Consider the following 72,089-nt stretch of genomic DNA (forward strand, 5'->3'; position numbering starts at 1 on the left):
ACAATGATGAAGGCCACAAGAGGGTTGTGGCACGCCTAGCTAGGCGTTGCACGCCCGGACCATTAGCCACTATGGGCATGCCATTTGAAACATGGGGCGTGGCACGCCAGTTTATTAATCCTAAGGTCCAAGAACTTGGGCGTGCCACTTGATATCGAAGGCGTGGCACACCAAGCTCTCATAATCACTTGGGCGTGCCACTTGAGGTGCCAGGCATGGCATGCCAAGCTTAAAGAATGCCATCATCACTTTGGCGTGCTACTTGAGCATCACGGCATGGCACGCTAGTACAAATTTCCAGAGGCGAGATTGAAGGTTCAAACACATGGGCGTGCCACTCGAGATCGAAGGCGTGGCACGCCAAGCTCTTATCCTCACTTGAGCGTGCCACTTGAAGACCCAAGCGTGGCACACCAAGCATCAAAGAAGGCCAAATAAAGCTGGGCGTGCCACTTGATACCGAAGGCATGGCATGCCAAGCCCTCACCCTCACTTAGGCGTGCTACTTGAAGGCTAAAATGTGGCACGCCACCCCTCATTGACCATCTGGGCGTGCCACTGGATGTTGGGCGTGGCACGCCAGCTCCTAGAACGAAAAAGAACTATGGGCGTGGCACGCTAGACTATGGGTGTGGCATGCTAGTACAACTTTCCAGAGAGATGGAAGGAGGCCAAACATATGGGCGTGCCACTTGGTGTCGAAGGCATAGCACGCCAACTATCAATTCTCACTTGGGTGTGCCAATTGAGTCTCAGGCGTGGCACGCCAGCATCACCCATCAACAAGAAGAAGACATGGGCGTGCCACTTGAGTTCTGGGCGTGGCACGCCAATGAAGAAATCAACACATACAAGGGGCGTGGCACGCCAGACCCTGGACGTGCCACGCTAGTACAACTTTCCATAATGGAGAAGATGAAGACAAAAGCTTGGGCGTGCCACTTGGGATCAAAGGCGTGGCACGCCATGCTAACAAAGGCCCAACAAAAGCCTGGGCGTGCCACTTGGGATCGAATGTCCGTGGCGTGCCACTTGAGAGCTGGGTGTGGCGCGCCAAGCTTGAATTGGAGCTGGGCGTGGCACGCCACTAAAGTGTTAGTCACACGCCAGCCATTGGAGGTCACGTTTATTGAGTTTTCTTTTTTTCCCTCTATTTGTAATTTTCTTTTATTTTTGTATTTCTTATTTCTAGTAATAGGAGTAGTATAAATAACCTCTGTGATGAGATTTTGGATTCACCCCCCATAATATTTTTTGATTATGAATCCACTCTTTTGGCAAGCACACCAAAATTATTGTCAAGTAATAACCCATAGTGGAGTGGGATCGTATCCACAGAGATTGGTAAATTTGAGCAGTTTTAATTAATTGATGAATTAGTCAAGCGGGACAGATAGATGGTAATTGCAGAATTATAAATGGCAGAATTGTAAAGTGCAGAATCATAAATGACTTAATTATAAATGGGAATGGGGAATTGCAGAATGTAAAAGCAAGCTATAAAGAAAGTGGTAGATAAGAATGGGGAAATTCATTGAGATCATGAGATGTTGTCTCTTTGGATCAATTCCAACTTATATCCTCTTCAATCATGCAACTCATTGACCTCTTGGCAATCATGATTGATTGAGCCCCAATCCCTTGGTGACTCAATCTCTCAGGTCTTGATCAATAGCCAATTCCTTGGTTCAATTATTCATGAAGAGAGATGTGCTTGGTCCCTGATTATACCACACATCATCTTAGGTCCAAGTAGAGGGAGGATTATATGTCACCATATCCAAACACCAAAACCCAGATCCTACTCAAATGTGAGAAGGGATTTCAAGCATGGTTTCATGTTTCCTTTTCCAAGGTTCCCATGAAACCCATTTTTGCATTCAATCTCTTTTCCAAGATAATTGAACACAGCATGGAAAACAAAATTCCTTCAAGGTAATCAAAGAGAAGATGAAGAGAAGAAAAATTTCACTATCATCAACCCATCAAGTACAACAGAATTCCCTCTGTCAATGAGAGGGAATTTAGCTACTCATAGCTCAAAGGAAAGTACTCAAAAGTAAAGAAGATGATGAAGTGTAAAAGTGGATGTAAAACTTAGCTCTCTAACTGCTTAACCCCTTTTTTAGTACTTCTTGGGGGTATTTATACTACTCCTAGCTCTCAAAATAAAAGAATTACAAAAGTGAAAAAGGAAAATAACAATTTGGAGGGAAAAGAAACTCAATAAGCGTGACTTCCCAGGTGGCGTGTGGCTGGCGCTTCAGTGGCGTGCCATGTGCTCCACCAATTCTGGCTTGGCGTGCCACGCTCGGTCCCTCAAGTGGCACGCTCCTCTTCAATAACACCCGTGGCATGCCATGTCATCGAGCTCAAGTGGAACACCCAGGGTATTTCAATACCCATGTAGCCTGCCGTGCCATGCCTTCGAGCTTAAGTGGCATGCCCTAGCCTTTTTCCTCTTCTTCTTACTTCTGGAGACCTGAACTAGCGTGGCACGCCCAGGGTCTGGCGTGCCACGCCCTTGCTGCACGCTTGATCAAGCTCTCTAGAAAGTTGAACTAGCGTGGCACGCCTAGGGTCTGGCGTGCCACGCCCTTTGTAAGCTAATGATTCTTCTGTTTGGCGTGCCAAGCCACGAACTCAAGTGGCATGCCCCAATTGCTTTTGCTTCCTAAATGACACTAGCGTGCCACGCCTGGGGTTCAAGTGGCACGCCCAAGTGAACAATAGTGGATGGCATGCCACGCCCTCGATGCCAAGTGGCACACCCATGTGTTTGGCCTCCTTAATCCTCTTCTGGAAACTTGTACCAGCGTACCACGCCTAGAGGCGGTGTGCTATGCCCATGATCTTGTCTTGGTTCCAGTAGCTGGCGTGCCACTCCCAGCACTCAAGTGGCATGCCGTAGTGAGATTCTTGGACTAGCGTGCCATGCCTTCGATACCAAGTGGCACGCCCAGCCCTTGCTTTGGCCTCTTTGTGCATTGGCGTGCCATGCCTGGTCGCTCAAGTGGCACGCCTAAGTGAGATTGAGAGCTTGGCGTGCCACGCCTTCGACCTCAAGTGGCATGCCCAGACTTCATTGGCCCTCAACCCCCTCTCTGGGATTTCGTACCAGTGTGCCATGCCATGCTGCTCACGTGGCACGCCCATTCATTTGTGGATTCCTCAAGCTTGGCGTGCCACGCATGGTTCCTCAAGTGGCACACATAAGTGACTTTTTGACGCTGGCGTGCCACGCCTTCGATACCAAGTGGCACGCCTATAGAAGGTGATGGTTCAGGCATGCCACGCCCAACCTGGCATGCCATGCCCCCTTTAGTGTCCTCCATTGTTGCTCTCTGGAACTTTGTACTAGCGTGCCACGCCCATGTGAATGCTTGAGAATCCTCCTCTAGAATTTAGTACTAGCTACCACGCCCAGCTCCTGGCGTGGCACGCTAGTTCATTTTTGTGGCGCTTGCTTTAAGTGGCACGCCCGCTTTACACGCCTAGCTTATTTTTCTTGTTTTCTTCCCCTTTTTGATGTCTTTTTAACCTAAAATTCAGCACAACTCATCTCAAAGCAATGTACCATAATATACATCAAGTAATGCATGAATTGCAATGATCAAATGAGATTTATGCTCTTTTATGGTCTTCTTTATGCAAGAAAGAAGGGTAGATGATGCAAGTCATCACCCTGGAAGTACTGAGAAGGGGTGGTTAAAGTTGTTATTAGAGTAGCTTTTGTTGAAAGCATAGTTAGATCTACTTTCCATCTTCTTCCATCTCTTGTACTTTTCCTTTAGCTATGAGTAGATAACTTCCTTCTCATTGAGGGAGGGAGCACTATTGTACTTGATGGATTAATGATAGTGAATTTCTTCTTCTCGTCATCTTCTCTTTGATTTGCTAGAAGGAATTTTGTTTTAATGCTAGTGTTCAATCATCTTGGGAAAGAGGTTGAATGCAAAATGGGTTTCATGGGAACCTTGGAAAAGGAAACATGAACCCATGCTTGAAATCCCTTCTCACACTTGAGTAGAATCTAGGTTTTGGTGATTGGATATGGTGACATATAATCCACCCTCTACCTGGACCTATGATGATGTGTGGTATAATAAGGGACCAAGCATATCTCTTTTCATGAGCACGCAATTAGACCAATGAACTGGCTGATTATCAAGATTTGAGAGATTTAGTCACCAAGGGATTGGGGCTCAATCAATCATGATTTCCAAGAGGTCAAGGAGTTGCATGATTGAAGATGAGATGAACTAGATTTAATCCAAAGAGAACAATATCTCCCAATCTCAATGAATCCCCCTATTCTTATCTTCCACATTCTTTACAACTTTGTTTACAATTCTGTCAATCCCCCATTCCCATTTACAATTCAGTCATTTATGTTTCTGTACTTTACATTCTTGCCATTTCCTTTTATGCAACTTATTTCTTCTCTTTACCCTTGAGCCATTTACTTTCTTGTTCATTTACAATTCTACAATCATACTCTATACAGTGCTCAATTCTACCAATCCCTGTGGATACGATCCCACTCCAATGTGGGTTATTACTTGACGATGATTTTGGTGCGCTTGCCAAAAGACCGGATTCATAATTAAAAAAATTTTGTGGGGTGTAAATTCCGATAGTCAAGTTTTATGGCGCTGTTGCCGGAGATTGGTATGAATTTGACAATTACTAAATTGATTGGGGAGCTAGATTAAGCCTTTTCCTTACCTTGTTATTTTCTTTTCAGTTTCTTTTCTTGCCTTTCTTATTTTTTGCTTTCGCTTTAGTCATTTAAGTTACTCATTGTTCATATTTCCATTAGTATCCTATTAACTGTTTGATCAATTGCATCAACCAAGCTAACCACTAACCTCAACAAGAATTTTTACTTCACTTATTTTCTGCTGGATGTTTGCTGAATGTATGACAGGTAGAAGGGGAGAAACTTCATCCTCCTTCGATAGTGAACCTGAGAGGACCTTCCTTAGATTAAGGAGGGAAGCAAGAGGCAAAGGCATAGTTGGAGAGGAAGTAGTGGAGGAAGATCTGAGAACTAATATGGAGGAAGAGGCACATAACCATGTTGGAGAGGAAGCTGGCAATCATGTTGGACAAGAGAGGAGAGTCTTAGGCTCCTACATCAACCCAAATCCAGGAAACTATGGCAGCAGCATTCTAAAGCCAACAATTCATGCTAACAATATTGAGTTGAAGCCTCAACTCATCACACTTGTCCAGAATAATTGTTCATATGGAGGGGATGCTCAAGAGGACCAAAACCAACATCTCACTACATTCTTGAGGATATGCGACACTATAAAGTCCAATGGTGTACACCCTGACACCTACAAGCTACTTTTGTTTCCTTTCTCACTCAGAGATAAGGCAGCAAAGTAGCTAAAAGTATTTCCCAAGGAAAGCTTGACTACGTGGGAGAAAGTTGTGAATAAGTTCCTAGCAAGATTCTACCCACCACAGAGAGTCAATAGGTTGAGAACTGAGGTGTAAACCTTCAAGCAGCAAGATGGTGAAACACTTTATAAGGCCTGGAAGAGGTTTAAAGACTTGACGAGGAAATGTCCTCTAGACATGTTCAACGAATGGGTTCAACTACACATCTTCTATGAAGGGCTATCATATGAAGCAAAAAAGGCTGTGGACCACTCTTCAGGAGGTTCACTTAAGAAGAAGAAAACTATTGAAGAAGCCATAGATGTTATTGAGACTGTAGCTGAAAATGAGTACTTCTACGCTTCAGAAAGAGCTCAAAAGAGAGGGGGTACTAGAAGTCAACTCTATGGATGCCTTGTTAGCACAAAACAAGGTAATTGCAGCATAATTAGCAGCCTTAACAAAGAAGGTAGAGGCAAACAAAGTCTCAGCTGTCCAAGCTCAAGCACCACCGCAAGAAGAAGATGCACCAGAAGCTGAATGTGAATAGGAGCAGGCAAACTATGTGAACAATCCCTCTAGACCACCATATGACCCAAACTCTAAGACATATAACCCAGGTTGGAAGAACCACCCAAATTTTGGATGGGGAAACCAACAAGACCACAAACTATACCACTCTAACCATCACAACAACCATAACTCTAACCATCAATTAAGCAATAACAGACCTTATCACAACTCACAAAACACATCATATCACCCTACACAGCAAACATATAACAACCACCACCAAGATGCATCAACCCCCACCATGCAACCATGTGAAACCAGCAGCAGTTTCTCAAAATTGGAGGCAGTCATAGCTCAATTGTCAACACAATTGACAGGGACTTTCTCTACTATTCTAGAAAGACAGCTGCAGGTTGACAGAAAGATAAATGCTAACCATGAAGAGTTCAGGTCCAACATAAAGAATCAAAGGGCAGTAATTTTAAAATTGGAAGCACAAGTAGGGAGCTTGTCTAAGCAAATACCTATGCCCAAACATACTTTTCCTAGTGATACCATGGCTAACCCAAGTGGAGAGTGCAAGGCCATAACACTAAAGAGTGGAAAAGTTGTGGAAGAAATGCCCCCAAGTCAAAGCCACCAGGAAGAAGGAAGTGCAAAGGAACCTGAACTCAAGAAGGAAGAAAAGACCTCTACACCATCCTCACCCAAGCAAGTGCTAAAGCCTTATGTGCCACAAGCACCCTATCTACAAAGGCTAAGGAAGGATGGAAAAGACAGCCAGTTCTCTAGATTCTTTGAAATCTTCAAGAAGCTCCAGATCAACATACCATTTGCAGAGGCATTAGAGAAAATGCCACTCTATGCTAAGTTCTTAAAGGAACTCATGATAAGGAAGAGAAACTGTGGTGAGAAAGAGACAATGGTACTTACTGAAGAGTGCAGTGCTATAATACAAAAGAAGCTTCCCCAGAAATTAAAAGACCCTGGGAGTTTCCAAATCCCCTGTGTCATTGGGGATATGAACATTGAGAAGGCACTATGTGATCTTGGAGCCAGCATAAACCTCATGTCTTTGGCCATGATGAAAAGAATGAGAATAGAAGAGGCCAAGCCATCAAGAATGGCACTTCAATTGGCTGACAGAACCATCAAATTCTCCCATGGTGTGGTGGAAGATCTATTGGTAAAGGTTGGAAAGTTCATCTTCCCAGCTGATTTTGTTGTGCTTGATATGGAGGAAGAAGCCAACACATCAATCATCCTTGGAAGGCCCTTCCTAGCTACTGCTGGGGCCATAATTGATGTTCAAAAAGTGGAGTTAGTCTTGAGGTTACACGAAGAGAAGATGGTCTTCAATGTCTTCAAGGCAATGAGCTACCCCAAGGAATCCATTGGTGAATGCATGATGGTGGATAAAATTGAGACCCTAGTTCAAGGAGTCCTAGAGAAAGAACAATGTGAAGAAACCCAAGAGCAAGATTAACAAGTCTCATGTGGTGAGCCACCACCGGAGACTATGAAAGAACAAATCGTGCTCGACAAGACAAAGAAATTAGAAGTGGAGGCACCAAAGTTGGAGCTAAAAGCTCTACCACAAACTTGAAGTATGCCTACTTGGGCGATAACAACACATACCCAGTGATCATCAATTTAAGTTTGAATGAATAATAAGAAAAAGTGCTGATCCAAGTGCTAAAACAACACAAGGATGCCATAGGATGGACATTTACAGATCTAAAACGAATCATTCCTTTAGTGTGCATGCATGAAATCCTACTTGAGGATGGTGCAAAGCCCTCAAGACAACAGCAGAGAAGGCTAAATCCAACAACGAATGAAGTAGTCCAAAAGGAGGTGTTAAAACTATGGCAAGCAGGGGTGATATACCCCATCTCAGACAGCCCTTGGGTAAGCCCTGTCCAAGTAGTCCCCAAGAAGGGAGGGATCACTGTTGTGCCCAATGAGAAGAATGAGTTGAGACCAACAAGAACAGTGACTGGTTGGCACATGTGCATTGATTATAGAAAGCTCAACAAAGCCACCAGTAAGGATCATTTCCCCTTCCTTTCATGAACCAAATGCTAGAAAGACTTGTAGGAAATGAGTACTACTGCTTCTTGGACGGTTATTCTGGCTACAATTAGATTGTAGTCGATCCCAAAGACCAAGAAAAGACTTCCTTTACTTGTCCTTATAGTGTTTTTGCTTATAGGAGAATGCCCTTTGGATTGTGCAATGCACCTACAACATTCCAAAGGTGCACGCTCTATATATTTTTGGACATGATTGAAAGGTTCATAGAAGTGTTCATGGATGACTTCTCTGTGTTTGGTGATTCATATTCTAAGTGCCTACACCACCTTGCTCTAGTGCTGAGTAGATGTCAAGCAACCAACCTGGTTTTAAACTGGGAAAAGTGCCATTTCATGGTCACTGAAGGGATGGTTCATGGACATAAAGTCTCCAAAAACGGCATTGAGGTAGACTGATGAGCGGATATTTTATACGCTTTTTGGGGGTAATTTCATGTGGATTTTAGCATGTTTTAATTGGTTTTTAGCAGAATAATATTAGTTTTTAGGCAAAAATCATATTTCTGGACTTTACTATGAGTTTGTGTGTTTTTCTGTGATTTCAGGTATTTTCTGGCTGAAATTGAGGGAGCTGAGCAAAAATCTGAGTTAGGCTGAAAAAGGACTGCTGATGTTGTTAGATCCTGACCTCCCTGAACTCGAAAGAGATTTTCTGGAGCTACAGGAGACCAATTGGCGCGCTCTCAACGGCGTTGGAAAGTAGACATCCAGGGCTTTCCAGCAATATATAATAGTCCATACTTTTCGCGAAGAAAGATGACGTAACTTGGCGTTGAACGCCAAGTACATGCTGCTGTCTGGAGTTAAACGCCAGAAACACGTCATGATCCGGAGTTGAACGCCCAAAACACGTTATAACTTGGAGTTCAACTCCAAGAAAGGCCTCAACTCGTGGATAGCTTTAGTCTCAGCCCCGGCACACACCAAGTGGGCCCCAGAAGCTGATTTCTGCACCAATTATCTTAGTTTACTCATATTCTGTAAACCTAGGTTACTAGTTTACTATTTAAACAACTTTTAGAGACATATTTTGTATCTCATGACATTTTCAGATCTGAATTACATACTTTTTGACGGCATGAGTCTCTAAACTCCATTGTTGGGGGTGAGGAGCTCTGCAGCGTCTCGATGAATTAATACAATTCCTTTGTTTTCCATTCAAACACGCTTGTTCTTATCTAAGATGTTCATTCGCGCTTAATTATGGAGAAGGTGATGATCCGTGACACTCATCACCTTCCTCAATCCATGAACGTGTGCCTGACAACCACCTCCGTTCTACATCAGATTGAATGAGTATCTCTTAGATTCCTTAATCAGAATCTTCGTGGTATAAGCCGGATTGATGGCGGCATTCATGAGAATCCGGAAAGTCTAAACCTTGTCTGTGGTATTCCGAGTAGGATTCTGGGATTGAATGACTGTGACGAGCTTCAAACTCCTGAAGGCTGGGCGTTAGTGACAGACGCAAAAGAATCAATGGATTCTATTCCAACCTGATTGAGAACCGACAGATGATTAGCCGTGCTGTGACAGAGCATAGGAACATTTTCACTGAGAGGATGGGAAGTAGCCATTGACAACGGTGACACCCTACATTGAGCTTGCCATGGAAGGAACCCTGCGTGTGGGAAGAGGACTTCAAGGAAAAGTAGAAATTCAAAGGACAAAGCATCTCCAAAACTCCAACATATTTCTCATTACTGCACACCAAGTAACGATTTGATTCTCTTTTATTTTTTTAATAATTTTAAACACTTTGACTTCTTACAATTAAATCCAAATAATCTTATTGGCCTCCTGACTAAGATTAATAAAATAAATATAGCTTGCTTTAAACCAATAATCTCCGTGGGATCGACCCTTACTCACGTAAGGTATTACTTGGACGACCCAGTGCACTTGCTGGTTAGTTGTACGGATTTCAAATTCGTGCACCAAGTTTTTGGCGCTGTTGCCGGGGATTGTTCGAGTTTGAACAAACTAAAGGTTTATTTTATTTCTTAGATTAGGAATAATCTATTTTTGTTGTTATAGAGTCATTAAATTCTGATAGGATAGTTTCTTTTCAAAAAAAAAATTTCTTTTCAAAAATATTATTTTTCTTAATTAATTGTTAATTTTCGTGAGTTTAGTGTCTTGTTCTAAGTTTGGTGTTGATTGCATATTTTATATTTTTCTCTAAATTTTCGAACTTGTGTTCTTTGTTCTTCATTGATCTTCAAGTTGTTCTTGTTTATTTTTCTTGTTTGATCTTGAGTTTTTCTTACTTTGAGTCTTTTCTTGTTTTTCTTGTGCTTTTTCAAAATATCAATTTTCAAAAATTATATTTTTATCCATAAATATAATACATTTTTAAAATCAACATTGAAGTTACTGCCCAATTGGCTGGAGCTTTAGTAGTTGTTCTTCATAATTGGGTATCTTCTTTGGAATCTTTTTCAAAAATAATTTTTCTTTTATTGAATCTTGTGCCAAACTCTATGGTTGGTATTTTCTTGTTAATTTTTCTTTAATTTTCGAAAATTTGTCTTGGTTTTCTAAAAATTTTAAGTTTGGTGTTCTTTCTTTTGTTCTTGGTGTTCTTGTGAATCTTCAAGGTGTTCTTGAGTCTTTCTTGTGCTTTGATCTTAAAATTTTTAAGTTTGGTGTTCCTTGGTGTTTTCCCTCCAAAAATTTTCGAAAATAAGGGGCATTGGATCTAAAAATTTTAAGTCTTGTGTCTCTTGTGTGTTTTTCTCTTTCATCAAAAAAAGAAAATTTCAAAATTCAAAAAAAAAATATCCTTCCTAACTAATTTTAAACTTCTTTTTTTTTGAAAATTTTACATAAAAATTCAGATTTCAATTTCAAAATATTTTCAATTTCTTTTATTTATTTCGTTTCTATCTTATTTTATAAAATAAATTTTTATAAAATAAATAATATCAACATACATATCATCTCTTTTATTCCATCATGGAATTAAGTGGGAATGAACAGTCCAGGAGGACTCTGGGGTCATATGCTAACCCCACTACTACTTCATATGGGAGTAGTATCTGTATACCCTCCATTGGAGTTAGTAGCTTTGAGTTGAACCCTCAGCTCATTATCATGGTGCAGCAAAACTGCCAGTATTCCGGTCTTCCACAGGAAGAACCTACAGAGTTTCTGGCACAATTTCTACAAATTGCTGACACAGTGCATGATAAGAAAGTAGATCAGGATGTCTACAGATTATTACTGTTTCCATTTGCTGTAAAAGATCAAGCTAAGAGGTGGTTAAATAACCAGCCTAAGAACAGCATAAAAACATGGAAACAGCTGTCAGAAAAATTCCTGAATCACTATTTCCCTCCAAAACGGATGACACAGCTAAGGCTAAGCATCCAAGGTTTCAAACAAGGATATAATGAATCCTTTTATGATGCCTGGGAGAGATACAGAGAGATGCTAAGAAAATGCCCCTCTGAAATGTTTTCAGAGTGGGTGCAATTAGACATCTTCTACTATGGGCTTACAGAAAAAGCTCAAATTTCTCTAGATCACTCAGCTGGTGGATCTATACATATGAGAAAAACAATTGAAGAAGCTCAAGAGCTTATTGATACAGTTGCCAGAAATCAACATCTGTACCTAAGCAGTGAATCTTCCATGAAAGAAGAAGCTAAAACAGTAACTGATGAACTCAGTCCTGTAGATCAGGCCAATGAATTCAATCAGCAATTAGACTTTCTAACCAAGCAGCTAGCTGAATTCAAGGAAATACTACAGGAAACAAGAATGGCTAACAGGAATACGGAAGTACAATTAAAGCAAACAGAAAGGCAACTGTCAAAACAAATAGCAGAAGAATGCCAAGCAGTTCAATTAAAAAGTGGGAAAACATTAAATACCTCACTTCAAAGCAGCAGGAAGCCAAGAAATGAACAGATGTCTACTCAAAACCCCTCTGAGGACAAACAGAGCCCAGAGAGGAATAATGTTGGCACTGAACGCCCAGACCATGCTCATTCCTGGCGTTCAACACCAGAAACAAGCATGAATCCGGCGTTGAACGCCCAAAGGGAACATAGTTCTGGCGTTCAGATGCCAGTAACAAATGGGGAGATGGCGTCTAACGCCACTCCAGCTTCCACCCCTGGCATTCAAATGCCAGTGGGGGATCAGTTACATACAAGTGCTGATGAAAACCCTTCTAAAAAGGCTTCCCAACCCACTTCTGTAGGTAATAAACCTGCAACAACTAAGGTTGAGGAATACAAAGCCAAAATGCCTTATCCTCAAAAACTCCGCCAAGCGGAACAGGATAAGCAATTTGCCCGCTTTGCAGACTATCTCAGGACTCTTGAAATAAAGATTCCGTTTGCAGAAGCACTTGAGCAATTACCCTCTTATGCTAAGTTCATGAAAGAGATCTTAAGTCATAAGAAGGATTGGAGGGAAACTGAAAAAGTTTACCTCACTGAAGAATCCAGTGCAGTCATTCTGAAAAGCTTACCTGAGAAGCTTAAAGATCCTGGGAGCTTTATGATACCATGCACATTAGAGGGTACTTGTACCAAGCAAGCTTTATGTGATCTTGGGGCAAGTATCAACCTAATACCTGCATCTACTATCAGAAAGCTTGGTTTGACTGAAGAAATCAAACCAACCAGGATATGTCTTCAACTTGCTGATGGCTCCATTAAATACCCATCAGGAGTGATTGAGGACATGATTGTCAAGGTTGGGCCATTTGCCTTTCCTACTGACTTTGTGGTGCTGGAAATGGAGGAGCACAAGAGTGCAACTCTCATTCTAGGAAGACCTTTCCTAGCAACTGGCCGAACCCTCATTGACGTCCAAAAAGGGGAAGTAACCTTGAGAGTCAATGAGGAGGAGTTCAAGTTGAATGTTGCCAAAGCCATGCAATATCCAGACACCCCAGATGACTGCATGAGTATTGATATCATTGACTCTCTGGTAAGAGAGGTCAATATGGCTGAGAGTCTCGAATCAGAGCTAGAAGACATCTTTAAAGATGTTCAGCCTGATTTGGAGGAATCAGAGAGAATAATAGAACCTCTGGAAATCCCTCAGGAAGTGGAGAAACCTCCCAAACCTGAGCTCAAACCATTACCACCATCCCTGAAATATGCATTTCTAGGAGAAGGTGATACCTTTCCTGTAATCATAAGCTCTACCTTAGAGCCACAGGAAGAGGAAGCACTAATTCAAGTGCTAAGGACACACAAGACAGCTCTTGGGTGGTCCATCAGTGATCTTAAGGGCATTAGCCCAGCCAGATGCATGCACAAGATCCTATTGGAGGGTGACGCCAAGCCAGTGGTCCAACCACAAAGGCGGCTGAATCCAGCCATGAAGGAAGTTGTGCAGAAGGAGGTCACTAAATTACTAGAGGCTGGGATTATTTATCCTATTTCTGACAACCCCTGGGTAAGCCCTGTCCAAGTCGTCCCTAAGAAGGGAGGCATGACAGTGGTTCATAATGAAAAAAATGAACTGGTTCCTACAAGAACAGTTACAGGGTGGCGTATGTGTATTGATTATAGAAGGCTCAATACAGCCACCAGAAAGGATCATTTTCCTTTACCATTCATAGACCAGATGCTAGAAAGACTAGCAGGTCATGAATACTACTGCTTCCTGGATGGATATTCAGGTTATAATCAAATTGCAGTAGATCCCCAGGATCAAGAGAAAACGGCATTCACATGCCCATCTGGAGTATTTGCGTACAGAAGGATGCCATTTGGGTTGTGCAATGCACCTGCAACCTTTCAAAGGTGCATGCTCTCTATCTTCTCTGATATGGTAGAGAAGTTTCTGGAAGTCTTCATGGATGACTTTTCAGTATTTGGAGACTCATTCAGCTCCTGCCTTAACCATTTAGCACTTGTTCTGAAAAGATGCCAAGAGACCAACCTAGTTTTAAACTGGGAAAAATGTCACTTTATGGTGACTGAAGGGATTGTCCTTGGGCATAAAATTTCAAACAAGGGAATAGAGGTGGATCAAGCTAAAGTTGAAGTAATTGAAAAATTACCACCACCTGCCAATGTTAAGGCAATCAGAAGCTTTCTGGGGCATGCAGGATTCTATAGGAGGTTTATAAAGGATTTTTCAAAAATTGCAAAACCTCTGAGCAATCTGCTAGCTGCTAACACGCCATTTGTGTTTGACACAAAGTGTCTGCAGGCGTTTGAGACCCTGAAAGCTAAGCTGGTCACAGCACCAGTTATTTCTGCACCAGACTGGACATTACCCTTTGAACTAATGTGTGATGCCAGTGACCATACCATTGGTGCAGTATTAGGACAGAGGCATAACAAGCTTCTGCATGTCATTTATTATGCTAGCAGTGTTTTAAATGATGCCCAGAAAAATTACACAACCACAGAAAAAGAATTACTTGCAGTGGTTTATGCCATTGACAAGTTTAGATCCTACTTAGTAGGATCAAAAGTGATTGTGTACACTGACCATGCTGCTCTTAAATATCTACTCACAAAGCAGGATTTAAAGCCCAGGCTCATAAGATGGGTGTTGCTTCTGCAAGAGTTTGATATAGAAATAAGAGACAGAAAAGGAACAGAGAATCAAGTAGCTGATCACCTGTCCCGGATAGAACCAGTAGCAGGAGCATCCCTCCCTCCTACTGAGATCTCTGAAACCTTTCCGGATGAGCAATTGTTTGCTGTTCAGGAAGCTCTGCGGTTTGCAGACATTGCAAACTATAAGACACAAGGTTCTCCTTTTGTAACAATGGAGAGGAAGCATGAAAAGCTTCTCTCACTGCAGAGTCAACCAAAGCCCCCACAGTCCAACTCTAAGTTTGGTGTTGGGAGGCCATAACCAAACTCTCAGTTTGGCATTGAACCCCCACATTCAAACTCTAAATTTGATGTTGGGAGGTCCCTACCTTGCTCTGATTATCTGTGAGACTCCATGAGAGCTCACTGTCCAGCTAAGGACAATAAAGAAGTGCTTGCTGGGAGGCAACCCAGCTAATCACAAAATTTAATTTTATTTGTTTTTGTTGATTTTTACAGGTATATGTCAAAGTATCTTCAAGGTAAAAAGGCAATTGATTGAATTCACAGAGTTATAGGGGAATTTGGAAGCTCACTGGCATGAAAAAGCCAGTAAGAAATGTTTTGGGCGTTGAACGCCCAAAAGAAGCACCCACTGGGCGTTCAACGCCAGTAAGGGTAGCCATCTGGGCGTTAAACGCCAGAAAGGAGCATCTTCTGGGCGTTGAACGCCAGAAGGAAGCACCTTCTGGGCGTTTAACGCCAGATTGTTAGCATCCTGGGCGTTCAGAAAAACGCCCAGTGACAAAGGACTTCCTAGCGTTCAACGCCAGAAAGATGCATCAGCTGGGCGTTGAACGCCCAGGAGAAGCAGCATTTGGGCGTTAAACGCCCAAAACATGCATCGTTTGGGCGTTTAACGCCAGGATGGTGGGGAGGAGGTAAAATTCACTTTTCTTTACAATTTTTCTAAATTTTTATGTTTCAATTCACGATTTCTTGCATACACATGTTTCAAAATGTCATCCTTCAAAATCAAATTAGTTTTCTAAGAACCCTAATTTCTAAAATCCCTTTTTCAAAAATATCAAATATATCTTAATCCATACAGCCAAATTGTTTTCCAATACAATCCAACTCTTTTAAGTTTGTTTTCAAAACTCAATTATCTTTTTAAAATCTTTTTCAAATCTTTTTCGACTCATCATATCTTTTGATTTCAAAATTGCCTTTCCCTCTATTCCTCTTCTATCCTTTATTTTGCTTGAGGACAAGCAAACCTCTAAGTTTGGTGTGATTTGCCATGATCACTGAGCTAAAACTCATCAAGATCATGGCACCTAAGGGAACAGGAAGAGCAAGGATGTGAACTTAAGGGAGCTGAAGCGTCAGAAATTAATTCTTGAAGGCACCCCACAGACTAGAGGAACATCCACTTCCCAAAATACAGGTTGTTAAGTTCTAATTCTAGCTTTAACTCTGTGATAGTATTATTATAGGATTCTACCTTAGAAGTTATATAGGAGTAGTAGTAATTAGCATATCTATTTTGATTTTATTTTCAAAAAAGTTATAACTTATTTTTCTCATCATCATCAAACATGAATAAAATAGTAGATTTTTTTTAATAAAAAGGCAATTTAATCTTTTCGAGTTCTTAATAAGGAAAATTCTAATTATTTATATGTGGTGGCAATACTTTTTGTCTTCTGAATGAATACTTGAACAGTGCATATTTTTTATATTGAATTTTATGAATGTTAAAATTGTTGGCTCCTGAAAGAATGATGAACAAGAGAAATGTTATTGATAATCTGAAAAATCATGAAATTGATTCTTGAAGCAAGAAAAAGCAGTGGAAAAAAATTCTTGCGAAAAAAAAAGAAAAAAAGAAAGAAAGAAAAAGCAAGAAGAAAAAGCCAATAGCCCTTAAAACCAAAAGGCAAGGGTAAAAAGGATCCAAGGCTTTGAGCATCAATGGATAGGAGGGCCCAAGGAAATAAATCCAGGCCTAAGCGGCTAAATCAAGCTGTCCCTAACCATGTGCTTGTGGCATGCAGGTCCAAGTGAAAAGCTTGAGACTGAGTGGTTAAAGTCGTGATCTAAAGCAAAAGAGTGTGCTTAAGAACTCTGGACACCTCTAACTGGGGACTCTAGCAAAGCTGAGTCACAACCTAAAAAGGTTCACCCAATTATGTGTCTGTGGCATTTATGTATCCGGTGGTAATACTGGAAAACAAAGTGCTTAGGGCCACGGCCAAGACTCATAAAGTAGCTGTGTTCAAGAATCAACATACTAAACTAGGAGAATCAATAATACTATCTGAATTCTGAGTTCCTATGGATGCCAACCATTCTGAATTTCAAAGGATAAAGTGAGATGCCAAAACTGTTCAGAAGCAAAAAGCTACTAGTCCCGCTCATCTAATTAGAATCTGAGCTTCACTTGAAACTCTGAGATATTATTGTTTCTTAATTTCTTTTCATCCTATTTTATTTATCTAGTTGCTTGAGGACAAGCAACAGTTTAAGTTTGGTGTTGTGATGAGCAGATATTTTATACGCTTTTTGGGGGTAATTTCATGTGGATTTTAGCATGTTTTAATTGGTTTTTAGCAGAATAATATTAGTTTTTAGGCAAAAATCATATTTCTGGACTTTACTATGAGTTTGTGTATTTTTCTGTGATTTCAGGTATTTTCTGGCTGAAACTGAGGGAGCTGAGCAAAAATCTGAGTTAGGCTGAAAAAGGACTGCTGATGCTGTTGGATCCTGACCTCCCTGCACTCGAAATGGATTTTCTGGAGCTACAGGAGTCCAATTGGCGCTCTCTTAACGGCGTTGGAAAGTAGACATCCAGGGCTTTCCAGCAATATATAATAGTCCATACTTTGCGCGAAGAAAGATGACGTAACTTGGCGTTGAACGCCAAGTACATGCTGCTGTCTGGAGTTAAACGCCAGAAACACGTCATGATCCGGAGTTGAACGCCCAAAACACGTTATAACTTGGAGTTCAACTCCAAGAAAGGCCTCAACTCGTGGATAGCTTTAGTCTCAGCCCCGGCACACACCAAGTGGGCCCCAGAAGCGGATTTCTGCACCAATTATCTTAGTTTACTCATATTCTGTAAACCTAGGTTACTAGTTTACTATTTAAACAACTTTTAGAGACATATTTTGTATCTCATGACATTTTCAGATCTGAATTACATACTTTTTGACGGCATGAGTCTCTAAACTCCATTGTTGGGGGTGAGGAGCTCTGCAACGTCTCGATGAATTAATACAATTCCTTTGTTTTCCATTCAAACACGCTTGTTCTTATCTAAGATGTTCATTCGCGCTTATACCTGGGTGCTCCAGTGTATTTATAATGGTGTGGAGTGACCTTTTTAGATAAGATAAGTTAGTTATCTTATCTTATCTTATCTTATCTTATATTTGACTGAGGTCCTCGTATCTTCAAGGGAACCGCCCTTATCTCTATAGGCTTGGGCTGCCTTTGGATTCGGGATGTATTCCTCTGTTTGGGCCCTTTATTGGGCTTTCCTGTGTCTTGGCTGAGCTCTTTGAGAAGAGGTCGGATTGTCCTGACCTGAGGAGGTCGGTCGCTTTATCGGTAGAACATCCTGTGTCGGACAGCTCGACCCAGGGTATGAACAGTGCCCCTGCTTGAGCTCGGTATTCCTTTTGGGGTTGAGTCTTTAGTTTTAAGACTTTAATCCTTCTTGGGTGAAGCCGAACTTGAGCATTTCATCGATTTTATCTTTGTAGGGTTCCCTATTTTGAATGCAGAACATTTCGCTTCCTTTGAAAATGCGCGCTTTTGGATTAGCGTCCTGGCCTTGGGAACGTGCGAGGGTTTTTAATGCCCCATTAATTGGTTTTTGATGCTCCGTTTCTCTTGGCTTTTATTTTGAAATTTACTCTCAAAAAATGTTTTTCTCCTCTCTTGCTTTTGCTGTGACTTCCCTTTTTCTCCTCTCCTTCTGTTCTCTTCTGAAAACTTACGTTTCTTGGTGTTTCTTCTTGCGACATTTGTTTAGCGATCGTAAGTGCTTTCGACGGCAATTTCTGGCCTCCTCGTCTTCAACCTTCTTCCGCATTCTTCTCCTTTTTCAGGTTGGTTTTGCTTTTCCTTCACCATTTATTTCTACTGCGTTGAGTTTGATTTTGAAGCTTTGATTTTGACTGAGTGCATGTTGGAAAGCTTGAATTTTTATCGCACTATGGTGTATGCTTTTTTCATTTTGACCTTACGTATGCTTCTGAGTGTATTTTCCTGGTTTGGTAAGGCTTCGTATGCTACTGCTGATTTCTGAACTGTTGTAACTTTTTCTTTTGGCAGCTCGTTTGATCTTCTTCGCATTTGTTTTTCTTGGAAAGGGTTTCTCTTTGTTCTTGCTGCGGGTTTCTTGTTGTGACATTAGTCTTGTAGATTTTCCAGAATATTTATTCTCTGATTGCCTCCAAAGGATGCCCCTAGACCTTCTTAGTGTGGGTCCTGGGGTTTCCTTTTGCTATTTATGCCATGTTTGGACTGTGCTGGCTGAGTTGCTTTGATTTTGTCCGAGATGTTTTTAGTAATCCACTCTCCTTTTCTTGTTTGTAGGACTAGTTGGCTATGTCTTCTCGCAAAAATATTGTAGAGATGTCTTCTAAGGTTCCTGAGGGTATGTCTAATTGGTTGGACTCCCTTGTTTTGATGTGTGTTTCTGTGGTTAATGCTGAATTCTGTGTGGAGCTTAGGAAGCATCACCGTCTCTGTAAGAGTAGGGATCAAGAAAAGAATTATGAGTTGGTGGCACCTGACTCCGAGGAGAGGGTTTGTTTCCCTATCTTGTCCCAGGGGGAGTGCCTTTTCTTTTATGCCTATGACTATTTCTTCAGCTAATAAGGATATCACTTTTCCTTTATCACTCCTGCGCCGCTTCCAGTTTTGTTTGAGGAACCGTCCACGTAGAGATTTCATTCTATGGGGATTTCCAATGTGTCTGTAAATTCTGCAATGAAGTCGGCTAAGTGTTGTGATTTGATTGCCGTCCGAGCTTCATATTGGAGATCAAATTCAGACAACTCGACTACTGGTGCACGAAATTGTGATCATCAACAATGGCTCCAATGACTTGGTAGCGCTCTCAAACGTGAATCGCACTTTGTCACAACTCCGCAACACTAACCAGCAAGTGCACTGGGTCGTCCAAGTAATAAACCTTACGTGAGTAAGGGTCGATCCCACGGAGATTGTTGGTATGAAGCAAGCTATGTTCATCTTGTAAATCTCAGTTAGGTGGATTCAATTGGTTTATAATGGTTTTCGAAAATAATAATAAATAAAGCATAAAATAAGATAGAGATACTTATGTAAATCATTGGCGGGAATTTCAGATAAGTGTATGGAGATGCTTTGTCCCTGTTGAATCTCTGCAACATACTGCTTTCTTACTTTCAATCCTTCATACTCCTTTCCATGGCAAGCTGTATGTAGGGCATCACCGTTGTCAATGGCTACATCCCATCCTCTCAGTGAAAATGGTCCAAATGCTCTGTCATAGCACGGCTAACCATCTGTCGGTTCTCGATCATGTCAGAATAGAATCCATTGATTCTTTTGCGTTTGTCATCACGCCCAACAATCGCGAGTTTGAAGCTCGTCACAGTCATTCAATCCCTGAATCCTACTCAGAATACCACAGACAAGGTTTAAACTTTTCAGATTCTCAGGAATGGCCGCCAATAATTCTAGCTTATACCACGAAGATTCTGATTAAGGAATCCATGAGATATGCGCTCGTTCTAAGGTAGAACGGAAGTGGTTGTCAATCACACGTTCATAAGGATGGATGATGATGAGTGTCACGGATCATCACATCCATCAGGTTGAAATGCAACGGATATCTTAGAACAAGAATAAGTTGAATTGAATAGAAAATAGTAGTAATTGCATTAAAACTCGAGGTACAGCAGAGCTCCACACCCTTAATCTATGGTGTGTAAAAACTCCACCGTCGAAAATACATAAGTGATGGTCCGGGCATGGCCGAATGGCCAGCCCCCATAAACATGATCAAAGGATCATAAGGTAATCCAAAAATAATCCAAAGATGTCTAATACAATAGTAAAATATCCTATTTATACTAGACTACTTACTAGGGTTTACAGAAATAAGTCTAAATGCAGAAATCCACTTTCGGGGCCCACTTTGGTGTGATGCTTGGGCTGAGCTAGAGCTTTACATGTGCAAAGGCTTCTTTTGGAGTTAAACACCAAGTTGTAACTTCTGTTTGGCGTTTAACTCTGGTTTGTGACGTGTTTCTGGCATTTTACTCCTGAATGCAGCATGGAACTGGCGTTGAATGCCAGTTTGTGTCATCTTGATTCGAACAAATTATGGACTATTATATATTTCTTGAAAGCTCTGGATGTCTACTTTCCAACGCCATTGAGAGCGCGCCATTTGAATTTCTGTAGCTCCAGAAAATCCATTTCGAGTGCAGGGAGGTCAGAATCCAATAGCATCAGCAGTCCTTTGTCAGCCTGAATTAGATTTTTGCTCAGGTCCTTCAATTTCAGCCAGAAAATACCTGAAATCATAGAAACACACACAAACTCATAGTAAAGTCCAGAAATGTGAATTTAGCATAAAAACTAATGAAAACATCCTTAAAAGTAGCTAGATCTTACTAAAAACTACCTAAAAACAATGCCAAAAAGCATATAAATTATCCGCTCATCACAACACCAAACTTAAATTGTTGCTTGTGCCCAAGCAACTGAAAATCAATTAGGATAAAAAGAAGAGAATATAGTATAAATCCAAAAATATCAATGAATATTAGTTTTAATTAGATGAGCGGGACTTGTAGCTTTTTGCTTCTGAACAATTTTGGCATCTCACTTTATCCTTTGAAGTTTAAAATGATTGGCATCTATAGGAACTCAGAGTTCAGATAGTGTTATTGATTCTCCTAGTTAAGTATGTTGATTCTTGAACACAGCTACTTTTATGAGTCTTAGCCGTGGCCCTAAGCACTTTGTTTTCCAGTATTACCACTGGATACATAAATGCCACAGACACATTGACTGGGTGAACCTTTTTAGATTGTGACTCAGCTTTGCTAAAGTCTCCAGTTAGAGGTGTCCAGAGCTCTTAAGCACACTTCTTTTGCTTTGGATCACGACTTTAACCACTCAGTCTCAAGCTTTTCACTTGGACCTGCATGCCACAAGCACATGGTTAGGGACAGCTTGATTTAGCCGCTTAGGCTTGAATTTTATTTCCTTGGGCCCTCCTATCCATTGATGCTCAATGCCTTGGATCCTTTTTACCCTTGCCTTTTGGTTTTAAGGGCTATTGGCTTTTTCTGCTTGCTTTTTCTTTTTCTTTCTAATTTTTTCGCCACTTTTTTTTTTCGCAAGCTTTGTTCTTCACTACTTTTTCTTGCTTCAAGAATCAAATTTATGATTTTTCATATCATCAATAACATTTCTCTTTTTCATCATTCTTTCAAGAGCCAACAATTTTAACATTCATAAACAACAAGATAAAAAATATGCACTGTTTAAGCATTCATTGAGAAAACAAAAAGTATTGTCACCACATCAATATAATTAATATTAATTTCAAGGATAAATTCGAGACTCATGTACTTCTTGTTCTTTTGAATTAGAAACATTTTTCATTTAAGAGTGGTGAAGGATTTATGGAATTATTCATAGCCTTAAGACATAGTTACTAGACACTAATGATCATGTAATAAAGACACAAACATAGATAAACATGAAGCTTAAAAATTGAAAAACAGAGAAATAAGAACAAGGAATGAGTCCACCTTAGTGATGGTGGCGCTTTCTTCTTGTAGAACCAATGATGTCCTTGAGCTCTTCTATGTCTCTTCCTTGCTTTTGTTGCTCCTCCCTCATTGCTCTTTGATCTTCTCTAATCTCATGGAGAATGATGGAGTGCTCTTGATGTTCCACCCTTAATTGATCCATGTTGTAACTCAAGTCTTCTAGAGAAGTGTTGAGTTGTTCCCAATAGTTGTTGGGAGGAAAGTGCATCCCTTGAGGCATCTCCGGGATTCCTTGGTGATGAGCTTCCTCATGCGTCTCTTGGGATCCATGAGTGGGCTCTCTTGTTTGCTCCATCCTCTTCTTAGTGATGGGCTTGTCCTCTTCAATGAGGATGTCTCCTTCTATGATAACTCCAGCTGAGTAGTATAGATGGCAAATAAGATGAGGAAAAGCTAGCCTTGCCAAGGTAGATGGCTTTTTGGCTATTTTGTAGAATTCAAGAGAGATGACTTCATGAACTTCTACTTCCTCTCCAATCATGATGCTATGGATCATGATGGCCCGATCCACAGTAACTTCAGATCGGTTGCTAGTGGGGATGATGGAGCATTGGATGAACTCCAACCATCCTTTAGCCACAGGCTTAGGGTCCAGTCTTCTTAATTGAACCGGCTTGCCTTTTGAGTCTCTTTTCCATTGAGCTCCTTTCACACATATGTCCATAAGGACTTGGTCCAACCTTTGATCAAAGTTGACCCTTCTAGTGTAGGCGCGTGCATTTTCTTGCATCATAGGCAAGTTAAACGCGAATCTTACATTTTCCAGACTGAAATCTAAGTATTTCTCCTGAACCATTGTAAGATAATTCTTTGGATTCGGCTTCATACTTTGATCATGGTTTCTAGTGATCCATGCATTGGCATAGAACTCTTGAGCCATTAGGATTCCAACTTGTTGAATGGGGTTGGTCAGAACTTCCCAACCTCTTCTTTGGATCTCATGTCGGATCTCCGGATACTCATTTTTCTTAAGCTTGAAAAGGACCTCAGGGATCACCTTCTTCTTGGCTACAACTTCATAGAAGTGGTCTTGATGGGCTTTTGAGATGAATCTCTCCATCTTCCATGACTCGGAGGTGGAAGCTTTTGTCTTCCCTTTCCTTTTTCTAGAGGTTTCTCCAGTCTTATGTGCCATAGGTGGTTATGGAAAAACAAAAAAGCTATGCTTTTACCATACCAAACATAGAATATTGCTCGCCCTCGAGCAAAAGAAGAAAGAATAGAAGAAGAAGAAAATATGGATGAAAAGGAGAGGTGTGTGGTTTCGGCTAAGGTGAAGAAGAGAGGGTTGTGGTGTGTGAAAATGAAGAAGGATAGAGGGGTTTATATAGTGAAGGGAGAGGGAGTAGGTTCGGCCATTTAGGGTGGGTTTGGGTGGGAAAGAGATTTTGAATTTTGAAGGTAGGTGGGGTTTATGGGGAAGAGTGGTTGGATGTGAGTTGTGAAAGGGTAATTGGGAAGAGAGATTGAGTTGATTGGTGAATGGTGTTTGGGGAAGAGTGTTATTGGATTGTGTGAAGAAGAGAGAAGGTAAGTTGAGGTAGGTGGGGATCCTGTAGGGTCCACAGATCTTGAGATGATCCTGTGGGATCCACAGATCCTGAGGTGTCAAGGATTTACATCCCTGCACCAATGAGGCGTGTAAAATGCCCTCTGCATGCAATCCTGGCATTTAACGCCAGATTGATGCTTGTTTCTGGCGTCAAATGCCAGCTTTATGCTTGTTTTGGGCGTTCAACGCCCATCTGCAGCATGTTTCTGGCATTGAATGCCAGTTCCATGCTTGTTTCTAGCGTTCAACGCCAGCTCTCCTCAGGGTGTATTCCTGGCGTTTAAACGCCAGACTGTTGCTTGTTTCTGGCGTTCAACGCCAGATCCATGCTCTGTTCTGGCATTGAACGCCAACCAGATGCTCCTTACTGGCGTTTAAACACCAGGAAGCCCTTCCTCCAGGGTGTGCTATTTCTTCTACTATTTTTTATTTTATTTTTAGTTTTAGTATTTATTTTGTGACTCCACATGATCATGATCCTAATAAAAAAACACAAAAGAACAGTAAAATAAAAATTAAAATTAGAAAAATAAAAATTGTGTTGCCTCCCAATAAGCGCTTTTTTAATGTCAATAGCTTGACAGTGGGCTCTCATGGAACCTCACAGGTGATCAGGTCAATGTTGTATACTCCCAACACCAAACTTAGAGTTTGGATGTAGGGCTTCAATACCAAACTTAGAGTTTGGCTGTGGCCTCCCAACACCAAACTTAGAGTTTGATTGTGGGGGCTTTGTTTATGTACTGAGAAAAGCTTTTCATGCTTCCTCTCCATGTATCCAGAAGAATAACCTTGAGCCTTAAACACAAGGTAGTCCCCATTCAATTGAATGACTAATTCTCCTCTGTCAACATCAATCACAGCTCCTGCTGTGGCTAGGAAGGGTCTTCCAAAGATGATGCATTCATCCTCCTCCTTCCTAGTGTCTAAGATTATGAAATCAGTAGGGATGTAAAGGCCTTCAACCTTCACTAACACGTCCTCTACCAATCCATAAGCTTGTCTTACTGATTTATCTGCCATCTGTAATGAGAATGTGGCAAACTGTACCTCAATGATCCCTAGCTTCTCCATTACAGATAGTGGCATAAGATTTATGCCTGACCCCAGGTCACATAGAGCCTTCTCAAGGGTCATGGTGCCTATGGTACAGGGTATTAAGAATTTACCAGGGTCTTGTTTCTTTTGAGGTAAAGTTTGCTGAACCTATGTATCTAGTTCACTAATGAGCAAGGGAGGTTTACCTTCCCAAGTCTCATTACCAAACAACTTGGCATTCAGCTTCATGATGGCTCCTAGATATTTAGCAACTTGCTCTCCAGTTATATCTTTATCCTCTTCAGAGGAAGAATAGTCTTCAGAGCTCATGAATGGCAGAAGGAGGTTTAATGGGATCTCTATGGTCTTTATATGACCTTCACATTCCTTTGGGTCCTCAATAGAGAACTCCTTCTTGCTTGAGAGACGTCCCATGTGATGCCAGGGCATCTTGGCTAGTTTTACTAGCCATTTTTTTTATGCTTTAGGTTGCTTTCATGCGTTTTCTTAGGAAACAAGTAAGTATTTGGTTGAAAATGCAATCATACCATGATTCAAGCAAACATTGTGAATTTTGAATGATTTCATGAGAATTATGCATGAATTATATGATAAATTGGATGATGCATGATCCCATGATTAAGAGCAAGACTTTGATGCACTTTGTTTGATTGACTTCAGGCCAAAAGAAGAAGAGAAGAGCCACGTTAGTGGCTACGTTAGTTACACTAACGTGGGCACTAACGTGGAAGGAAGGAAAGCCCCAACGTTAGTGAGAAAAGTTAGTGGCATTAACTTTGAAGAAAGGAAATGGAGCCAACGTTAGTGACACTTAATATTATCACTAACGTTGGACCAAGCTCATAAGTGGCCACGTTAGTTGCCACGTTAACTTAGTTAACGTGGCCTCTAACGTTAAGAAGAAAAGGGGACGCCAACGTTAGTGACATTCAACTTTATCACTAACTTGGCCAAGTCACAAGAAGCCACGTTAACTCCCACGTTAACCTAGTTAACGTGGAAGCTAACGTGAAGAAACAAGGTTGTCGACAACGTTAGTGACACCAAACATTGTCACTAACGTTGGAAGAAACCCACACTATCCCCAAGAAGCTAACGTGGGAGTTAACGTGAAGAAGAAAGGTGATCGCCAACATTAGTGACACCCAACATTGTCACTAACGTTGGAAGAAGCCCACACAAGCCACAATGAGCCACGTTAACTACCACGTTAACTTGGTAGTTAACGTGGACAAAAATTTTCACCTGGCAGCCTGACCATGCCTTCTTCAAACAAGAATAACTTGAGCCAAAAAACTCCAAATGAGGTGATTCCAGCGGCATTGGAAAGTAGGATTCCAGAGCTTTCCAAGCATATATGGCACTACATGGTGGACACTAAATTTGAGAGAGAAAACTTGCCCCGAAAGTGCAAAGATGAACATGGTATCAACCTGTAGTAAGGCCAGCTGACCTCTTCACCTTCCAAGAAGTATAACTCGAGCTATAGAGCTCCAAATGATGCGCTTCCAATAGCGTTAAATATTAGACATCCAGGGCTTTCCAACAATATATAATAGTATTGGGTGGACATTAAGTTTTAACTCCATAAACTGGCAATAATGAAGCCCTGGTCGCTAGCGTTATTGCCACTCAAGTTTTCCATTAACGCTAGCGACCATGCCAGCGACCATATCCACTTCAAAAGAGCATAACTTGAGTTATAGAGATCCAATTGAGGTTATTCTAGTTGCGTTAGAAAGCTGACATTCAGAGCTTTCCAACGATATATAATACTTTATAGTGGGCATGAAATTGAAGCATAAACAAGAGGCATCTTTTATGCCCCAAAAACACCAACTGGGCAGCAAGTGCAACGTTAGCCACAATAACTTTAGCATTAACGCCACACTTGTAGCGTTAGTGTGGCTAACATTAGCACTAACTTTAGCACATAGGCCTCAATTTGATCACTTATCTTTCAAGGACCACCCAACCTCAAGGAAGCAAGCCCACAAGTGTCAACCAATCAAGGCCACAAGAAGTATCTAGAATAGGAATTTTCATTTAATTGTAATTTGCTTTTAATTTCATTTTGTAATTTAAGAGAGCCTATATAAAGGCCTTAGTTTTTGCATTGAGAGGGGATTGGATGGAAGGAAATTCTGGAATGGGGGATTGACGAGGGGTCTTCGGACTCCCTCCCCTCACACACTTTTCTTTCTCTTTCTTTTCTTTGTACTTTTCATTTTTATGAATTTTGAAGTTTCAATTTCAGTTTTAATCTTCGTCTTTACTTTTATACACTTTCTTTCTTTTCTATTTTGTTAGAGCAATGACCAACTAACTCTTTTCATTGGGTTAGAGAGCTCTATTGTGATTCAACGGATTAAGTGTAGTTCTTATTCTTCTTCTTCTATCTTTTCTCTTGATTTTGCTTGAAAGCTTTCGATCTTCATCCAATTGGGTAGTTATCTTGGAAAAGAAGCTATTCATACTTGGATCTCTTCTGAACCTTGGAAGAGGAATGAAGAGATCATGCTAGAAATGCTTTCTCATGTTGTACCAAATTGGGTTTGGAAGGATATGTGACTATAATCCTCCAACACTTGATTTGGGAATGCATGTGGTATAATCAGTGACCATACTTCATCTCTTCTCATGAGCAACTGACCAAGGAGATCCATGAATGATTGAGGAAGAGATGAGAATGAACTTAATCCGAAGGATTGCAATATCTCTTGATCCCAATGTTCATTTTATTTTTAGTTCTTACATTTACTTTTCTTGCCATTTTACTCCTCTACACTTTATTGCTTTCTTTACTTTTCTTCCATTTACATTTTCTTGTTACCTATCACTCCAATATGATTCATCTAACTAGGATAATTAATTAACCATTGATTGCTTAATCCATTAATCTCTGTGGGATTCGACCTCACTCTATTGTGAGTTTTACTTGACGACAATTCGGTACACTTGTCGAAGGAAATTTGTTGAGAGACAGTTTCCACCTGCATCAAGTTTATGGCGCCGTTGCCGGGGATTAATTGTGATTAACAAACTACCGGTTGATTGATTTACTAGATTAGACACTTTTCTTTTGTTATTGTTTTCTCTAGTTTCTTTATTTTCTTTTGCTAACCAACTGTTTGTGATATTGCCTCACTGGGAATTTCCTCATCTGTGACAATGGAGATTCCAATTTCTTTTGGTGATTATTGTTTGAGACAAAGCTTTCTGCAGGAAAGAAAGGAGCATCCATCATATGGTAGTCAATCAAATTTCATGGGAAACTCTACACCACCACAGAATGATCTACTTTACTATACTCATGGTGGGTGGGAGTATCAAAAACATGAAATGGGGTACTTTCCAAAGCCACAAGATGGTTCATATTTTGATGACTTTGTGCACTACTCAAGCTATGCCTGGGGAGATCAGAACCAAAGAAATTTCACTCATTCATACCCTATTCATCAAGAGCCATCACCTCTCAATTATACAACCTCACCTCCAAGTTTTACATGCCTAAATTCTTCATCATTTGGGTATGCCTCAGCACAAAGGTCTATCCCAAATCCATACAATTCATTTCATCATCCACAAAACTCAATCCACTACCCACAAGACTCATACCACTTTCAGAACACACAACCACAAAACAACCAATTCCATTCACAAGCCAACCCCAACCAACCATTACAACCTACCCAATCTCCTTTAGATAGACTTGCTAGGATGGAACTCATCCTTGAAGAACTCAAAAGAAGTAAAGAAGAAGATATACTCACTAGGATAGAACTCCTCCTTGAAAAAATAATGAAGACAATCGAAGAGGAGAAAATAGCAGAAAGGGACCATGAAGAAAAATTGAGACAAAATGCACAACTCTATTCTGAAGAACAATTCATTAAAGAGCTGAAATCACAAAGAGAGACCACTTCACTCTCTCCAGAAACAGAGGAGTGCATTCAACGGTCAAGAACAAAGGAATAAGTCAATCAAGGGAGTCCACACTACTCCAATGAAACAGAGAGTTGCATAGAGGGTGAGTTCATTGAACCACCAATTCAAGAAGCACTTGATGAAGAGGATGCTCCAACCATCATACAACACCCAAGTCCTGAAATCAAGGTGGTGAAGGCAATCAACATGAGCACTAAAAAGAGGATGGTGACCAAGAAAAGAAGGACAATATCCATGAAGAAGAAAAGGTCAACCAAAAGCTATCCCACCCCTACCCCAACAAGCAAGTTTACTCAAGCCAACAACAGAAGAAAGCTTGTTGGGGAGAGGCACTCTAAACAAGGGGCATTAACTGGCTCCTATTTCCTCTTGAGGTCATTCCTCTTAACAAACTGGAAGAAGAGGAAGAAAGTCGTGAACAACATGTCAAGCTAATGACATTAAAAGAGCGCTTGTTGGGAGGCAACCCAACCGTAGGTAACATTTCCTTGCTTTGCTTAGTTTACTTTCAATAATTTGGCATATGATTGCACTCTAAGTTTGGTGTTGCCATGCAACAATTTGAATTTCAATCTTCACTGGGTACTTGCAATATTCTAGATTGACAGTGGCACACTAAGTTTGGTGTTGCCACTTAACTTTCATGCAAAGTACCATGCCAACACCACTTATTAATGCAATCAAAATGTCCCTGTTTGTATCTCTTATGCCTTTATTGTGTCCTTAATCTTGCTTGCTGAAACACATGCATACTCACACTTCATTCTAAGACATTCATGATTCATCATAGACCCCATCACCACTGTTTTAATTGTTGCTTGAGTATAAGCAAGCAGTCTAAGTTTGGTGTGGGAAGGGAAGAATAGGAGAAAAAGGGCAACAACAATGAAGATGAATTACAAGGTGGTAAAGTTCCTTTTTCCCCTTATTTATTTTCAGCACTTTAAATTGCATGATTGTCTTATATTTCCTTTGCATGCATGTATGATTACTCCTTGTGAATAAGCATAATTTGATATTTGATTTGTAACATGTTGCTATGATATCATGATTATCATCTTGAATTTTACTTGCACCCAATATCTTTAAGAATGCAACAAAGAAATCATTCTTTTGAAAGGAAAATGCTGAAGAATTTTATAAATCATGGGGCAAGCAAAAGATTAAGAGGAGTGGAGGTTCTGATTGTATGATTGTGTATTGAGGTTGCATGTTTATGAAAACTTGCATGGGAGCTCATAGACAGGAAATGAAGTTTAGAGAAGTATTATGGAATTTCTCAAACATCTATTGATCCAAGAAGCAGTAACAAAAGAAAACAAAAGAAAAAGAAAAACAAAGAACAAGCCCAAGGCTCTGAGCATCAATTACTAGGAAGAAAAAGAAAGAAACGAGAACTCAAAGAGTTATTATCCTAGTTAAATGCTTGTGGTGAATTTGTATCAAAGAGAGAGGCTTGAGCAAGTAAATCCTAAGGGGTGCTTCAACACCTACTACCTTAGACCAACTGGTTTGGGAGTATTGATTGAAAGCTTATCTTAAAAAGCCGCTTTGATACATGACACCTAGAGTCGAGGCCAAATCCCAAAATGAAAGAAAAATGCTAGAAAATAAGTGCTGCTTCAAGGTGAAAATCTATAAAGAGGCTTCCATAATATTATTTGAATGAAAGTCCTAAGATCTAAGACTTCCAAAATGTGAGGACTAATGAGCACTGGAATCTTTGCATAATCATACAAATTAGAGTTTATCCCACTGTCACTTATTAACTTCACCCACTAAGGCATCATAAGCAACTCTTCAATACATTCCAATTAAAGAGAATTCTTTGTGCATAGTTCTTTTCTTGCTTGGGGACAAGCAAGCTTTAAGTTTGGTGTTGTGATGCCAGGGCATCTTGGCTAGTTTTACTAGCCATTTTTTTTATGCTTTAGGTTGGTTTCATGCATTTTCTTAGGAAATAAGCAAGTATTTGGTTGAAAATGCAATCATACCATGATTCAAACAAACATTGTGAATTTTGAATGATTTCATGAGAATTATGCATGAATTATATGATAAATTGGATGATACATGATCCCATGATTAAGAGAAGGACTTTGATGCACTTTGTTTGATTGACTTCAGGCCAAAAGAAGAAGAGAAGAGCCACGTTAGTGGCTACGTTAGTTACACTAACGGGGGCACTAACGTGGAAGGAAGGAAAGCCCCAACGTTAGTGAGAAAAGTTAGTGGCATTAACTTTGAAGAAAGGAAATGGAGCCAACGTTAGTGACACTTAACATTATCACTAACGTTGGACCAAGCTCATAAGTGGCCACGTTAGTTGCCACGTTAACTTAGTTAACGTGGCCTCTAACGTTAAGAAGAAAAGGGGACGCCAACGTTAGTGACATTCAACTTTATCACTAACGTTGGCCAAGTCACAAGAAGCCATGTTAACTCCCACGTTAACCTAGTTAACGTGGAAGCTAACGTGAAGAAACAAGGTTGTCGATAACGTTAGTGACACCAAACATTGTCACTAACGTTGGAAGAAACCCACACTATCCCCAAGAAGCCACGTTAACTCCCACGTAAACTTAGTTAACGTGGAAGTTAACGTGAAGAAGAAAGGTGATCGCCAACGTTAGTGACACCCAACATTGTCACTAATGTTGGAAGGAGCCCACACAAGTCACAATGAGCCACGTTAACTCCCACGTTAACTTAGTTAACGTGGGTAAAAATTCTCACTTGGAAGCCTGACCATGCCTTCTTCAAACAAGAATAACTTGAGCCACAAAACTCCAAATGAGGTGATTCCAGTGGAATTGGAAAGTAGGATTCCAGAGCTTTGCAAGCATATATGGCACTACATGGTGGACACTAAATTTGTGGGAGAAAACTTGCCCCGAAAGTGCAAAGATGAACATGGTATCAAGCTGTAGTAAGGCCAGCTGACCTCTTCACCTTCCAAGAAGTATAACTCGAGCTGCAGAGCTCCAAATGATGCGCTTCCAATAGCGTTAAAAATTAGACATCCAGGGCTTTCCAACAATATATAATAGTATTGGGTGGACATTAAGTTTGAACTCCATAAACTGGCAATAATGAAGCCCTGGTCGCTAGCGTTATTGCCACTCAAGTTTTCCATTAACGCTAGCGACCATGCCAGCGACCATATCCACTTCAAAGGAGCATAACTTGAGTTATAGAGATCCAATTGAGGTGATTCCAGTTGAGTTAGAAAGCTGACATTCAGAGCTTTCCAAAGATATATAATACTCTATAGTGGGCATGAAATTGAGGCACAAACAAGAGGCATCTTTTAAGCCCCAAAAACACCAACTGGGCAGCAAGTGCAACGTTAGCCACAATAACTTTAGCACTAACGCCACACTTGTAGCGTTAGTGTGGCTAACTTTAGCACTAACTTTAGCATCTGGACCTCAACTTAACTCACTTCTCTCTCAAGTCCACTTCAAAGCTCAAGCAAGCAAGCCCACAATTGTCAAACAATCAAGGCCACAAGAAGCATCTAGAATAGGAATTTTCATTTAAGTGTAATTTGCTTTGAATTTCATTTTGTAATTTAGGAAAGCCTATATAAAGGCCTTAGTTTTTACATTCAAGTCATTCTGGAATTGGGGATTGACGAGGGGTCTTCGGACTCCCTCCCCTCACACACTTTTCTTTCTCTTTCTTTTCTTTGTACTTTTCATTTTTATGAATTTTGAAGTTTCAATTTCAGTTTTAATCTTCATCTTTACTTTTATACACTTTCTTTCTTTTCTATTTTGTTAGAGCAATGACCAACTAACTCTTTTCATTGGGTTAGAGAGCTCTATTGTGATTCGATGGATTAAGTGTAGTTCTTATTCTTCTTCTTCTATCTTTTCTCTTGATTTTGCTTGAAAGCTTTCGATCTTTATCCAATTGGGTAGTTATCTTGGAAAAGAAGCTATTCATACTTGGATCTCTTCTAAACCTTAGAAGAGGAATGAAGAGATCATGCTAGAAATGCTTTCTCATGTTGTACCAAATTGGGTTTGGAAGGATATGTGACTATAATCCTCCAACACTTGATTTGGGAATGCATGTGGTATAATCAGTGACCATACTTCATCTCTTCTCATGAGTTGACCAAGGAATTGGCTATTGATCAATATTTGAGAGATTGAATTACAAGTAATTGTAATTCGATCACTTAAGATTGCCAAGAAGATCAATGAATGATCGAGGAAGAGATGAGAATGAACTTAATCCGGAGGATTGCAATATCTCTTGATCCCAATGTTCATTTTATTTTTAGTTCTTACATTTACTTTTCTTGCCATTTTACTCCTCTGCACTTTATTGCTTTCTTTACTTTTCTGCCATTTACATTTCCTTGTTACCTATCACTCCAATATGATTCGTCTAACTAGGATAATCAATTAACCATTGATTGCTTAATCCGTTAATCTATGTGGGATTCGACCTCACTCTATTGTGAGTTTTACTTGACGACAATTTGGTACACTTGCCGAAGGGAGATTTGTTGAGAGACAAGTTTCCACCTGCATCAATCAGCTGTTGTATGTCTGATTTATATGCTAAAGCTTGGCTGGCCATTGGCCATGTCTAGTGTTATGGACAGAAGCTTTTACAAAAAGCTTGGCTGGCTATTAAGCCATGTCTAATTCCTGGACCGGAGCTTTAGACTAACATTGCAAAGATTCCTGGAATTCTTATTAAAAATTTTGAATTTCTTATTTTATTTTTCCTATATGTTTTCGAAAAAAAATCAATAAAATCATAAAAACCAAAAATATATTGTGTTTTTTGTTTGAGTCTTGTGTCATGTTTTAAGTTTGGTGTCAATTGCATGTTTCCCTTTTTCTTGCAATTTTGGAAAATTCATGCATGTGTTCTTCATGATCTTCAAGTTGTTCTTGGTAAGTCTTCTTGTTTGATCTTGATATTTTCTTGTTTTATGTTTTTTGTTGTTTTTCATATGCATTTTTGCATTCATAGTATCTAGGCATTGAAAATTTCTAAGTTTGGTGTCTTGCATGTTTTTCTTTTCTTGAAAATTTTTCAAAAATAAGTCTTGATGTTCATCTTGACATTCAAAGTGTTGTTGGTGTTCATCTTGACATTCATAGTTTTTGCATGCATCATGTGTTTTGATTCATAATTTTTATGTTGTGAGTCATTTTTGTGTTTTTCTCTCTCCTCATTAAAAATTCAAAAATAAAAAATATATCTTTTCCTTATTTCTCTCAAAATTTTGAAAATTTGAGTTGACTTAGTCAAAAATTATTTAAAACTTAGCTATTTTTTATAAGTCAAGTCAAATTTTCAATTTTAAAAATCTTATCTTTTCAAAACTTTTTCAAAAAAAAATCAATTCTTTTTCATTTTTTATTTATTTTCGAAAATTTTCAATTTTGATTTCCAAAATCTTCTTCTTATCTTTATTTCATGATTTTCAAAAACTTTACTATCAATTAATGTGATTGATTCAAAAATTTAAAATTTGTTACTTTCTTGTTTAGAAAGGTTCAATCTTTAAATTCTAGAGTCATATCTTTTAGTTTCTTGTTAGTCAAATAATCAAATTTAATTTTAAAAATCATATCTTTTCAAAATATCTCTTTCAATCATATATTTTCAAAATATCTTTTCTAACTACTTATCTTTTCAAAATTGATTTTTAAATCTTTTTCAACTAACTAACTAACTTGTTGTTTGTTTTACTATTTCTTATCTTTTTCAAAACCACCTAACTACTTCTCTCTCTCTTTTTCGAAAATTACCTCCCTCTTTTTCAAAATTTTCTTAATTAACTAATTATTTGAAATTTTAATTTTAATTCTAATTCTTCTCTTAATTTTCGAAAATCACTAACCCTTTTTTTATTTTTCAAAATTAATTTTTGAATTTCTCCCTCTCTCATCTCCTTCTATTTATTTATCTACTAACACTTCTCTTCCACTCAAGAATTCGAACCCACTCTCTTCCCCCTTATGTTTGGATTCTTACCTTTTCACTTCTTCTATTCTTTTCTTCTTCTACTAATATAAAGGAATCTTTTTACTGTGGTAAAGAGGATTCCTATTATTATTTTCTGTTCTCTTCTTTTTCATATGAGCAGGAGCAAGGACAAGAATACTCTTGTTGAAGCAGATCCTGAACCTGAAAGGACTCTGAAGAGGAAACTAAGAGAAGCTAAATTATAACAATTCAGAGACAACCTTATAGAAATTTTCAAAAAGGAAGAGGAGATGGCAGCCAAAAATAATAATGCAAGGAGGATGCTTGGTGATTATACTACACCTACTTCAAAGTTTGATGGAAGAAGCATCTCAATCCCTGCCATTGGAGCAAACAATTTTGAGCTGAAACCTCAACTAGTTGCTCTAATGCAATAGAACTGCAAATTCCATGGACTTCCATCAAAAGAACCCTATCAGTTTTTAACTAAATTCTTGCAGATCTATGAGACTGTTAAGACTAATGGAGTAGATCCTGAAGTCTACAATCTCATGCTTTTCCCTTTTGCTGTAAGAGACAGGGCTAGAACATGGTTGGACTCTCAACCTAAAGATAGCCTGGACTCTTGGGATAAGCTGGTCACGGCCTTCTTGGCTAAGTTCTTTCCTCCTCAAAAGCTGAGCAAGCTTAGAGTGGATGTTCAGACCTTCAAACAAAAAGATGGTGAAACCCTCTACGAAACTTGGGAAAGATACAAGCAGATGACCAAAAGGTGTCCTTCTGACATGCTTTCAGAGTGGACCATTTTGGATATATTCTATTATGGTCTATCTGAGTTCTCCAAGATGTCACTGGACCATTCTGCAGGTGGATCCATTCACCTAAAGAAAATGCCTGCAGAAGCTCAAGAACTTATTGACATGGCTGCAAATAACCAGTTCATGTATACTTCTGAGAGGAATTCTGTGAATAATGGGACACCTCAGAGGAAGGGAGTTCTTGAAATTGATACTCTAAATGCCATATTGGCTTAGAACAAAATGTTAACTCAGCAAGTCAACATGATTTCTCAAAGTCTGAATAGATGGCAAAATGCATCCAACAGTACTAAAGAGGCATCTTCTAAAGAAGCCTATGATCCTGAAAACCCTGCAATGGCAGAGGTAAATTACATGGGTGAACCTTATGGAAACACCTATAATTCCTCGTGGAGAAATCATTCGAATTTCTCATGGAAGGATCAACAAAAGCCTCAATAAGGCTTTAATAATGGTGGAAGAAACAGGCTTAGTAATAACAAGCCTTTTCCATCATCTTCTCAGCAACAGACAGAGAATTCTGAGCAGAGCTCCTCTAGCTTAGCAAACATATTCTCTTATCTGTCTAAGGCCACTTTAAGTTTCATGAGTGAAACAAGGTCATCCATCAGAAATTTGGAGGCACAAGTGGGCCAGCTGAGTAAGAAAGTCACTGAAACTCCTCCTAGTACTCTCCCAAGTAACACTGAAGAGAATCCAAAAAGAGAGTGCAAGGCCATTGACATAATCAACAAGGCCGAACCTAGAGAGGAAGGGGAGGACGTGAATCCCAATGAGGAAGACCTCATGGTGATGCAGGTGGAAACTGTCTCTCAACAAATTTCCTTCGGCAAGTGTACCAAATTGTCGTCAAGTAAAACTCACAATAGAGTGAGGTCGAATCCCACAGAGATTAACGGATTAAGCAATCAATGGTTAATTAATTATCCTAGTTAGACGAATCATATTGGAGTGATAGGTAACAAGGAAATGTAAATGGCAGAAAAGTAAAGAAAGCAATAAAGTGCAGAGGAGTAAAATGGCAAGAAAAGTAAATGTAAGAACTAAAAATAAAATGAACATAGGGATCAAGAGATATTGCAATCCTCCGGATTAAGTTCATTCTCATCTCTTCCTCAATCATTCATTGATCTCCTTGGCAATCTTAAGTGATCGAATTACAATTACTTGTAGTTCAATCTCTCAAATCTTGATCAATAGCCAATTCCTTGGTCAATTGCTCATGAGAAGAGATGAAGTATGGTCACTGATTATACCACATGCATTCCCAAATCAAGTGTTGGAGGATTATAGTCACATATCCTTCCAAACCCAATTTGGTACAACATGAGAAAGCATTTCTAGCATGATCTCTTCATTCCTCTTCCAAGGTTCAGAAGAGATCCAAGTATGAATAGCTTCTTTTCCAAGATAACTACCCAATTGGATGAAGATCGAAAGCTTTCAAGCAAAATCAAGAGAAAAGATAGAAGAAGAAGAATAAGAACTACACTTAATCCGTTGAATCACAATAGAGCTCTCTAACCCAATGAAAAGAGTTAGTTGGTCATTGCTCTAACAAAATAGAAAAGAAAGAAAGTGTATAAAAGTAAAGACGAAGATTAAAACTGAAATTGAAACTTCAAAATTCATAAAAATGAAAAGTACAAAGAAAAGAAAGAGAAAGAAAAGTGTGTGAGGGGAGGGAGTCCGAAGACCTCTCGTCAATCCCCCATTCCAGAATGACTTGAATGTAAAAACTTGGAAGCGCATCATTTGGAGCTCTACAGCTCGAGTTATACTTCTTGGAAGGTGAAGAGGTCAGCTGGCCTTACTACAGGTTGATACCATGTTCATCTTTGCACTTTCGGGGCAAGTTTTCTCCTTCAAATTTAGTGTCCACCATGTAGTGCCATATATGCTTGGAAAGCTCTGGAATCGTACTTTCCAATGCCACTGGAATCACCTCATTTGGAGTTTTGTGGCTCAAGTTATTCTTGTTTGAAGAAGGCATGGTCAGGCTGCCAGGTGGGAATTTTTGCCCACGTTAACTAAGTTAACGTGGGAGTTAACGTGGCTCATTGTGGCCTGTATGGGCTCCTTCCAACGTTAGTGACAATGTTGGGTGTCACTAACATTGGCGACAACCTTGTTTCTTCACGTTAGCTTCCACGTTAACTAGGTTAACGTGGGAGTTAACGTGGCTTCTTGTGACTTGGCCAACGTTAGTGATAAAGTTGAATGTCACTAACATTGGCGTCCCCTTTTCTTCTTAACGTTAGAGGCCACGTTAACTAAGTTAACGTGGCAACTAATGTGGCCACTTATGAGCTTGGTCCAACGTTAGTGATAATGTTAAGTGTCACTAACGTTGGCTCCATTTCCTTTCTTCAAAGTTAATGCCACTAACTTTTCTCACTAATGTTGGGGCTTTCCTTCCTTCCACGTTAGTGCCCACGTTAGTGTAACTAACGTAGCCACTAACGTGGCTCTTCTCTTCTTCTTTTGGCCTGAAGTCAATCAAACAAAGTGCATTAAAGTCTTGCTCTTAATCATGGGATCATGCATCATCCAATTTATCATATAATTCATGAATAATTCTCATGAAATCATTCAAAATTCACAATGTTTGTTTGAATCATGGTATGATTGCATTTTCAACCAAATACTTGCTTATTTCCTAAGAAAATGCATGAAACTACCCTAAAAATAGTAAAGAAAAGGTCAGTAAAACTGGCCAAAATGCCCTGGCATCACTGATACTTCACCCAACTTCATATACTAATAGGGGGAATCCTTAATCCAACAGAAGTAAAAATTTTTTTGAAAGATTTTTCAAAATTTTTTTTGAAAATAAAACAAAAAAAAATTACCTAATCTAAGTAACAAGATGAACCGTCAGTTGTCCAAACTCGAACAATCCCCGACAACGGCGCCAAAAACTTGATGCACAAAATTGTGATCATCAACAATGGCTCCAATGACTTGGTAGTGCTCTCAAATGTGAATCACACTTTGTCACAACTCCGCACAACTAACCAGCAAGTGCACTAGGTCGTCCAAGTAATAAACCTTATGTGAGTAAGGGTCGATCCCACGGAGATTGTTGGTATGAAGTAAGCTATGGTCATCTTGTAAATCTCAGTTAGGCGGATTCAATTGGTTTATAATGGTTTTCGAAAATAATAATAAATAAAGCATAAAATAAGATAGAGATACTTATGTAAATCATTGGCGGGAGTTTCAGATAAGTGTATGGAGATGCTTTGTCCCTGTTGATCTCTGCAATATACTGCTTTCTTACTTTCAATCTTTCATACTCTTTTCCATGGCAAGCTGTATGTAGGGCATCACTGTTGTCAATGGCTACATCCCATCCTCTCAGTGAAAATGGTCCAAATGCTCTGTCACAGCATGGCTAATCAGCTGTCGGTTCTCGATCATGTCGGAATAGAATCTATTGATTCTTTTGCATTTGTCATCACGCCCAACAATCGCGAGTTTGAAGCTCGTCACAGTCATTCAATCCCTGAATCCTACTCGGAACACCACAGACAAGGTTTAGACTTTTCGGATTCTCAGGAATGGCCGCCAATAATTCTAGCTTATACCACGAAGATTCTGATCAAGGAATCCAAGAGATATGCGCTCGTTCTAAGGTAGAACGGAAGTGGTTGTCAATCACGCGTTCATAAGGATGGATGATGATGAGTGTCACAGATCATCACACCCATCAGGTTGAAGTGCAACGGATATCTTAGAACAATAATAAGCTGAATTGAATAGAAAATAGTAGTAATTGCATTAAAACTCGAGGTACAGCAGAGCTCCACACCCTTAATCTATGGTGTAGAAACTCCACCGTCGAAAATACATAAGTGATGGTCCAGGCATGGCCGAATGGCCAGACCCCATAAACGTGATAAAAGGATCATAAGGTAATCCAAAAATAATCCAAAGATGTCTAATACAATAGTAAAATGTCCTATTTATACTAGACTAGTTACTAGGGTTTACAAAAATAAGTCTAAATGCAGAAAACCACTTTTGGGGCCCACTTTGGTGTGTGCTTGGGCTGAGCTTGAGCTTTACACGTGTAGAGGCTTCTTTTGGAGTTAAACGCCAAGTTGTAACATCTGTTTGGCGTTTAACTCTGGTTTGTGACGTGTTTCTGGTGTTTTACTCCAGAATGCAGCATGGAACTGGCGTTGAACGCCAGTTTGCGTCGTCTTGATTCGAATAAAGTATGGACCATTATATATTGCTGGAAAGCTCTGGATGTCTACTTTCCAACGCTGTTGAGAGCACACATTTGGAGTTCTGTAGCTCCAAAAAATCCATTTAGAGTGCAGGGAGGTCAGAATCCTCAACGACATCAGCAGTCCTTTGTTAGCCTGAATCAGATTTTTGCTCAGGTCCCTCGATTTCGGCCAGAAAATACCTGAAATCATAGAAAAACACACAAACTCATATTAAAGTCCAGAAATGTGAAGACCAAAGGGCATGACAATGTAGCAGTAATTGCCTTTTGGGGTTAAGAATGAGGTTTTTTCTTGGTCGGGTAGGTACATTGGGATTTGGTTATATCCTGAGTATGCGTCCATAAAGGAGAGGTATTTATATCCAGAGGAGGCATCTACCAGTGCGTCAATATTTGGGAGTGGATAAGGATCTTTTGGCAGGCTTTGTTGAGATCAGTATAGTCAGTGCACATTCGCCATTTCCCGTTTGACTTTTTTACCAATATGATGTTAGCAAGCCATAGCGGGTATTTGACTTCTCTAATGAAACCTGCCTCCAGAAGAGGTCGTACCTGTTCTTCCATAGCTTGAGAGCGTTCTGGTCCTAGCTTTCTACGCCTCTGTTGTACTGGCCAAGATCCTGGGTAGACTGCTAGATTGTGGCACATTAGCTTGGGATTTATGCCTGGCATATCTGCGGCCTTCCACGCAAAGAGGTTGACGTTGTCTTGTAGAAACTATATGAGTGATTCTTTTATGTCTCATTTCCAGAGTGTGCCGATATTGGTCGTTTGGTCCGGGGTATCCCTGATCTGGATTGTCTCTATTTCACCTTTAGGTTGTGGGCGGAGCTCTTTCCGCCTCTGAACTCCATCGAGCTCAATTGTGTGAAATTCTTCTTCTCTACCTCTGAGGTTCAGACTTTCGTTGTAATAGCAGCACGCCATCTTCTGATCTGCTTTTATTGTAGCTATCCCTCCTGCAATTGGGAACTCCATGCATAGATGCGGAGTCGAGACTATTGCGCTGAGCTGATTTAACGTTGTCCGACCTATTAGGGCATTGTAGGCTGAGCTTACGTCGACTACGATGTAATCTATTTTGAGTGTTCTTGATTGACTTCCTTTTTTGAAAGTTGTGTGTAGCGAGATATATCACATTAGTTGAACCGGGGTATCTCCTAGTCTGAACAGGCTATCCGGATATGCTCTGAGTTCTTTTTCTTCCAAGCTGAGTTTGTTGAAGGCAGTTTTGAATAAGATATCGGCGGAGCTCCCCTGGTCTATCAACGTGCGGTGGAGATTTATGTTTGCCAGTATAATAGTGATGACCCTGGGATCACCATGTCCTGATGTGACGCCGGATGCATCTTCCTTGGTGAAAGTAATCACCGGGATGTTGGGTGCTTCCTCTTTTCCTGCGACGTGATATACGTCTTTGAGATGTCTTTTGCGAGATGATTTGGAGATTCCCCCCAGCAAATCCGCCATGTATCATGTGGACATGTCTTTCGGGTGTACGCGATGATCGCGCGGTTTGTCCGACATCTTCTGCTCTTCTTCTTTTTCTTTGCTCATCGTCATGGGTGGCCGGATATTGATCTAGCTTTCCTTCTCTTACGAGTTTTTCTATGACATTTTTTAAGTCGAAACACTCATTGGTGGAGTGCCCGCGGATCCGATGGTATTCACAATATTTTGCCCGGTTTCCTCCTCCTTTTTTGCCTTTAAGTGGCCGAGCTGGTGGTATTTTTTCCGTGTTGTAAACCTCTCTGTATACATCCACAAGAGATACCCGAAGAGGGGTGTAATTGTGGTATTTTTTTATTTTCTCTCCATGTCGATCTTCCTTCTTTCTGAAATCTTTGTCTTTATCCCGGGGGGTGAATCTGGCCTTCGAGGTCTCTCCTAATCAGGAGTTTTTCTCCATGTTGATGTACTTTTTCGCTCGTTCCTGCACCTCGTTCAGAGATGTGGGGTATTTCTTTGATATAGATTGACGAAAGGGCCCTTCTCGCAAGCCATTAATGAGGCCCATAATAGCGGCTTCCGTTGGTAGGTTCTGTATGTCCATGCATGTCTTGTTGAATCTTTCCACGTAGTTGCGAAGGGTTTCCCGTTCTCCTTGTCTGATTTCTAGTAAGCTCGGAGCATGTTTAGCTTTGTCTTTTTGAATGGAGAATCTGACCAAGAATTTTTTAGCCATGTCATTGAAACTTGAGATGGACCTAGGAGGGAGGTTGTCGAACCATCTAATTGTTGTTTTTGTCAAAGTAGTTGGAAAGGCTTTGCAACGAACTGCATCTGAGGCGTCGGTGAGGTACATTCTGCTTCTGAAATTGCTGAGATGATGGCCGGGATCTGTAGTGCCATCGTATAAGGTCATGTCTGGGATTTTAAAGTCCTTTGGGATTTTCGTCTTCATGATCTTCTTGGTGAATGGGTCTTGCTCCTTGCGGGAGCTATCTTCGGGAGTGGATCAGCTGGCTTTAGTCTTGACATCGGCTTTAAGGTTTAGGAGTTTATTCTCCAATTCCCGGCGTCACCTTATTTCCTTTTGTAGGTCTTTCTCGGCCTCTCATTGACGTAGGGCTTCTTCTTTAAGTTGTTTTAACCGGTTTTGAAATGCATCCATGGCTCCCTCGTTTGGGGAGTTCTTCTTGTTGTTTATTTGGGAAGTATCTTTTAGTGTGGTGTCCGCATTTTTATGCGGTGTTCTTTCCTCTAGATCTGAAGTGTGGTCATTGTCATGGTCGTTCGCCATAGTGATGGGATGACTTTTAGGTCCCCGGCAACGGTGCCAATGTTCCGAGGGTTTACCTAAAACTGTAGGTCGACCACGAACGAGATCTTCGGTGCTGGTCGGAATGGTTGTATTCTATTTGTTGGACTGGATAGTGGTGCTGATTCCTTCGTCCCCGGAGGGTGGGGGTACCTGCAAGGGACTCCGATGCTTAAGTTAGCATGGGTATTAAGCAGGTATTGAGTAGAATCAGAGTATGAGTTATACCCGGGTGCTCCAGTGTATTTATTGGCTCTCAGGTTATTGTTTTACCTAATCATGCAGCCCTTAAATACTTATTGACCAAGCAGGAATCCAAGCCTAGGTTGATAAGGTGGGTCCTACTACTTCAAGAGTTCAACATAGAGATAAAAGATAGAAGTGAGGCAGAGAACAGAGTAGTCAATCACTTGTCAAAAATCCCATATGAAGAGGATGAAGCACATCAATTTGAAGTGAATGAGAGATTCCCTGATGAACAGTTGATGATAATTCAAGAAAGCCCTTGGTTTACTGATATAGCTAACTTCAAGGCTATTGGGGAATTGCCTACCAACATCGACAGGCACATGAGGAGGAAGCTACTCAATGATGCTAAACATTACATCTGGGATGAGCCCTACTTGTTCAAAAAGGGTGTTGATGGAATCTTGAAGAGATGTATCTCACAAGATAAAGAACAAGAAGTGTTGTGGCAATGCCATGGATCTGCATATGGAGGCCATTTTAGTGGAGAAAGAACAGCAGCAAAGGTGCTCCAATGTGGATTCTATTGGCAAACAATATTCAAAGATGCTAAGGAATTGATGTCAAGGTGCAATAAATGCCAAAGAGCTGGTAACCTACCCAAGAAGAATGAGATGTCACAGCAATTCATACTAGAACTTGAGCTGTTTGATGTATGGGGAATTGACTTCATGGGTCCTATCCCCACCTCATACTTAAATAAGTACATTCTAGTGGCAGTGGACTATGTAACCAAGTGTGTAGAGGCCATTGCAACCCCCAACAAATGACAATAGGGTGGTTGTTCCGAGGGTTTACCTGAAACTGTAGGTCGACCACGAACGAGATCTTCGATGCTGGTTGATGACAAGTCATCATATACCCATTTTCAAGCTAATTTCACTTGTTTTACTAGTCTTTATACACTTTTTTGCATCCTAAGTAAGTAATTTGGAATGAAAATGCATGACTTCTTTAAATCAAACAACCACCATTAAATTGATGCTAAATCATGAGGTTTGAGCTAAAATTTATTGATTTTTAATGAATTATAAACCTTATGAGTTTAGAGATACTTTAATTGGTTTTTTTGGTTTCTTGTAGGTAAAGAAAGGAAGAAAAGAAGAAAAATGTGGCTTAGGAAGTGTGGCCAAGAGATGAGAAGTTTGGTGCAACATAAAAGGAAGAAACAAACACTGCCCTCCACAAGAGCACATTGCCCTCCAGGAGAGCAGCATAATGAACCAAGCCTTAAAAGCATCACTGCCCTGCCCACAATAAGGGCGGAGCACAATTCTATGCCAAGGACCAAAGGAAGCAAAAACTCTGCCCTTCCCTCCTCAAGAGCAATATCGGGCTTTCATGAAAAATAATTCAAAGGAAATTGCTTCCTAGTGTTTCCTATGGGTTTCGAACCCAAGAACAAGGAGGAAAGGAGTAGCGCTCAAATACAAGGAAAACAAGAAAAACTTAGCTTATTTTCAGTCTCCAAGAATCGAACACAGCACCATCAGGAAGCAAAGAACTAGGCGTTACTTTGGTGCCAAGAAAACCAAGGAAAAAGGAGCAGCGTGTGCCTCCACCGAGTTTCAAACTTGGGACTTCACCCATTGGCAACATTGCCCTGCCCTCCACAAGGGCAGGGCAGCATTTCTTGGTGCATGGCCAGCGCACAAATTGGCACGGGCTAGAGCACTTGGCCCGCAACATGGATGCACGGGCAGCAAGACAAGGCGCACCATGGCAACACTGCCCTGCCCTCCACAAGGGCAGGGCAGCATCCTGACTCAGCACACACACGCACGAGGCTTCATCACACAATTTCCCTGCTCTGCCCTCCACAAGGGCAGGGCAGCCTCTTGGAAGCTACTTTCTCATAGGTTGAAAATTGGATTAAAAATCCAATTTAATTCATTTCTTCACCAAATCAAAAGCCCATCCAAATTCCAAAATCCAAGAATAGAAAGTGTATAAATAGGAGATAGTTTGATGTAATGAGGACCTTCCTTTTGATTTTTGAATTTTCACATCTTTAGACTTGATTTTTCATTGAGAGCTTGGAACTGAGATTTTAGAGAATTGGAAAGGAGAATTGATCTCTCTTCTTCCTCGTTCTTGCTTGAGCACTTTTTACTTTTCTTGTTTGAGTCTTGGGCGTGAAGAATTGAGGAATTTCTGTCTTAATCTCCATTCAAGATCTCTTGATTTTCCTACTGCATAATTGAGTTGAATTCAATTTCCTTTACTGCTTCAATCTTCAATTTCTCTTTGATTGCTTTGTGAACTTGGATCTGGGAAGGAAATTGAGATCTAGACTTTGCTATCTAGTCTCTGGAGTCCTGAGATCCAATTTTCCTTTTGGTTCTTCTGTTGAACCACTGCTGCAATTTAATTTCTATTTTCTGTTTGATATCTAGTTGAATTCAAATCATTTCTTACTTTGATAATTGTTGCAATTTAATTTCCCTTGCTTAAATTCTGAATTCCCAGTCCTCAAATCCATTTTCCATTCAAGCAATTTATATTTCTTGCACTTTAAGTTACTGCAATTTACATTTCTTGTACTTTAAGTTTCAGTCATTTAATTTCTTGTTCTTTAAGATTCAGCACCTTTACTTTCAATTCTCTTTAATTTCTGCAATTCCTCCCTCTCCCTTTACATTCTCTGCTATTTACTTACTGTTGGATACAAAATCACTCAACCAATACTTGATTCGCTTGACTAAATCAACCACTAAACTAAAATTGCTCAATCCTTCAATCCCTATGGGATCGACCTCACTCCCGTGAGTTTTATTACTTGATGCGACCCAGTACACTTGCTGGTGAGTTTTGTGTTGGATCGTTTTCCACACATCAGTTTTTGGCACCGTTGCCGGGGATTGAGTTAGATTGACAATGATTAAGTAAGGTGGTTGGTGGACAAAATTGTGATTCATTCTTTTCACTTCAACAATCCCAGGTAATGGCTCCAAAAACATGGTGTCAATGCCATGGTTCACAACTTCGCACATCTAACCCGCAAGTGTATTGGGTCGTCCAAGTAATAAACCTTACGCGAGTAAGGGTCGATCCCACAGAGATTGTTGGTATGAAGCAAGCTATGGTCACCTTGTAAATCTCAGTTAGGCAGATTAAATAGTTTTGGGTTTCAAAAATTAATAATAAAAAGAAAATAAAAGGGGATAGAAATACTTATGTAAATCAATAGTGGAAATTTCAGATAGGCGTATGAAGGTGCTGTGCTCCTCTTGAATCTCTACTTTCTTATTACATTCATCCAATCCTTCTTACTCCTTTCCATGGCAAGCTGTATGTAGGGCATCACCGTTGTCAATGGCTACATCCCATCCTCTCAGTGAAAACGTTCCTATGCTCTGTCACAGCACGGCTAATCATCTGTCGGTTCTCAATCAGGTTGGAATAGAATCCCTTGATTCTTTTGCGCTTGTCATCACGCCCAGCCTTCAGGAGTTTGAAGCTCGTCACAGTCATTCAATCCCAGAATCCTACTCGGAATACCATAGACAAGGTTTAGACTTTCCGGATCCTCATGAATGCCGCCATCAATTCTAGCTTATACCACGAAGATTCTGTTGGGGAATCTAAGAGATATGCGTCCGGCCTAAGGTAGAACGGAAGTGGTTGTCAGTCACGCGCATTCATAGGTGAGAATGATGATGAGTGTCACGGATCATCACATTCATCAAGGTGAAGTGCAACATATATCTTGGATTAAGAATAAAATTGATTTGGATAGAAAATAATAGTAATTGCATTGAAACTTGAGGTACAGCAGAGCTCCACACCCTTAATCTATGGTGTGTAGAAACTCCACTGTTGAAAATACATAAGTGAGAGAGGTTCAGGCATGGCCGAATGGCCAGCCCCCAAAACGTGGTCACTGGATCAAAATACAATCCAGGGATCAAAAACCAAGATGATAATATGATAGTAAAGAGTTCTATTTATAATAAACTAGCTACTAGGGTTTACATAAGTAAGTAATTGATGCATAAATCCACTTCCGGGGCCCACTTGGTGTATGTTTGGGCTGAGCTTGATCTATCCACGAGCTGAGGCTTTTATTGGAGTTGAACTCCAAGTTATAACGTGTTTTGGGCGTTCAACTCCGGATCATGACGTGTTTCTGGCGTTTAACTCCAGACAGCAGCATGTACTTGGCGTTCAACGCCAAGTTACGTCGTCAATTTCCGAATAAAGTATGGACTATTATATATTGCTGGAAAGCTCTAAATGTCTACTTTCCAACGCCGTTGAGAGCGCGCTATTTGGAGTTCTGTAGCTCCAGAAAATCCATTTCGAGTGCAGGGAGATCAGATTCCAACAGCATCAGCAGTCCTTTTGTCAGCCCTTTTCAGAGTTTGGCTCAAGTCCCTCAATTTCAGCCAAAAATTACCTGAAATCACAGAAAAACACACAAACTCATAGTAAAGTCCAAAAATGTGAATTTAACATAAAAACTAATGAAAACATCCCTAAAAGTAGCTTGAACTTACTAAAAACTGCCTAAAAACAATGCCAAAAAGCGTATAAATTATCCGCTCATCAGTGGTGGTCTAGATTAAGCATTTTTTTTTCTTTTTAACTAAGCACATTAACTGTTTGACACATTGTGTCACCTAACCCTCTAACCACATTCTAGCATTAGAATGTCCATGTTTCATTTGGTTTGTTTGTGATTCTTGCAAGTCATGGAGACTGAGGTGCGTGAAGAGGGAGTGAGCAACAATACCCAGCCTGCAAGAAGGGTGTTGTCCTCCTACAATATCCCCAATGCAAGTGATGAGCGGATAATTTGTACGCTTTTTGGCATTGTTTTTACTATGTTTTTAGTATGATCTAGTTAGTTTTTAGTATATTTTTATTAGTTTTTAGTTAAAATTCACTTTTTTGGACTTTACTATGAGTTTGTGTGTTTTTCTGTGATTTCAGGTATTTTCTGGTTGAAATTGAGGGACCTGAGCAAAAATCTGATTCAGAGACTAAAAAGGACTGCAGATGCTGTTGGATTCTAACCTTCCTGCACTCGAAGTGGATTTTCTGGAGCTACAGAAGCCCAATTGGCGCGCTCTCAACGGCGTTGGAAAGTAGACATCCTGGGCTTTCCAGTAATATATGATAGTCTAAACTTTGCCCAAGATTTGACGGCCCAAACCGGCGTTCAAAGTCACCTTCAGAATTCCCAGCGTTAAACGCCGGAACTGGCACAAGGATGGGAGTTAAACGCCCAAACTGGCACCAAAGCTGGCGTTTAACTCCAAGAAGAGTCTCTACACAAAAATGCTTCAATGCTCAGCCCAAGCACACACCAAGTGGGCCCGGAAGTGGATTTTTATGTCATTTACTCATTTCTGTAAACCCTAGGCTACTAGTTCTCTATAAGTAGGACCTTTTACTATTGTATTTTCATCTTTGGACAGCTAGTTCTTAGATCAGATCTTGGTTCTTCTGGTTCCCTCTCTGGGACCGAAGCCAATGATCACTTTTCTTCTTATGTATTTTCAACGGTGGAGTTTCTACACACCATAGATTAAGGTGTGGAGCTCTGCTGTACCTCGAGTATTAATGCAATTACTATTGTTCTTCTATTCAATTCCGCTTGTTCTTGTTCTAAGATATCACTTGTTCTTCAACTTGATGAATGTGATGATCCGTGACACTCATCATCATTATCACCTATGAACGCGTGCCTGACAACCACCTCCGTTCTACCTTAGATTGGGTGGATATCTCTTGGATTCTTTAACCGGAATCTTCGTGGTATAAGCTAGAATTGATGGCGGCATTCAGGAGAATCCGGAAGGTCTAAACCTTGTCTGTGGTATCCTGAGTAGGATTCAATGATTGAATGACTGTGACGAGCTTCAAACTCCTGAGGGTGGGGCGTTAGTGACAGATGCAAAAGAATCACTGGATTCTATTCCGGCCTGATTGAGAACCGACAGATGGATAGCCGTGCCGTGACAGGGAGCGTTGAACATTTCCACTGAGAGGATGGGAGGTAGCCACTGACAACGGTGAAACCCTTGCATACAGCTTGCCATGGAAAGGAGTAAGAAGGATTGGATGAAGACAGTAGGAAAGCAGAGAGACGGAAGGGACAAGCATCTTCATACGCTTATCTGAAATTCCCACCAATGAATTACATAAGTATCTCTATCTTTATCTTTATGTTTTATTCGTATATCACCCATACCCATTTGAGTTTGCCTGACTAAGATTTACAAGGTGACCATAGCTTGCTTCATACCAACAATCTCTGTGGGATCGACCCTTACTCGCGTAAGGTTTATTACTTGGACGACCCAGTACACTTGCTGGTTAGTTGTGCGAAGTTGTGAAAAGTATTGATCACAATTTCGTCCACCAAGTTTTTGGCACCGTTGCCGGGGATTGTTGAGTTTGGACAACTGACGGTTCATCTTGTTGCTTAGATTAGGTATTTTTTTTCTTCAGAATTCTTAAGAATGAATTCTAGAGTTTCATGATGATCTGTTGAAGTCTGGCTGGCTGTGAAGCCATGTCTAATTTTATTGGACCGAGGTTTCAACTTATCATCACAAGAGCATGTTGATTTCTATCAATCTTGCTGTTGGAGCAGTGATCTGCTAAGGCTTGGCTGGCCATTGGCCATGTCTAGTGTTTTGGACCGAAGCTTTCTTTGAGAGCTTGGCTGGCTGTGAAGCCATGTCTAATTCCTGGACCGGAGTCTTAGACTAAACATTACATGATTCCTGGAATTCTCATTAAGAATTTTGATACCTTTATTTTCTTTTCCACTTAATTTTCAAAAAAATCCAAAAAAAATTTTCAAAATCATAAAAAACCAAAAATATTTTATGTTTCTTTTTGAGTCTAGTGTTTCATTTTAAGTTTGGTGTCAATTGCATGTTTCTGTTCTTCTTGCATTCATGCATGTGTCTTAGTGATCTTCAAGATGTTCTTGATGATTTCATTACTCTGATCTTTAATTTCTCTTGACTTGAGTGTTTGTGTTTCTCATATGCATGCTCATTTTGTTAGTGTCAGTAGTATACAAACTGCTAAGTTTGGTGTCTTGCATGCATTGTTATTTGATTTTAGTTGCATTTTGATTATTCCTCACTATTAAAAATCCAAAAATATTTTTAATTTGTGTCTTTTCAAGTCAATAATACAGAGAATTGAAGATTCAAAACATACAGCAGAGGAATTACACAGAAAAAGCTGGGCGTTCAAAACGCCCAGTGAAGAAGGACAGACTGGCGTTTAAACGCCAGCCAGGGTGCCTGGCTGGGCGTTTAACGCCCAAAAGGGTAGAGTTTTGGGCGTTAAACGCCAGAATGTGCACCATTCTGGGCGTTTAACGCCAGGATGGCACAAGAGGGAAGATTTTATTTTTAATGCAAATTTTTTTCAAGTTTTCAAAGTTTTTCAAAATCAAATCTTTTTCAAATCATATCTTCTCAATCACATCTTTTTAAAATCAATCATATCTTCTTAACCATATCTTTTTCAAAATAGTTTTCAATCAAATCTTTTTAATTTCTAATTTCAAAATCTTTTTCAAAAATCACTTGATTTCTTTTCCACTCTTGGTTTTTGAAAATCAATTAGTGTTTTTCAAAATGTTTTTAAAATATTTTACTTAATTTTCGAAAATTCTTCCCCTCTTCTCACATTCTTCTTCTACCTCTTCCTTCTATTTTTCTATTCCTCTGACATCTCAAGGAATCTCTATACTGTGACATAGAGGATTCCATATTTTCTTATTCTCTTCTCTTTTATATGAGCAGGAGCAAAGACAAAAGCATTCTTGTTGAGGCTGATCTTGAACCTGAAAGGACCTTGAAGCGAAAGCTAAGAGAAGCTAAGGCACAATTCTCTATAGAGGACCTAACAGAAATCTTCTAAGAAGAAGAACCCATGGCAGCCGAAAACAATAACAATGCCAACAATGCAAGGAAGGTGCTGGGTGACTTTACTGCACCTACTCCCGACTTCTATGGGAGAAGCATCCCTATCCCTGCCATTGGAGCAAACAACTTTGAGCTTAAGCCTCAATTAGTTTCTCTAATGCAACAGAATTGCAAGTTCCATGGACTTCCATTGGAAGATCCTCATCAATTTTTAGCTGAATTCTTGCAGATCTGTGACACTGTCAAGACTAATGGGGTTGACCCTGAGGTCTACAGACTTATGCTATTCCCTTTTGCTGTAAGAGACAGAGCTAGAACATGGTTGGACTCACAACCTAAAGAAAGCCTGAACTCTTGGGAAAAGCTAGTCAATGCCTTCTTGGCAAAGTTCTTTCCACCTCAAAAATTGAGTAAGCTTAGAGTGGAAGTCCAAACCTTCAAACAGAAGGAAGGAGAATCCCTCTATGAAGCTTGGGAAAGATACAAACAATTAATCAGAAAGTGTCCCTCTGATATGCTTTCTGAATGGAGCATCATAGGTATTTTCTATGATGGTCTCTCTGAACTGTCCAAGATGTCTTTGGATAGCTCTGCTGGAGGATCTCTTCATCTGAAGAAGACGCCTACAGAAGCTCAAGAACTAATTGAAATGGTTGCAAATAATCAATTCATGTACACTTCAGAAAGGAATCCTGTGAACAATGGGACATATCAGAAGAAAGGAGTTCTTGAGATTGACACTCTGAAGGCCATATTGGCTCAGAACAAAATGTTGACTCAGCAAGTCAATGTGATTTCTCAAAGTCTGTCTGGAATGCAAAATGCACCAGGTAGTACTAAGGAGGCTTCATCTGAAGAAGAAGCTTATGATCCTGAGAACCTTTCAATGGAAGAGGTGAATTACATAGGAGAATCCTATGGAAACACCTATAATCCTTCATGGAGAAATCATCCAAATCTCTCATGGAAGGATCAACAGAGACCTCAACAAGGTTTTAACAATAATAATGGTGGAAGAAACAGGTTTAGCAATGGCAAGCCTTTTCCATCATCTTCTCAGCAACAGACAGAGAGTTCTAAGCAGAACACCTCTGACTTAGCAACCTGATGAGCGGATAATTTATACGCTTTTTGGCATTGTTTTTAGGTAGTTTTTAGTAAGTTTAAGCTACTTTTAGGGATGTTTTCATTAGTTTTTATGTTAAATTCACATTTCTGGACTTTACTATGAGTTTGTATGTTTTTCTGTGATTTCAGGTAATTTCTGGCTGAAATTGAGGGACTTGAGCAAAACTCTGAAAAAGGCTGACAAAAGGACTGCTGATGCTGTTGGAATCTGACCTCCCTGCACTCGAAATGGATTTTATGGAGCTACAGAACTCCAATTGGCGCGCTCTCAACGACGTTGGAAAGTAGACATCGAGAGCTTTCCAGCAATATATAATAGTCCATACTTTATTCGGAAATTGACGACGTAACTTGGCGTTGAACGCCAAGTACATGCTGCTGTCTGGAGTTAAACGCCAGAAAAACGTCATGATCCGGAGTTGAACGCCCAAAACACGTTATAACTTGGAGTTCAACTCCAAGAGAAGCCTCAGCTCGTGGATAGATCAAGCTCAGCCCAAACATACACCAAGTGGGCCCCGGAAGTGGATTTATGCATCAATTACTTACTCATGTAAACCCTAGGAGCTAGTTTATTATAAATAGAACTTTTTACTATCATATTATCATCCTGGATTGTATTTTGAATCCTGTGATCACGTTTTGGGGGCTGGCCATTCGGCCATGCCTGAACCTTTCACTTATGTATTTTCAACGGTGGAGTTTCTGCACACCATAGATTAAGGGTGTGGAGCTCTGCTGTACCTCAAGTTTCAATACAATTACTATTACTTTCTATTCAATTCTCTTTTATTCTTATTCCAAGATATACGTTGCACTTCAACTTGATGAATGTGATGATCCGTGACACTCATCATCATTCTCACCCATGAATGCGCGTGACTGACAACCACTTCCGTTCTACCTTAGGCCGGGCGCATATCTCTTAGATTCCCCAACAGAATCTTCGTGGTATAAGCTAGATAGATGGCGGCATTCATGAGGATCCGGAAAGTCTAAACCTTATCTGTGGTATTCCGAGTACGATTCTGGGATTGAACGACTGTGACGAGCTTCAAACTCCTGAAGGCTGGGCGTGATGACAAGCGCAAAAGAATCAAGGGATTCTATTCCAACCTGATTGAGAACCGACAGATGATTAGCCGTGCTGTGACAGAGCATAGGAATGTTTTCACTGAGAGGATGGGATGTAGCCATTGACAACGGTGATGCCCTACATACAGCTTGCCATGGAAAGGAGTAAGAAGGATTGGATGAATGTAATAAGAAAGTAGAGATTCAAGAGGAGCACAGCACCTCCATACGCCTATCTGAAATTTCCACTATTGATTTACATAAGTATTTCTATCCCCTTTTATTTTCTTTTTATTATTAATTTTCGAAACCCAAAACTATTTAATCTGCCTAACTGAGATTTACAAGGTGACCATAGCTTGCTTCATACCAACAATCTCTGTGGGATCGACCCTTACTCGCGTAAGGTTTATTACTTGGACGACCCAGTACACTTGCTGGTTAGATGTGTGAGGTTGTGAAGAATGTATGTAAGCCATGGTATTGTGCACCAAGTTTTTGGAGCCATTACCGGGGATTATTCGAGTTGTGTGAAAGTATAAGTCACAATTTCATCCACGACAACCATGGTCTCTGATCTAATCAAAACCACTCAAAGTTTCATGACTGAAACAAGGTCCTCCATTAGAAATTTGGAGGCACGAGTGGGACAGCTGAGCAAGAAAATTACTGAACTCCCTCCTAGTACTCTCCCAAGCAATACTGAAGAAAATCCAAAAGGAGAGTGCAAGGCCATCAACATGGCCGAATTTGGAGAGGAGGGAGAGGCAGTAAACGCCACTGAGGAAGACCTCAATGGACGTCCACTGGCCTCCAATGAGTTTCCCAAAGAGGAACCATGGGAATCTGAGGCTCAAAATGAGACCATAGAGATTCCATTGGAGTTACTTCTGCCATTCATGAGCTCTGATGAGTATTCTTCCTCTGAAGAGGATGAGTATGTCACTGAAGAGCAAGTTGCTAAATACCTTGGAGCAATCATGAAGCTAAATGACAAGTTATTTGGAAATGAGACTTGGGAGGATGAACCCCCTTTGCTCACCAAAGAACTGGATGACTTGTCTAGGCAGAAACTGCCTCAAAACTGGGAAGTTTTCAATACCTTGTACCATAGGCACCATGACCTTCAAGAAGGCCTTGTGTGACTTAGGGTCAAGTGTAAAACTCATGCCTCTCTCTGTAATGGAGAAGCTAGGGATCTTTGAGGTGCAAGCTGCAAAAATCTCACTAGAGATGGCAGACAATTCAAGAAAACAAGCTCATGGACTTGTAGAGGATGTTCTGGTAAAGGTTGAAGACCATTACATCCCTGCTGATTTCATAGTCCTAGAGACTGGGAAGTGCATGGATGAATCCATCATCCTTGGTAGACCCTTCCTAGCCACAGCAAAGGCTGTGATTGATGTTGATAGAGGAGAATTGATCATTCAAGTGAATGAAGAATCCTTTGTGTTTGAGGCTCAAGGATATCCCTCTGTCACCACGGAGAGAAAGCATGAAGAGCTTCTCTCAAAACAGAGTCAAACAGAGCCCCCACAGTCAAACTCTAAGTTTGGTGTTGGGAGGCCACAACCAACTTCTAAGTTTGGTGTTGAACCCCCACATTCAAACTCTAAGTTTGGTGTAGGGAGGTTCCAACATTGCTCTGAATATCTGTGAGGCTCCATGAGAGCCCTCTGTCAAGCTACTGACATTAAAGAAGCGCTTGTTGGGAGGCAACCCAATGTTATATTTTATCTATTTTCCTTTGTTATTTTATGTTTTCTGTAGGTTGATGATCATGAGAAGTCACAAAATCAATTGAAAAACCAAAAACAAAATGAAAAACAGAAAGAAAAACAGCACACACTGGAGGAAGAACCTGCTGGCGTTTAAACGCCAGTAAGGTTAGCAGATGGGCGTTTAATGCCCAGTCTGGCACCATTCTAGGTGTTTAACGCCAGAAAGGGGCACCAGACTGGCGTTAAATGCCAGTAAAGGGCAAGAACCTGGCGTTAAACGCCAGAAATGGGCACCAGCCCGGCGTTTAACGCCAGATTTGGCACAAAAAGCAATTTTGCTCGCCACTTGGTGCAGGGATGACTTTTCCTTGACACCTCAGGATCTGTGGACCCCACAGGATCCCCACTTACCCCACCACTCTCTCTCTTCTTCACCCATTCACCAATCACCTCAACACCTCTTCCCCAAAAAACCCTACACCTATCAAATCCCATCTTTCTCTTCACCACTCACATCCATCCTTCATAAAACCCCACCTACCTCACCATTCAAATTCAAACCACTTTCCCACCCAAACCCTCCCATAGATGACCGAACCATCACCCTCCCCCCTCCTATATAAACCCATCTTCACTCCTTCATTTTCCCACAACATAAACACTCTTTCTCCTCCTTTGGCCGAACCACAAAGCCTTCCCCATCTCCTTCATTTCTTCTTCTTCTACTCTCTTCTTTCTTCTTTTGCTCGAGGACGAGCAAACTTTTTATGTTTGGTGTGGTAAAAGCATTGCTTTTTGTTTTTCCATAACCATTTATGGCATCCAAGGCCGGAGAAACCTCTAGAAAGAGGAAAGGGAAGGCAAAAGCTTCCACCTCCGAGTCATGGGAGATGGAGAGATTCATCTCAAGGGTGCATCAAGACCACTTCTATGAAGTTGTGGCCTTGAAGAAGGTGATCCCCGAGGTCCCTTTCAAACTCAAAAAGAGTGAATATCCGGAGATCCGACATGAGATCCGAAGAAGAGGTTGGGAAGTTCTCACCAACCCCATTCAACAAGTCAGAATCTTAATGGTTCAAGAGTTCTATGCCAATGCATGGATCACCAAGAACCATGATCAAAGTGTGAACCCGGATCCAAAGAATTGGCTTACTATGGTTCGGGGGAAATACTTGGATTTTAGTCCAGAAAATGTAAGGTTGGCATTCAACTTGCCCATGATGCAAGGAGATGAACACCCTTACACTAGAAGGGTCAACTTTGATCAAAGGTTGGACCAAGTCCTCATAGACATTTGTGAAGAGGGCGCCCAATGGAGGAGAGATTCAAGAGGAAAGCCGGTTCAATTGAGAAGGCATGACCTCAAGCCTGTGGCTAGAGTATGGTTGGAGTTTATCCAACGCTCAATCATTCCCACTAGCAACCGGTCTGAAGTTACTATAGACCGGGCTATCATGATTCATAGCATCATGATTGGAGAAGAAATAGAAGTTCATGAGGTGATATCCCAAGAACTTTATAAGGTGGCGGACAAGTCCTCTACCTTGGCAAGGTTAGCATTTCCTCATCTCATTTGTCACCTCTGTTATTCAGTTGGAGTTGACATAGAGGGAGACATCCCCATTGATGAGGACAAGCCCATCACTAAGAAGAGGATGGAGCAAAAAAGAGACCCCTCTCATCATCAAATCCCTGAGATGCCTCAAGGGATGCACTTTCCTCCACAAAACTATTGGGAGCAACTAAACACCTCCCTAGGAGAATTGAGTTCCAACATGGGACAACTAAGGGTGTAGCATCAAGAACATTCCATTCTCCTCCATGAAATTAGAGAAGAACAAAGAATCATGAGAGAGGAGCAACAAAGACAAGGAAGAGACATTGAGGAGCTCAAGCACTCCATAGGATCTTCAAGAGGAAGAACAAGCCGCCATCACTAAGGTGGACCCGTTCTTTAATTTCCTTGTTCTTTATTTTTCTGTTTTTCGAATTTTAGTGCTTATGTTTATCTATGTTTGTGTCTTGTGATCATTAGTGTCTTAGTGTCTATGCCTTAAAGTTATGAATGTCCTATGAATCCATCACCTCTCTTAAATGAAAAATGTTCTTAAATTGAAAAAGAGAAGAATTGCATGAATTTTGAATTTTATAACAGTTTAATTATTTTGATGTGGTGGCAATACTTCTGTTTTCTGAATGTATGCTTAAACAGTGCATATGTCTTTTGAATTTGTGGTTCATGAATGTTGGCTCTTGAAAGAATGATGAAAAAGGAGACATGTTACTGAGGATCTGAAAAATCATAAAAATGATTCTTGAAGCAAGAAAAAGTAGTGAATACAAAAAAAAAAAAGAAAAAAGAGAAGGAGAAAAACGAAAAAAAAGGGGAGAAAAGAAAACGAAAAAAAAAGAAGAAAAAGAAAGAAATAAAGTTGTGATCCAAGGCAAAAAGAGTGTGCTTAAGAACCCTGGAGACCTCTAATTGGGTACTCTAGCAAAGCTGAGTCACAATCTGAAAAGGTTCACCCAATTATGTGTCTGTGGCATGTATGTATCCGGTGGTAATACTGGAAGACAAAGTGCTTTGGGCCACGGCCAAGACTCAATAAGTAGCTGTGTTCAAGAATCATTATACTTAACTAGGAGAATCAATGACACTATCTGGATTCTGAGTTCCTAAAGAAGCCAATCATTCTGAATTTCAAAGGATAGAGTGAGATGCCAAAACTGTTCAGAGGCAAAAAGCTAAAAGCCCCGCTCATCTAATTAATACTGATCCTCATAGATGTTTTTGGAATTCATTGCATATTCTCTTCTTTTTATCTTATTTGATTTTCAGTTGCTTGGGGACAAGCAACAATTTAAGTTTGGTGTTGTGATGAGCGGATAATTTGTACGCTTTTTGGCATTGTTTTTAGTATGTTTTTAGTATGATTTAGTTAGTTTTTAGTATATTTTTATTAGTTTTTAGTTAAAATTCACTTTTCTGGACTTTACTATGAGTTTGTGTGTTTTTCTGTGATTTCAGGTATTTTCTGGCTGAAATTGAGGGACCTGAGCAAAAATCTGATTCAGAGACTAAAAAGGACTGCAAATGCTGTTGGATTCTGACCTCCCTACACTCGAAGTGGATTTTCTGGAGCTACTGAAGCCCAATTGGCGCGCTCTCAACGGCGTTCGAAAGTAGACATCCTGAGCTTTCTAACAATATATGATAGTCTATACTTTGCCCAAGATTTGATGGCTCAAACCGGCGTTCAAAATCACCTTCAGAATTCCCAGCGTTAAACGCCGGAACTGGCACAAGGATGGGAGTTAAACGCCCAAACTGGCACCAAAGCTGGCGTTTAACTCCAAGAAGAGTCTCTACACGAAAATGCTTCAATGCTCAGCCCAAGCACACACCAAGTGGGCCCGGAAGTGGATTTTTATGTCATTTACTCATTTCTGTAAACCCTAGGCTACTAGTTCTCTATAAGTAGGACCTTTTACTATTGTATTTTCATCTTTGGACAGCTAGTTCTTAGATCAGATCTTGGTTCTTCTGGTTCCCTCTCTGGGACCGAAGCCAATGATCACTTTTCTTCTTATGTATTTTCAACGGTGGAGTTTCTACACACCATAGATTAAGGTGTGGAGCTCTGCTGTACCTCGAGTATTAATGCAATTACTATTGTTCTTCTATTCAATTCCGCTTGTTCTTGTTCTAAGATATCACTTGTTCTTCAACTTGATGAATGTGATGATCCGTGACACTCATCATCATTCTCACCTATGAACGCGTGCCTGACAACCACCTCCGTTCTACCTTAGATTGGGTGGATATCTCTTGGATTCTTTAACCGGAATCTTCGTGGTATAAGCTAGAATTGATGGCGGCATTCAGGAGAATCCGGAAGGTCTAAACCTTGTCTGTGGTATTTTGAGTAGGATTCAATGATTGAATGACTGTGACGAGCTTCAAACTCCTGAGGGCGGGGCGTTAGTGACAGACGCAAAAGAATCACTGGATTCTATTCCGGCCTGATTGAGAACCGACAGATGGATAGCCATGCCGTGACAGGGTGCGTTGAACATTTCCACTGAGAGGATGGGAGGTAGCCACTGACAATGGTGAAACCCTTGCATACAGCTTGCCATGGAAAGGAGTAAGAAGGATTGGATGAAGACAGTAGGAAAGCAGAGAGATGGAAGGGACAAGCATCTTCATACGCTTATCTGAAATTCCCACCAATGAATTACATAAGTATCTCTATCTTTATCTTTATGTTTTATTCGTATATCACCCATACCCATTTGAGTTTGCCTGACTAAGATTTACAAGGTGACCATAGCTTGCTTCATACCAACAATCTCTGTGGGATCGACCCTTACTCACGTAAAGTTTATTACTTGGACGACCCAGTACACTTGCTGGTTAGTTGTGCGAAGTTGTGAAAAGTATTGATCACAATTTCGTCCACCAGCAAGAAACTGCGGGAGTAGCATACTCACTCCCAACGTTCATGCAAATAATTTTGAGTTGAAGCCTCAACTTATCACTCTGGTGCAGAACAATTGCTCCTATGGAGGAAGTCCACTTGAAGATCCAAACCAACACTTATCCATCTTCCTCAGGATTTGTGAAACTGTCAAAACAAGTGGTGTGCATCCAGACACCTACAAGCTACTGCTGTTTCCATCCTCTCTGAAGGATAAGGCCACTCAATGGCTAGAGTCATTTCCCAAAGAAAGCATCAATAATTGGGAAGACTTAGTGAGCAAATTCCTAGCCAAGTTCTACCCACCTCAAAGGGTAATCAAGCTGAAAACAGAGGTGCAAACATTCATTCAAGTGGATGGAGAGTCACTGTATGATGCCTGGGAGAGATACAAGGCCTTAATCAGGAAGTGTCCCCCGGAAATGTTTAGTGAGTGGGATAGACTCCAAAACTTCTATGAAGTATTAGATCATTCAGCAGGAGGCTCATTGCAGCTAATAAAGACAGCAGAGGAAGCCCAAAACCTCATAGAGATGGTGGCAAACAACCAAGACTTCTTTGGTCATCAAAGACAATGCCACCCAGCCCAGAGAAATGGTGCACTGGAGTTGGAAGGAGTGGACACTATTCTATCTCAAAACAAGGTGATGCACCAGCAAATCCAGCAACAACTTGAGCAAATGGCTAAGAGAATTGATGAACTGCAACTTGCTGTAGTGAATACACAAAGCCAATCTCAAACCTCATATGGGTGGAATCAATCTGAAGAAAGTTTTGGGACATTCAATTTTGAGCAACAAAGCCCTGAGTAGGTGCAATGCGTGAACAACACTTCAAGTTCATTTCAACATAATTTTCATGGTGATGCACACAAGACACCCTGGAAGATTCATTCTAATTCAAGGTGGGGTGAGCATCAGAATCAAGGACAAAGGGACTTCAACTCTAGCAGCCTCAGCAACACAAGCAACCATAACCATTCATCCAATAATACTAACCAATTCAAAAATTCACAAAACACATATCACCAACCCCATAATAACTCACAAAACCACCAGAATAACTTTTCCACATCCACATCCCATCCACAAAGTACCCCCACAATTAATTCAAACAACTTCCAACAACAACCATCTCATTTCACACAACCACAACCAAATCCAGACTCTCAAAGAATTTCAAGTCTAGAGAAAATGATGGAGAGACTCATGAAAAATCAAGAGATGGCAAGATAAGATCAGGAAGCTGCAAGGAAAGATCAGACCCTGGCATTCAAAAATCAAGAGACCTCAATCAGAAACCTTGAGAGACACATGGGGCAAATGGCTAAGCAAATTTCAGAAATGGATGAGAAGAGAGCAAATGCCTTCCCCAATGTCACTAAAGAACACCCAAGGGACAAAGGAAAAGCCACAAAATGGGAGGAGTGCAAAGCAATCACAGTGGGAAGTGAGAAGACTATGAAGAAGAAAGCCATCAATCAGGACAAACACAACAGAGAAGTTCCACAAGAAGAAACAGAGGGGAAAAGTAAAGAGGATCAAGAAACCAAAGATGCAAAAATTTCAAAGGGATACAAGAACACCCTTGAATCACAACTACAAGAGAAGAGGGAAGGAGTGAATCCTTGTGTCCCCAAACTTCCATACCCTCAGAGGTTTAAAAAAGAAAATGAGGATAAGCAATACTCAAAATTCCTGGACATATTCAAGACACTTAGCATCAATATTCCTTTCTTAGAAGCACTTGAACAGATGCCACTATATGCCAAATTCATGAAGGAAGTGCTGACAAAGAAAAGATCCCTGAAGGAAGGACAGATTGTTGAGATGACAAAGGAATGTAGTGCTATCCTCCAAAGAGAGTTGCCAGAGAAGAAAGATGATCCTGGGAGTTTTTACATACCTTGCACTATAGGAAACATAACAATTGAGAAGTCATTCTGTGACCTCGATGCAAGCATAAACTTGATGCCTTTGTCTCTAATGAGGAAACTTAACATTTCTGAGCTGAAGTCTACACGAATAGTTCTCCAAATGGCTGACAAATCCACTAAGCAAGCACTAGGAGTTGTGGAGAATGTGTTGGTAAAAGTGGGAAAATTCTTTCTCCCGGCTGACTTTGTTATCTTAGATATAGAAGAGGACCCTGACACTCCCATCATCCTGGGGAGGCCTTTCCTAGCTACGGGCAGAGCATTGATAGATGTGGAAAAAGGGGAATTGTTGCTGAGAGTGCATGATGAGCATCTAGCATTCCATGTTTTTAAAACCTTGCATGAACCCATTCAAGAAGAAGATTTTATGAAGGATAAGGCCAGAGATCAAAGTTTGAAGGAGGCAGTCAATGAGTTAACTCCAAGACTTCTAAATCCATGCTTGAAAGCAGTAGAAATGGTGCAACAAACCAACGAAGTCAAGGAGGAACTAGATCCAAAACCCCCAGATGAGAAATTCAGCATCCCAGATAAAGAACCACCAAGGCAGGGAGTATCTCTTGAGAAAGAAAAGAAGAAGAGGACAAGAGGATGGAGAAATAAGAAAATCCCTACTGAAGGCTTTTCACTAGGGGATAAAGTGATGTTAAACACCCAACCAATGAAGGTGTCTCCACAAGTGTCTGAATACTACAATGTGAACCAGGTCCTTTCACTTGAACACCTAGAGATCATCAAAGAGGAGACCGGAAGGAAGTTCACAGTAAGAGGTGAAAAGCTGAGGCACTATGATTTTCAGCCTCTATGATCAAAGAATGGAGGATGTCAAGCTAATGACAATAAAGAAGCGCTTGTTGGGAGGCAACCCAACCTGAGGTAGTTTTCTTTTCATAGCTTTTTCAATAAAATGTTGAATAATTAGTATGTATTGCAAGAAGCTAAGCTTGGTGTTACACACCAAAATAATTTAAGGGAGAATGAAGGATTCTAAGTTTGGTATTCCACCAAAATCTCATTTAAAAGCACATTCTCACTTCCTGCACAATACTAGCTCCAAGCAATCAGACAGATTATTCAACTACTCAACTATTTTCTAGTTTTAATTCCATAATCTTTAGCAAGGACACAAGGTTTACACATGGTTAACTTGTTGCATCAGAGGCAGTGGCAAGTAATTAAGTTTGGTGTTCTCATGCCAAAATAAATGCAAGAGCCACACTCAATTTATGCATACTAACCATGCACTTAAGGGCTTGAGAAACAAGCAACTTTGAGAATTATGCAGGACATGAGTCAACAATTGAAGATATTGTGCATCTTAACTCAAAGAGAACACAACAGAAGGAAGAATCAAAGGGCTGCAACTTCAAAGGTTGTATCTAAACTTAATCGTTGTTTTTGTGAAATGTTTTAATTTAGGAATTCTTGTATGTCTTGCTAAAGTGTTCATCTAGTTGCAAGTGAAGTTGTTTGATTAAGTATGATAATCTGCATAATGCTTGTCATTCATCACTTAGCTTTAAATTTTGTTTTGTTTCCCATTGGCTTGAATAAAAGAGAATTGTTTGAATTAGAAAGTAAATATCCAATGTTGCATAAGTTAGAATGGAAGTTAATGGTGGTGTATGTGTTTGCTTAAATGCATAACTCATGAAATAATTGCTGCATAATGTCATTTTCATTAAAGTGTGAGCTAGCTTGCTGTCATAAAGGTTCCTATCAGTAAAGAAAAAATTCCCTTGAGAACAAAAATAAAACAGAAAGAAAAGGAAAAAGAAAAAGCCAATGTGGCAAGAAAAGCAAAGAATAAAGGCTGGACACCAATAGCTTGGACCCTAGGACACATGCCTGTGGGGTTCTTGTACTAGGATATGCTTGGATAAGTAAATTCTAAGGGGTATTTCAAAACCTAGCCACTTAGATCAATTGATTTGGGATGGCCAATTGAAAGTCCACAATAAAGAGCAACCTAGCTACAAAACATTTAGTTATCCAAAGAGATACTGGGCATCAATGATCCTAGGAGGAAATAGTGAGCCATGTGTCGGTGGTGGAGAAATGTTGAGTAAAAATAAAGCCAAGGGCTACTGCAACATTTGACACCAAGCCTTCAAAGAATAATAAGCTTGTTAAGCAAAATAAGAAAAGAAAAGTTAGCAAGGGAGCAAGTAAGGAGTAAACCTTATAACAGCAAGTTTAGTAAGCCTTTGAGAAAAAGTGTATATTATGTAATATCAAACAATAACTGAGTTATCATTGTCTGCATAAAAACTCCATGAATCAAGTTCTGCAATATGCCTAATAAGGATATGTATGCTTTTCTTTTTTCACTTCATTTTCTCTTAGTTTTGATGCTTGCTTGGGGACAAGCAATATTTAAGTTTGGTGTTGTGATGACAAGTCATCATATACCCATTTTTCAAGCTAACTTCACTTGTTTTACTAGTCTTTATACAATTTTTTGCATCCTAAGTAAGTAATTTGGAATGAAAATGCATGACTTCTTTAAATCAAACAACCACCATTAAATTGATGCTAAATCATGAGGTTTGAGCTAAAATTTATTGATTTTTAATGAATTATAAACCTTATGAGTTTAGAGATACTTTGATTGGTTGTTTTGGTTTCTTGTAGGTAAAGAAAGGAAGAAAAGAAGAAAAACGTGGCTTAGGAAGTGTGGCCAAGAGATGAGAAGTGTGGTGCAACATAGAAGGAAGAAGCAAACACTGCCCTCCACAAGAGCACATTGCCCTCCAGGAGAGCAGCATAATGAACCAAGCCTTAAAAGCATCACTGCCCTGCCCACAATAAGGGCGGAGCACAATTCTATGCCAAGGACCAAAGGAAGCAAAAACTCTGCCCTGCCCTCCTCAAGAGCAATATCGGGCTTTCATGAAAAATAATTCAAAGAAAATTGCTTCCTAGTGTTTCCTTTGGGTTTTGAACCCAAGAACAAGGAGGAAAGGAGTAGCGCTCAAATACAAGGAAAACAAGCAAAACTTAGCTTGTTTTCAATCTCCAAGAATCGAACACAGCACCATGAGGAAGCAAGGAACTAGGCGTTACTTTGGTGCCAAGAAAACCAAGGAAAAAGGAGCAGCGTGTGCCTCCACCGAGTTTCGAACTTGGGACTTCACCCATTGGCAACATTGCCCTGCCCTCCACAAGGGCAGGGCAGCATTTCTTGGTGCATGGCCAGCGCATAAATTGGCACGGGCTTGAGCACTTGGCGCGCAACATGGACGCACGGGCAGCAAGGCAAGGCGCACCATGGCAACACTGCCCTGCCCTCCATAAGGGCAGGGCCGCATCCTGACGCAGCACACGCACGCACGAGGCTTCATCACACAATTTCCCTGCTCTGCCCTCCACAAGGGCAGGGCAGCCTCCTGGAAGCTACTTTCTCATGGGCTGAAAATTGGATTAAAAATCCAATTTAATTCATTTCTTCACTAAATCAAAAGCCCATCCAAATTCCAAAATCCAAGAATAGAAAGTGTATAAATAGGAGATAGTTTGATGTAATGATGACCTTCCTTTTGATTTTTGAATTTTCACATCTTTAGACTTGATTTTTCGTTGAGAGCTTCGAACTGAGATTTTAGAGAATTGGGAAGGAGAATTGATCTCTCTTCTTCCTCGTTCTTGCTTGAGCACTTTTTACTTTTCTTGTTTGAGTCTTGGGTGTGAAGAATTGAGGAATTTCTGTCTCAATCTCCATTCAAGATCTCTTTGATTTTCCTACTGCATAATTGAGTTGAATTCAATTTCCTTTACTGCTTCAATCTTCAATTCTCTTTGATTGCTTTGTGAACTTGGTTCTAGGAAGGAAATTGAGATCTAGACTTTGCTATCTAGTCTCTGGAGTCCTAAGATCCAATTTTCCTTTTGGTTCTTCTGTTGAACCACTGCTGCAATTTAATTTCTATTTTTTGTTTGATATCTAGTTGAATTCAAATCATTTGTTACTTTGATAATTGTTGCAATTTAATTTCCCTTGCTTTAATTCTGAATTCCCAGTCCTCAAATCCCTTTTCCATTCAAGCAATTTATATTTCTTGCACTTTAAGTTACTGCAATTTACATTTCTTGCACTTTAAGTTTCAGTCATTTAATTTCTTGTTCTTTAAGATTCAGCACCTTTACTTTCAATTCTCTTTAATTTCTGCAATTCCTCCCTCTCCCTTTACATTCTCTGCTATTTACTTACTGTTGGATACAAAGTCACTCAACCAATACTTGATTCGCTTGACTAAATCAACCACTAAACTAAAATTGCTCAATCCTTCAATCCCTGTGGGATCGACCTCACTCCCGTGAGTTTTATTACTTGATGCGACCCGGTACACTTGCCGGTGAGTTTTGTGTTGGATCGTTTTCCACACATCACTGGTCAGAATGGTTGTATCCGATTTGTTGGACTGGATGGTGGTGCTGATTCCTTCGTCCCCGGAGGGTGGGAGGTACCTGCAAGGGACTCCGATGCTTAAGTTAGCAAGGGTATTAAGCAGGTATTGAGTAGAATCAGAGTATGAGTTATACCTGGGTGCTCCAGTATATTTATAATGGTGTGGAGTGACCTTTTTAGATAAGATAAGTTAGTTATCTTATCTTATCTTATCTTATCTTTGACTGAGGTCCTCGTATCTTCAAGGGAACTGCCCTTATCTCTATAGGCTTGGGCTGCCTTTAGATTCGGGACGTGTTCCTCTGTTTGGGCCCTTTATTGGGCTTTCCTGTGTCTTGGCCGAGCTCTTTGAGAAGAGGTCGGATTGTCCTGACCTAAGGAGGTCGGTCGCTTTGTCGGTAGAACATCCCGGGTCGGACAGCTTGACCCAGGGTATGAACAGTGGTCATGAACTTTCTTAGGCGCAACATCTTCAGGCGCTTTGGAGTTCCTAGAGTCCTTATTAGTGATGGAGGAAGCCACTTCTGCAATAGACCCTTGGAAGCCCTACTCTTGAGATAAGGGGTAAAACATAAGGTTGCAACACCTTATCACCCTCAAACAAGTGGGCAAACAGAGGTATCCAACAAAGAGCTAAAGCGGATCCTAGAGAAAACTGTGGGAGCTTCAAGAAAGGACTGGTCAAAGAGGCTGGACGACGCTCTTTGGGCATATAGGACAGCCTTCAAAATGCCAATAGGGATGACCCCATATTAGCTGGTGTATGGGAAGGCATGTCACCTACCTCTTGAGCTTGAACACAAAGCCTTTTGGGCACTCAAGCTACTAAACTTTGATAGTAATGCTGCTGGGGAGAAAAAGATCTTGCAAATGCAAGAATTGGAAGAGCTCAGATCTCAAGCATATGAAAATGTAAAAATCTACAAGGAAAAAGCTAAAAGGTGGCATGATCAAAAGATAGCAAGAAGAGAGTTTGTAGAAGGTTAAAAGGTGCTACTATACAACTCAATACTCAAATTCTTCCTGGGGAAAGTTAAGTCTCGATGGTCAGGACCTTTTACCATCCTTAAAGTATCCCCCTATGGTCATGTAGAGCTCATGGAGGACAAAACACAAAGAACTTTTACTGTGAATGGCAATAGACTCAAGCACTACTTGGGAGGTTCTTCGGAAGAGCAGAGAGTGAGCTACAACCTAAACTAAAGATGGAGGATGTCAAGCTAATGACATTAAAGAAGTGCTAGTTGGGAGGCAACCCAACATTCATATCCTTTTGATTTCTTGCTTTCTAGAAGTGGCTTTAAAATTGCAAATTTAGATAGTTTAAGTTTTAGTTTAATGATTTTATTTCCCTTACTTTCTAAGAATGGATTAGGTAGCTTAGATATCAATTCCAATGTTTGATAGTTAGTCATTCTTCAATCTGTTTTCTTTTCTTTGTTTTCTTTCCCTAAAAATACAAGTTGATGAACACACTTATTGATAATGAGTGATTGGGCTGGGAACTAGCTAAAAAGCTAAGTTTGGTGTGGCCACTAACCCACTTAATCTAGGCTTATAAACCATTTGAATGAATTAATTTTGAGAGTAAGCCCAGGGATTAAGTTTGGTGTGGCCACCACCATATGATGTCCACATAGCAAGCACAGTATGCTCTTAATATGAATGCATTAAGTAAATTGGCTATGCATACAAGGTCACTTTAATGTGTTCAGAAGGAGTTAAAGAATGTGAAAGAATTAAATTTAATTCACTTTTATGAACACATTAAATGCCCAATGATAAACCCGATTTATTAGATGCAGAGAAATTATGTTTGGTGTCCCAAGGGAGACTCATCAAATGCATTTCAATTATATGTTATGCAAGGAAATCAAGTTTGGTGTCCCAAGGGACACTCATCAATTACATTTCAATTATATGTTATGAAAAGGAATATAAAAGGGTTCTTTTCAATTATGGTGTTTCGGTTTTCATTTTCAGGAGAGAGGATGGGGCCTACATGATTCATAGCTCATCAAGGATGGAGTCAAAGTGTACTTGCACTTTGGGACTCAACACATGCAGAGAATCAAAAGAAAAGAGGGGTTGGCACCTCTTCCCACACTAGGCGCCACTTCCCAAGTGAAAAAAAGACAAATTGCTTTTAAAACCCACCACAACCCTCCCTTCGAACTTACATCTCTCACCACTATAAAAGCTAAGCACTTCCCACCACTCTTTCCACTTCAACCCACCCAAAAGATCACACACGAAAGAACCCTCTTTTCTCCTTTCTTTCTCTTTTCTTCTACTTGATTAGGGACAATCAAGTCCTAAGTTTGGTGTTGTGGAGTAAATCCTTGCTTTGCTCTCTTTGCGTTCTTTACCCTTTTTTCCAAGTTCTTCAACTCTTCACCCTTCTTCTCGCACCCAATGGCACCACCAAGAGCCTTATCATCAAAAAAGAGAAAGACTAAGGAAACAACCTCAAGATCCCCTGCAAGCTACAATGAATACAAGTTCCTCTCATCATTCAACCAAAACCAATTTTATGATTGGTGAGTGAGAGGCAAATTATTCCCGAAGTTGGTTTCCAACTTGGAAGGAATGAGCACCCGGAGATTAATCGGAAAATTAAAAGCAGAGGATGGGCACTCTTGTGCAACCCACTAAGGAAGGTAGTAGAGAGCTTGTGAGAGAGTTATACGCCAATGCAGTGCCCCAACCTGGGCACCCTTATGGCTACCTAAGTTATGTTAGGGGGAAAGCAATTGATTACAGCCCCTCTAACATAAACAGGATATTAATGGTGAAGCAAACAAGCTCCACCCGAAGCTGTGAAGAGAGGATAAAGCAACAAGACCTAGGCTTTGATGAAATCTTCAATGAGATTTGTGTGCTAAATGTGCAATGGATCAACAGCAAGGATGGGAGACCCAACCAGCTGAGGAGAAGAGATTTGAGCCCCTAAGCTAGAGGGTGGCTAGACTTTGTGAGGAGGTCTTTAATTCCCACATCCAACACTTCAGAGGTAACTAAGGAAAGGGTTGTGCTCATATACACCATAATGAAAGGAGAAAATGTGGATGTTGGGAAAATGATTGCTAACAACATCAATAAAATACTAAAAAGCACCAAAGATGACTCAAGGTTACCATTTTCCAGCATCATCCAAAGGCTATGTGATAAAGCAGGGGTTGAGAAGATTATTGATGAAGTCATGGTGGAGCAAGAAAAGCCCATAACTGCCAAGAAAATGGCCAAGGTGGTAGATGTTAACCCACTCAAAGGGCTAGGGAGCATAGAGCTCAAGCTCATATGCCACAAGGGCAACCAAAACAAGAAGAAGAAGCTGAGGAACAACCACAATACCTAGCACTTCAACCACCACTATACCAACAATACCAACAATTCCCTGAAGGATTCAACTGGGAACAATTGCAAGGAGACATACACCAAATGAAAGGAGATATCCATCACCTGAGAGAGGATGTCAACCAACTCAAACAGCAACAACAACAATGGGACCACATGAATGAGAACATGCGATAACTCCAAGGAAGTATGGAGCAATTGAAGGAGCAGCAAGAACAATTTGACTGGGGTGAAATGCAAGGTACACTCAACAAAATAATGGAGCAAAACAAATGGCATCAGAGGAACCTTGCTGAGTTCAGGCATCTTTATGATGCTAAAACTATTTCAAGGAGGCAATATGACATCAACACACAAGCGAAGCTGAATCACTTATGCAATGCTGTGGCTGCCATCAACCCCGGATACCCAACATTCAGGCAAGGAATTGAGGAGTTAAGTGAAAGACAGGAGGAAATTCTGGCTAAGCATAAGGAGAACAAAAGGAACTACATGAGGAAGCTGGGATTTTGGAAGCCTAAGGACATAAAGGCACAAGAAGGATCCTCCAAGAAGAATGGTGATGACTCCTCCCCTTCCAAGAAGAAAGATAAGGGAAAAGGGCCAATGAACTGAAGCTGCTCAAAGGTTGTTACATCCCATGGTTGACATTCTTATAATTCTGAAATTCTATTTTAGTTTTCTTCAAGTTTTATTTCTGTTCAATAATAAGTTGAAATGTTAGGATAGTTTAATTTTAATCCTTAGCTGCTTATGTCCTGAAATCTTTTATAAGTCTTTTATGTTTTAAGAAAGAAATTGAAATGATGTTTGAAGTCACTTAGTCATCAATAAAAGAATGTTTGTTTCCATAAGAGTCTATTGTGAGCTATGCAAAAAAATAAGAGTAAAAGAGATTAAGACCAAGTAAGGGTGTTCAAAACCAAGAGATAAAGGAACTGAGTGCAGGACCATGTATGAATTCAAAATAAAATAAGTCATGATAAGTAATTAGACTTAGAGGAAGTGAAAAGTAAAGGTTAAAGATGTTCCTTGAATATCTATAGAACCAAGAAGTAGTAAGCAATAGAAAGACCCAAGGCTCTGAGCATCAACTACTATGATGAAAAGAAACATAAATAGCTCAGAAAGAGTTAGATAACCCTAGTAGATGCTTATTGTAAAGATGTGTCAAGAAGAGAGACCTGGGCAAGTAAATTCTTAGGGGAGTTTCAACATCTAGCACCCTAAAACCAACTGGTTTGGGAGTTCTAATTGAAAGCCTAAGCTAAAAGGTCATCTTGAGACAAAACACTTAGAGTCGTGGTCAATTGAAAAGAAAAGAAAAAGAAGCAACTCTTGCTACTTTAAGGTGACAATGAATAAAAAGGGCACCTAAGACAAACACTTGAAAAATCCTCAAGAGTCTAGGAGTTCATTGTGGCATTGAAACAACAATACTCATGCATGTGTTAATACTTGGCCTTATTCTTGGTAATGAATGCACTTATTCATGGTTGAAGTCTCAATTCAATTAAGAATAACTCACATTGATTTGCTTGGGATAAGCAAAGCTTAAGTTTGGTGTTGTGATGACTTGCATCATTTACCCTTTTTACATATGCAAAAGGACCATAAAAAGAGCACATATTCATTGTTTCAATGCAATTTCATGAGCAAAATGGTAAGTATTATGGTACATTGCTTTGAAATGGGTTTGTGTTGAATTTCAGGTGAAAAGTGCAATAAAAGGGAAAGAAAATAACAAAACAGAGCTGGGCGTGTGAAACTGGCGTGCCACTTAGAGCAAACGCCATGAAAGTATATGGGCATTGCACGCCAGGAGCTGGGTGTGGCACGCTGGTAGAATTTTCCAGAGAACAATGATGAAGGCCACAAGAGGGGCATTGCACGCCAAGCTAGGCGTGGCACGCCAGGACCATCAGCCACTATGGGCGTGCCACTTGAAACATGGGGCGTGGCACGCCAGTTCATTAATCCTAAGTTCCAATCACTTGGGCATGCCACTTGATATCAAAGGCGTGGCACGCCAAGCTCTCATCATCACTTGGGCGTGCCACTTGAGGAGCCAGGCGTGGCACACCAAGCTTAAAGAAGGCCATCATCACTTGGGCATGCCACTTGAGCATCACGGCGTGGTATGCTAGTACAAATTTCTAGAGGCGAGATTGAAGGTTCAAACACATGGGCGTGCCACTTGAGATCAAAGGCATGGCACGCCAAGCTCATATCCTCACTTGGGCGTGCCACTTGAAGACCCAGGCGTGGCACACCAAGCTTCAAAGCAGGCCAAGTAAAGTTGGGCATGCTATTTGATATCAAATGCGTGGCACGCCAAGCCCTCATCCTCACTTAGGCGTGCCACTTAAAGGCCAAGACATGGCACGCCACCCCTCATTGACCATCTGGGCATGCCACTTGGATGTTGGGCGTGGCACGCCAGCTTCTAGAACGAAGAAGAACTATGGGAGTGGCATGCTAGTAGAACTTTCCAAAGAAGAAGAAAGGAGGCCAAACATGTGGGCGTGCGACTTGGTGTCGAAGTCGTGGCACGCCAACTATAAATTCTCACTTGGGCATGCCACTTGAGTCTCAGGCATGGCACTCCAGCATCACCCATCAATAAGAAGAAGACATGGGTGTGCCATTTGAGTTCTGGGCATGGCACGCCAATGAAGAAATCAACATATACAAGGGGCGTGGCACGCCAGACCCTGGGCATGCCACACTAGCACAACTTTTCAGAATGGAGAAGCTGAAGACAAAAGCTTAGGCATGCCACTTGGGATTGATGGCGTGGCACGCCATGCTAACAATGGCCCAACAAAAGCTTGGGCGTGCCACTTGGGCTCGAAGGTGTGGCAGGCCAGGCTAGCCAAGGCTCAAGAAGACCCTGGGTGTGGCACTTGGGATCGAGGGAGTGGCACGCCAGGGACATCAACACAAAGGGGCATGCCACTTGAGAGCTGGGTGTGGCGCGCCAAGCCTGAATTGGAGCTGGGCATGGCACGCCACTGAAGCACCGACCACATGCCAGCCACTGGAGGTTACGTTTATTGAGTTTTCTTTTTTTTCCTCCATTTGTAATTTTCTTTTCTTTTTGTATTTCTTATTTCTAGTAATA

General features: G+C 40.4%; 1 protein-coding gene and 1 non-coding gene across 2 annotated transcripts; one reads left to right on the plus strand and one right to left on the minus strand.

Annotated features, from left to right (window-relative positions):
* Window positions 1–6,757: 6,757 nt before the first annotated feature.
* On the plus strand, window positions 6,758–43,729 carry LOC112709254 (uncharacterized). Its single transcript, XM_025761149.1, has 3 exons — window positions 6,758–7,090; window positions 42,974–43,373; window positions 43,506–43,729. Exons 1-3 carry the CDS (start codon window positions 6,758–6,760, stop codon window positions 43,727–43,729), a joined length of 957 nt encoding a protein of 318 aa, XP_025616934.1.
* Window positions 43,730–51,272: 7,543 nt separating this feature from the next.
* On the minus strand, window positions 51,273–51,380 carry LOC112714130 (small nucleolar RNA R71). Its single transcript, XR_003159086.1, has one exon. It is a non-coding gene; the product is annotated as a small nucleolar RNA R71 (small nucleolar RNA).
* Window positions 51,381–72,089: the final 20,709 nt, after the last annotated feature.

This window comes from Arachis hypogaea, chromosome 9 (assembly GCF_003086295.3).
Source record: "Arachis hypogaea cultivar Tifrunner chromosome 9, arahy.Tifrunner.gnm2.J5K5, whole genome shotgun sequence".
NCBI lineage: Eukaryota > Viridiplantae > Streptophyta > Magnoliopsida > Fabales > Fabaceae > Arachis > Arachis hypogaea.

Coding starts and splice junctions, on each gene's coding strand:
- LOC112709254 (XM_025761149.1), top strand. CDS start 6,758: ATGCCACTCTATGCTAAGTTCTTAAAGGAACTCATGATAAGGAAGAGA. Junction 7,091..42,973: donor GTGTGGTGGAAGATCTATTG/GTAAAGGTTGGA, acceptor ATTGGCTCTCAG/GTTATTGTTTTACCTAATCA. Junction 43,374..43,505: donor TGATGGAATCTTGAAGAGAT/GTATCTCACAAG, acceptor CAATATTCAAAG/ATGCTAAGGAATTGATGTCA.